The 72,089-nt window shown below is 34.9% G+C and overlaps 2 protein-coding genes, 1 long non-coding RNA gene and 1 pseudogene across 5 annotated transcripts; 2 read left to right on the top strand and 2 right to left on the bottom strand.

Moving 5' to 3' along the window:
- Positions 1–13,113: 13,113 nt before the first annotated feature.
- Positions 13,114–16,239, top strand: LOC108457627 (uncharacterized). The gene is made up of 2 exons (XM_017756676.2): positions 13,114–13,964; positions 14,694–16,239. Exons 1-2 carry the CDS (start codon positions 13,735–13,737, stop codon positions 14,755–14,757), a joined length of 294 nt encoding a protein of 97 aa, XP_017612165.1. The 5' UTR covers positions 13,114–13,734; the 3' UTR covers positions 14,758–16,239.
- Positions 15,023–17,412, bottom strand: LOC108457625 (uncharacterized). Of its 3 annotated transcripts, none has more exons than XM_053020775.1 (4): positions 17,055–17,412; positions 16,849–16,931; positions 16,033–16,766; positions 15,023–15,433 (listed from the first exon to the last, which is right to left on the bottom strand). In XM_053020775.1, exons 1-4 carry the CDS (start codon positions 17,142–17,144, stop codon positions 15,339–15,341), a joined length of 1,002 nt encoding a protein of 333 aa, XP_052876735.1. In that variant the 5' UTR covers positions 17,145–17,412; the 3' UTR covers positions 15,023–15,338. The 3 variants fall into 3 exon arrangements, with proteins under 3 accessions (XP_052876735.1, XP_052876736.1, XP_017612163.2); XM_053020776.1 differs by having other exon boundaries at positions 15,023–15,430; XM_017756674.2 differs by lacking the exon at positions 15,023–15,433 and having other exon boundaries at positions 15,637–16,766; positions 17,055–17,366.
- A 10,721-nt stretch (positions 17,413–28,133) lies between these two features.
- Positions 28,134–29,313, top strand: LOC128282652 (uncharacterized). The gene is made up of 2 exons (XR_008273002.1): positions 28,134–28,738; positions 29,079–29,313. It is a non-coding gene; the product is annotated as an uncharacterized LOC128282652 (long non-coding RNA).
- Positions 29,314–31,970: 2,657 nt separating this feature from the next.
- On the bottom strand, positions 31,971–68,095 carry LOC128282099 (thioredoxin-like protein YLS8; annotated as a pseudogene).
- Between the last annotated feature and the right edge of the window lie 3,994 nt (positions 68,096–72,089).

The following is a 72,089-nucleotide window of genomic DNA, read 5'->3' as shown; positions in this document are numbered from 1 at the left end:
TGTCCATAAATTGAACCATCCATTACAAACAAAATTTGAACCATCCATTAAAATACAAACATCAATAAAGCATCCATCGAAATACAACCATCAATTAAACCGTCCATCATCAAAATAGATCCAACAAAATAAAACCATCCTTCGTATGTCAACGAAATAGGACCATCAAATTAAACTTCGATTAACATCAAGTATCTCCATGGCTTACGATTGTGCTTAGGTGGGTTTTTGGACTTAACCTTTTTCGTGTTCCTACTTTCCTAAGCCCCACCAGCAATTTCCTTGTCCTTCCTTTTATTGGTGCACTTGGTTGGTGCATTCATCATGGTTTCCCCTCTCATACCAAGCTACAATACATAAAATACCTAATTAAAAAAATATGTCATCAAAATACAATAAACAGTTTAAAGGTTGACTACTTACATTCAAAATTTGCATCCCTACACCTAATGAAGTCTAGTCCCACATTAGATTCCTCCTTTAACTCTTTAAATGTTTCCCCAGCCCCACCATTAACTCTCTCATTACAATTTTTTCCCCAGCCCCAACGCCACTATTTATATCCTTTTCCCTACTGCCAGGCAACCACATGTTATCATCAACAACATCAAGTGTGTCTACCTCGTATTCAACATATACATGTATGGACCCTTTTTGTCTAATATGGTTAATCATTACTACGAATGATGAATTATCATTAAAAACACACAGTGCCTTACTAAAATCTATCCCACCCTCACAATATACAAATTTTCTTACAGCTCTATACCTAGCTTCCACTACCATCTCACACAACATGTAATAACACAAAAAATCAAGGTCAAAGTCCCATTGCAGCACTTCCTTTCCGACATAGGAGGCACATGGGTTTGTAACAGAAGTTCCACCCAATTGCATATGCACCAGACATTTATCCCAAGACATTATAGCAAACTACACATGCATAATATAATCTGTAATATACATACATTATATACATACAAATTATTAACAGTGTTAAACATAACAATAATATACCACATAATATACATACATAAACATTAATAAATAGTCATACACATAATAGTAATCTACCACATAATATACATACATTAAACATGACATCCATAATATACAAACATAACAGTAAACATAACATACATAACGTACATACATAATATGCATAATAACAGTTTAAAAACATAACATACATACATAAATAGTAAAGAAACATACATAATAGACATACCTTTCACCCTCAATCTCTTAAATGCTTGAAGAAAATTCCCGTCACTCGTGAATGCCAACAAAAACAAAAAAAAAGGGCAGATATAATACGAATTAAAAATTGGAAGTCAGATATATTTTGTACAAAAACAATCAATTTGTGAGAATGAGTCCAAACAAAAGGGTTTATTTTTAAAAAAAACATAAAAACAAAAACTCCATTGAAGATGAAAAAAGCTTTGTATGTTAAAAATATAACAATCTTAATTTGATGATGAAAAATAACCCACAAAAATAAAGTGAAATTACCTGTATTCAATGGTCAAAATATGGAAATCTTGAATTGAATACTACAACAAATAGTTGGGTAATCGAAACGGATGACTAGTCGATGATGAAGCAAGGCCTTTTTTCTAGACAAATGGGTGGGTAGTCGAAAGGGTATTTGAGATTGTGGAAGGTTTCAAATAAATTGAAGGTTTTCTTTCAAACAAATTAATCGAAATAGTTTCTCAGATGAAGAATCAATGTTAAATATGGATTGTTAATAATAATTATCTGGCGTTTGATCTTCAACAAAAAAAAAACTAACTGTTTTCTTTCAGATAAAGAATCGACAAAATTTTACCCAAACAATTCAAAGCCCAATGCTAAACTTTTAATTCTTTCTTATTTTTTCAAATTTTAATTAATCTTTTCTTTTAATTTTTCTTTTCAAATGGGTCGAGTAAGCAGATGAAAAAAAGAGTCAAATGGGGTTCCCAAATTGCGATACGTGGTAGCTCGTGATTGGCCAACGCTGCCACGTAAGCAAAATTTAAACGGTGTTAGGCTCGGGTACCAAACCAATGGACGAAAAAAAAAGTTTGGGTACCAATCTAGGACAAAAAAATCATAGGTACCAATTTGGGAGAAGTGGACAAGTTCAGGTACTAATCTTACCCATTTACTTAAAACTTATTTTTGTATTAAAAAATGTGTTTCATACACTGTGATTAAAGTTTAAAAACTTCACAAAATAACCACGGGTTAGATAAGATGGTAAGGATCTATCTTACCTTTATTAAACGGTCAAAGGTTCAATTCTCACCCTGGTATAAAGTAGCTTTAAAACTTATGACTAGCATTTACCCTTTTAATGGGCCTACAAAACGCAAAGAATTAATCACTAAGTTTTCTCAAAAAAACTCCACAAAATTAAACAGGTGACCCATGTATTCTTTAAAAGTATGATAAAATAATAAAAATTATTTTTTTAAAGTATATACTTACAAAGTTAATTTTTGTTCACTAATAGCTTATCAAAACTATCTTTACACAAATTAATAAATAATACTATCAAAGTACCTTTTCTATAATATATTAAATAATTTTTTTTTAAATATGATCTAGTATTCCTTTAAAATAAAAAGACAAGGATGGGATAGTGTATCGTCTTAAAAACCACCATAACCTTCCAAATTAAAAAACAAAACAAAAATTAAATAACCGAAAAGCGAAATCCCTATCCTTTCTTCACATATGCTCCGATAGAAACCCAAACAAAATTCTTTTCCATTCCAAGTTAAAAAACTCATGCAAGAACAAATCCTTACTATCAAAAGGGAGAAAAACACTTTGGAGACCATTTAGGCAATAGGTTAGAAAAATCCCAAAAATCCAAAGTCGAAAGGAGCAAATTCAATCCGATGAAACTACTGCTTTTGATCCCTTTCAGCCACCTGTTCCACATTTCTTGATGCCTCCTCAATCCAGTATTGCAGAGTCGAAAATCGACGGCTTTCGCCTGCTAAAGTGTGTACAACGATGTTGGCTAACCTTCCAACAAAACAAAAGATGACTTTGACAAAAAAATCCCAACTTTGCATTTATATATTTAACAATCAGCTTAAAACTGATTTGTCAGGATTGGATGAAGCCACCTTCTTGATAATAGTGAGTGAGTCACCCTCCATTTAAATCGAACGAAACCCTAGCTCAGCCACAAAACTGATAGCTTGTTCACATGCTCGGGCCCCCGCAATGAAGGCATCCGACATACCATGGTGGGGGTAAGTACAAGCAACCATGATATATTTTGCTGAGTTTCTCGCTAGTACACCTGAAATAGAATGCTTTGTATTTCGGCTCCAAGATGCATCAAAATTAAGCTTTACAACATTAGAGTCTGGTGGTACCCATTTTTCTTGTCTAGGCAAAAACACTGTCGGATTTAATTCATTCAACGCCTTTAATTCTGATAAATGTGTCTTAACAAACACTGACAGCTTATGTACTAATTGTCTAATACCCTTATGTACTAATTTATTTCGAGTATACCAAATTGCCCAGTATGAAACTGAAAATAACTTCGTAGTTCTTATGTCAAGTTGCAAAACATTTTTGCTAACCATGTTTTATAATCTCTATTTTGTGAGATAGGGGAGATTACCACATTCAGTAAGCATAAAACCTATTTAGTAACAACACACTGCCTCAATAAGTGGTCAAAATTTTCCTTCGCTTCGTTGCACAGCAGGCAGACGTTGCTAACTCGAAGGTTCCTTCATTGTAGATTCTCATAAGTAGGCAGGAGGAAGGTTCCTTATGCCTTGGCAGACATTGCTAACTCAGAGGTTCCTTCGTTGTAGATCTCTTTTTAGAGGACTGTCCTAAGATGGTAAGAGAAAGAGAAAACATGAGAAAGGTCCCTTATGCCTTGGTAGTAGGAAGTCTCATATATGTTATATTATGCAAATGCCTAGATATCTATTTTGCAGTGAGGTTGGTAAGTCGATATCAGGCAAATCCAAGACTAAGACATTGGCAAACATTTAAGCATATACTTAAGTATTTACGGAGAACGAGAGATTATATGCTTATGTATGCCAGATGAGATCTCACTCCTATCAGATATACTGATTTTGACTTCCAAACATGCCGGGATTCGAGAAATTGACATTGGGTTGTGTTTTTGTCCTAAACTGCGAGTCCATAATATGAATAAGTGTCAAGCAGGGATACACTACTAACTTTGCTATGGAGGGTCGAATATGAGGTATGGAAAAGCTATGTTACTATAATAGTATGGATATAGCTAAATCTGAATCAACCACATAAGGACAAAACACATAAAGGAGATAATAGTGTTAGACGGAATGGTAGACATAGTCAAAGATCGCATATAAGAACAAACCCCGAGGATTTATTTAGCCAAGACTCTTATAGCTAGAGATCTCTTTGGGAAACATATGGAGGGGCACAAGAATGAGAAACATGACTAATCTACTTCACTAAGGAAAATGGGAGACTGTTGGATCTGGTTAATAAAAAAATTCATTGATTACATTAATGTACTTTATATAAATTTTCTCACATGGTTTTTGCACACAAAGCGAAATAGAAGCAAATATTGCTTATTGGTTGTCTAATGTTTAACTAATACTAAGTGGTATTATGTGATCGGATCGTAGTACAGAAAGACAACTTGTATTAGTAAACGAACTAAACATGTCCTTAGTCTAATCAAAAATGAGAAAACTGATTAAAAGACTAATATGTCATCTATCAAGTCCAATTAGGGAGATGCCTTGTCCTGGGCATCGGAGCGGATGACTTCTAGAAGATAGAAATGTAGATGTGAATGACAGGACCCAAGTAGAATAGTATTGAATCCGTTTATGGATTTATTCACTTGTGAGATTCATAGTGTGACATACATAATCCTGAGTGGATGACAGACTGCGTATGTGTGACTTGTACCCTTTGATGTAAGTAAAAGCCTAAGTTTAAATAGATAAGGAACCGAAAGCTAGTACGTTGGGTGTACGACTTCTGTAATATATAGCGTCATTCACAATAGTGGAATTCATAGCCCAGACATGGATAAATGATGTAACACCCCAAACCCGAGACCATCGCCGGTGTCGGACCCGAGGGGTTAACAAGCCAAGTTCACATGTTTTTGCCCACCAATTTGACATTTCCAGTCAGGCTGGAAAACTGCGTCACTGTCGCCTTAAAATCATATCTCGAGTTTCAAAACTCGGAAACTGGTTTCGTAAATTTTCCTGAATTTAGACTCATATATCCATCCATGGATTTATTTCTAGGATTTTGGTCGGGCCAATTGGTACAGTTTATTAGTTAAAGTTACCCATGTTACAGGGATCGACTGCTCTGACCTTCGCGCGGTATAACTTGAATATCTCTCTGTATAGGGATTTAATGCTGGTGTCGTTTGTTTCTAATGAAACTAAACTCAAAATGGAATCCGTACATATAAGGTATGTCTCCTAATTCTTTTGGATAATTTATAGTGAATTTTTAAAGTTGCGACAGGGAACCCAGAAACCATTCTGGCCCTGTCTCACAATAGCTTTAATAACTCTTAACCTGTAACTCTTATGACCATTTCGTTTCTTCCATATGAAAATGGACTCATCAAGGTTCATTTACATAGCTTATTCACTATTTAATTCCATTCCTATGAATTTTGGTGATTTTTCACATTCACGCCACTGCAGCTGGCAGCATCTGTTTTAAGGTAGGACTTACCTATTTGGTAGTCTCCATGATTCAACTAGTCTTGCCATACATAGGTTCATATATGATCATTTTAACCATGCCAATGGCTGATCATATGACCAACATTCCCATTTCCAAACCATAGCCACATCATGACACCAAATATATACATACAACCCACAATTAGTCTAAGTTCATGCTCCCTTTTCGAGCCATTTTCGCATGGCCGTACATACTTACATTACAACGTATTTAACAAACAAGAGGTAGTCCTATACATGCCATCTCAAGTTCAATCAAAAAATTTATACCAAAATGGAGGCTTGATAGTGTGGATGACTTGACTTCAACGATCCCAAATCCGATTGCTTGAGCGAAATCTAGAAAACTAAGAGCCAAAGCAACGGGTAAGCATTTTTATGCTTAGTAAGTCTCAAGGAATATAATTAACTCTAATTACAGCAATACATTCACATAGCCAAATGCATCATTTCATTAATACACATTCTTACTTCATACTTCATCATTATATAAGTTCGCAAAGCATCAATCAATTCAATAACTGAAATTCATTAGTCGATTGAGCGAATGTTGCTCAAACACGTCGACTTTCCAATGCACATATAACGTACCTTATCCTTTGGGCTTACCGAGTGTACTAATTGAATTCATTTCAGCAACCAACACTCACCTCCAGCCCAAGATTCTTCGGAATATAACCGGATATAATCACGTGCACAAATGCCTTCGGGTCTTAGCCCGGATAGAATAACTCGCACGAATGCCTTCGGCCTTAGCCGGATATAGCCACTAGCACAATTGCCTTGGGTCTTAACCGGATATAATTTCAAGCATAATTGTCTTGGGCTTAGCCCGGATATCATTCAATTTCTCATGCACACATACATCAATAACCATTGGACATACATATTTCATTTTCGTTACTAAGGCTCAAACACAATTATAATCATTAGCATATTCGCCGGGACTTAGCCCGGTGGAATTCAAATACTCATACACACATAATCAATAATCATACACAACCATATTTCATCTCACATAATTCAAGTAAGGTCACTTCTTGAGGACTTACCTCGGATGTTGTCGAACGGCTTTTTCGGCTATTCGATCACCTTTTCCTTCCCTTGTCCAATTGTGGCCCTCTTAGCTCTTGAGCTAATTCAACAAATTCAATTTATTAAAACCTCATTGTGCTTGCTTATGGCGAATATGACAAGGATTTTAAATGGTCATATGGCCACTCTTTAACTTGAATACACAATGGTCATGCACATTTTATACTACATCAAGCAATTCAATACAATTTATTTGAGCATCAAGGAAATGCTAAGGCCTTCAATAGGCTACCCAAGGCGAATATTCATGTACATGTTGAGGTCAATTTTGCACTTAATACCTCACAAAAACAGCATGCAATTTACTAATTAATGCTTTAGCATTGTGGCCCAAAACTTATAATATAGCATCAAGCACCTACATGTGTGCTAGGCGAATTGTGCTTGAAATTTCACAAGCATTCTTCCACATCTTCTTCTTTAAACCAATATATTCATCACTTAGTTCATAACCAAAACATAATGCGCAATCATATATATGCATATATGAGCATGGCGAATTTTCAAGGTGTCCATAGCCATCCAAAACACAAATTTTAACTAACATACAAGAAGCATGAATCATGCTCAAGAATGCATCATGGCGAATATGACAATCATGCTCCTTTTCAACTTCAATCATGATAAAACAAAGAGAAAACTCAAAATCTTACTCATGAGTAGAAAATCCATCATTGCATGCATCATCATCAAGCTTCACACTTAGCATGCAATGGCTTTATCACCATAACAACTTTGCCCAAATACCATTTCCATGGCATAACAAAGATTTGAGCCATGGCTAACATGCACATCAAGTTAGCAACCAAGTCATGCATGAAACTCCTAACACAACCTCATACATACCTTAATCTTGATGTAAACTTAGCCAAATCTCCTTCTAGGTCTCTTCCAACCCAAGCATGAAGCAAAAATCCTCCCCCTTTTCCCTTAGTAATTTCGGCCAAGAAGATGAGAAAGGATGAACAAATTTTCTTTTCTTTCCTTAGTACATTCGCCAAGCCTATGGAGAAGGATGAACATTTTTTTTTTTTTTTTTTTCATACTCTTATTTTATTATTTCAAACATGCACCACTAGCAAAACATGTTTAAGACATGTTTTCTTTTGCCCATATTCATCACCATGGCCGCCACTATAGTCAAATTTGGGAATTTGACATGCAAGGACAACATTTCCTAGTGTGCATCAATAGGCCACTTCCACATTTGCCTATCTCAAATTCTAAATTTTCTCACACAAGTCCTTTCTAGTGAAATTCACCTTTATAACACTAAATCAATCATCAAAAAATGTCATACATGAATACTCACATATTATAGGCATCAAAATAAATTTTAAATTATTGTTATGCCTCGGTTTTGTGGTCCCGAAACCACATTCCGGCTAGGGTCTATTTTGGGCTGTCACAAATGATATCCTCTCATTAGCATTACACGGTTGATGAAAAGTAAATGTGGCCACAGGTTATCCGTCTTTTTGATGAATGACTTTATCACTATTTGATAGTGATTGACTTTTCATGGAGGAAGATGTAATGGTTATCGTGAGATAAAATATGATCATATTAGGAGAACAAATGTTATCCCAAAAAGATCAAGGATATCCTATAAGGGTAATACACTAATGACAAGGTCATTAGACGAGCACTGAGTAGTTGCTTTTGTAATGGTATGTCATTAAGGAAAGCTAAGTCACGATACTATAGTGGAATGACTCTGTGACTAAATGATTTTATAATTAATAGGCAAAAAGCTAGAACTTATTTATAAATCATTTGAGTCTCAACTACATATGTCCAATTGATTCCTCCATAGCTCATTGAAACCAGAGATGAATTGCGTGTTTGAAAAAAAATGAACGGAATTAATAGAAAAATAGAAATAGGAAACATTCAGGAATGATTATGGTTTTCTTCGAAATGGAGAAATGGAATCATTTGGAAATGAATGTAGGTTTCCAAAAATAGAAATAGAAATGAAAATGAAAATTTGCAATCCTATACGAAATTACTTAAAAAAATGATGGAATAATGAGTTTATGTTTTTGGACTGTTTTGAAGTTCGAAAATGAAAATAAATCATACGGTTATAGTGAACATGTTGAGTTGTGACATATTGGACAAATTTTATCGAAATTTTGCTAGGGGTAAAATCGTTAAAATTTTACTAGAGTAAAATTGGGATAAGAAAATTATTTAATTGTAAATATTAAAGTTTATTTTGGGAAATAGAAAAATGGAATCCAGTTGGATCACATTATAGAGTATTGAGTAAAAAAGGCATAGGAAGTACTCGTAATTGGGTCCGATGTGAGAGAGACTCAAAACCCCTTATATAACGTGAAATGGGTGGCAAACCTAGTAAAAATACAAGGGTGAGTCGTTCACCCCTCTCCTACTCTAAGTAGGATGTTGTTTTTCTATTTAAAATAAACCTCTACAGCTCTACAATGATTATACTTTCTCTTTCTATAAATCAATGACACCGGAAGAGCTATTAACACAAATTTTGATAGATTGTTATTTTACCGAAAAATAGAGAACATTTATTCTCAACTTTTAAATATATTTTTTCAGAATAACAATTTTATCGATTTCTATTAAAAAAAAAAGAGAATTTTTTTTCACCCCAAAAAGAAAATTTTTTCTAGTTTTTTCCTTTGATTCAATTAGTTCGAGCCCACACTCAATGCAATTCGTGATACGAGAATAGTAGAAAAGATCGTTTGGTTGAAAGTCGAAAAACATTAAGGATCTACTTATCAAAAAACACAGGTATATATTCGGTTAAAATTTATTGCTATAAACATCACAAACCGGGTCAGTTTTCAAAATGTTAATTTTCTGTTGTGCTAGTAAACATTTTTCAAACTGGGGTTTTTCCAACATACCAACCATTATCGGTAGCTCTAGGTATTTCTCCAAATTAGTCGACACCCAAACTCCCAACACACCACCAATCTTTTCCCCCTTCCTACTTCCAACATTAACACCAAAATAAATAAAATAATTTTCATAATTTACCGTTTGTCTTGAAGCACTTTCATACTCCATAATGGCTTGACGCATATTCTCTGCACCTGTACTTGAAGTTTCTCCGAACTGAATGCAATCATCTGCAAAGAATAGATGATTGTTTGTCAATCGTTCTCAACCAATTTGTGCCCCTTTTATGAGTCCTAATCTTACAGCCTCATTCAGAATTGTGGAAAAACTCTCACCACATAACAAAAACAAATAGAGGCTTAACGGATCACCTTGTTGGAGACCCCTAGATGGTAAAAAACTATTATTGGTTTCGCTATTAATACCCACCGTATAAGAGACTGAAAAAAAAAACATCTCATTATCAATGAAATCCATTGGTCATAAAAACCCGGCCTAGCCATCATACCACTTATGAAACCCCACTCCATCCTATCATATGTTTTACTCATATCGAGCTTAAGCGTAAACATGCCAAATGCTCCTAAGTGTTTCATCTTCAATGAATACAAGACTTTATATGCAATTAACACATTATCTGATATTTTCCTTCCAGGAATGAATATTCATTGAGCCTTATCAATGTGGCTGTCTAGAATGCCCCTCATTCTACAAACTAAGACTTTCACAATGATTTTATACACTACATTACATAAGCTAATAAGTAGAAATTGAGTCATATTCCTTGGCTTACTAGCTTTTGGGATTAAAATAATATGAGTCACTTTAATATCTTTCATTTCCACCTTACCATTTGAAACAGCTAAGCAATAATTAGTGACTTCTAACCCTATAGTAGGCCAAAACTTTTGATAAAAAGAGCGAGGAATCTTTCTATACCTTAAGCTTTGAGAGGCGCCATAGATTTGATGGTAGCTTATATTTCCTCAACACAAAAAAGAGATAGTAGTTCCTCCGGCCCCTCTTCATCCTTTCACACTTTTGACCAACTGTATCAACCATAACCGGATAGTAATCTGAAAAAGAATGGCTCCAATGATGGACATAATAGTTAAGAAAAGAAATCCACCACCTCGTGTTAACCACTCCCCTATCAAGTCATTCTTGAATATTTGTTTCTAGTAACCACCCCCTTTCCCAAGTGAACCACCTCCCCATAAACCCCAAATCACAGTTTTGTAAGGCTAACCTAAACTCTTCCATCTTTTGTTCAGATCAAAGTTGACCACCTCTCTTCTCAAATGGATACGTTATCTTATTAAAGTCCCCAACCACAGAAGTGTCTGATCCTGACTTAACTGGCAAAGCAAACTCCATGACTCACTACGCCTCTAATCTTTAGGATGACCATAGAAACCAGTAAACTGCCAATACAACCCATCTTCACCATCCATGAATACCATATCAATATGATATTGGGGATAAATTCTTAAACTGGAAACACAATCCTACCTCTAACATAAAGATAAACCCCCTCTAGTATCAATTGAACTAACATCAATTCCATTAACAAAACCACACTTACACCTCACTCCTTCCATCCTCCTTACACTAACTTTTGTCTCCATAAAAAAACAAAATTGTTGGACGAATGTCTCTCCATATATTCCTGACATGGTTTACTACTCGTGAGTGTCCCAAACCACGGGCATTCCAGCTTCCAATTTTCTTTATTCTCAACTGCCCTGCATCACAAAGCTAGTCAATCCCTTTTCAACACTCTTAGACACCTCGGAATCCATATTAATGAAACAGATGATATCTCACCAATTGTATGTTGCCTTTTTTTACTATCCACAATTAGAATGGGGCTATCATTAGCATCCGAACCCAACTCCATATGCTCTGTATCTTGTGGCCCAACAATTTTGTCCCAGTTTGACAATCCACTATATGATTAGCCCAGTGTTGGAATCTCCTATCAATTTGGGATTAGACTTTTGATAAACACTACCAAAACCATCTTCATAATTGCGTTTTATCTCTATCCTTTCTCTATCCAAATTTTAAGTTATAGTCCCATTCGACTCCCTCAACTAGCAGCTAACCATCGCCTTTATCTTTTTGTTGCAGCTTTTAACGAAAGATCCCAACCAAACACGACCTCAAACAGTTCTACTCTCACTCTCACCGGACAAAAACTTTCTCCATGCCCAAGTTTACCATTAATGAAGTAAAATAGACTAATTTTTTCGTACTAAAATTTAACATATGTAGATCATGTAGCCCCTAATGTAATCTTCTTTTTTTGTTTCAATGGAAGCCACACTTCCAACCTAACCTTAATCCTCATAAGTCTCTTCCTTCCCATAAAAGCCATCTTCACATCATAGTCCAAAAACAAGCTCAAAAAAAGATCTGAACTGTGTGCCATTGCCTCCGACATGAGCCCTAGAGGCAAATCATGTATCCGAACCCAGAAATCTGCATAAATCAAAGGAATCATGCTCGAATCCTCCCTAGGCATAATCTTATGCAGTATGAGTAAATGGTTATTGAAAAACCATGGCGTTCCCTTCAGCACTCGATTCTGATTTACCTCGTAAAAAAATTGGAATAGGTATTGCTTGTCGTCAAGATCTGTGATGGAGATACCACCAATGGGGTGCCATAAATTAGCCATAGTGTTCCTTAGTGAGGGAAAATACACAACACTCTTTGTCAAGAAAATGCCCACCAAAGATAACTTGTATTCATCGACCAACGACTCACTGTCCTCCTGGAAAGGCTTCTCCTCCTCGTCAGCTAGATTTAAATTCGCCATCTCTTCCTCTATATTCACTATTGAAGAAAAACAAATGCAAACGTGCCAAGCAGCAGATGAAACTCATGCTAAACTACAGACCTCTTTCTTTAGTTGAATATTATTTCTAAAAGTACATATGTATTCTAAATATGTGGTTTCTACACTTAAAATATAATTAATAGTATAATTATTAATGTGTGGATATTTTAATAAATTTTTAAAATTTCAATTTTATTTTCCTTTTGAAAATCTATTAAATAAATAATTTTTACATAATTTTATTTATTTATTCATATTTGACATAATTAAATAATGTGAATAATGATATATTTTATATAAAAATATTGTTTAGAAAAATAATTCAACAATGATTATAGGTAAATTTATATATAAATTTCATTAAAGACGAGCTTATAAAAACATATTTAAACTGCTTGAATTCATATATTCTAGTTGTTGATGATATTAATTGATCAATTTTTAATTATTTTATTTAAAAATTATATAAAAATACTAATAGTGGAGTGAAATTTTTTTCCATATGAGATAGTAATCCTCTCTTTAAAAAAATACTAATATAGATATCAATTTTTTTGGTTTTGTTTTGTTACATCTATATGGTCAATTTCGTTTTCTTTTTTAAACAGTGACAACTGATCTTTCACTGGAATCTTGCTCATTCGTCTCTTACCCTCAATGGATTCTCAAGTTTTATTGGTCTTCTACTGTTCTGCTGTCCTTCTTGAAAATTAAATTGCATTTTGTTGCTTTTTTTAGGGTGTCAACAAAACGAAGGCGTTGACTTTCTTCTAGGGATTTATCAGATTGGATTACTCCACTCTCTACCCATCCAATACCGGGAAAAAGAAAAAAACAAAACTCTTTTTTGAATTTTGACACTAGGTTCTGTTATCTCATCGGTTTTTCCTTCCTGGGTGTATGGGATTTTTGTCATACTTCAATGGCTTTCCTTGAACCTTGAGCGTTCAAGGTTTATGAAATCCTTTAGCGTTCAAGGTTTATGAAATCCTTTAGCGTTCAAGGTTTATGAAATCCTTTCTCTTTTCTTTTTTCCTGATCTACTTCTTTTTTATCCCAATTATCAAATTTTAGATGTTTGGTTTTGGGTTTATCGAGTTATAGATTTGAAGTTGTTTAGGAGAATCTTGCTTTGTCGGGTAGTGTTAACTGTCAATGGATGCCGTCCATAAAGATGTTAATGGACATAAAAATGAGACTTCAGCTGCCATAGATTCTCCAAAACTTGAAGACCATACTGATGGAGAAGATTACAATGAGTCAAATTCTCTGTTGCCACAAAACAAAGGTGGGATATCGACAAAATCTGAAAAGACTGAGCGAAAAGTCCAATGGAATGATAGAAATGGGAATGAACTCGCAGAGGTTATGGTGTTTGAACCAAGGTATTTGCTCTTCTGATCTTCTCCTTTTAATAATGTATGCGGTACTTTGTTTGATGTTTGAGACTTTATTTTATTTTATTTATTTTCCCTTGGTTCTTTAGATCTGTCTTTTAGCTGATTTTGTTAATAGTGAACTTCTATATCTGTAAATTGAACTGAAAATTTCATGTAGCATACAAGCTTCAGTTGAAAGGTAATGTACTGTACTGTACTGCACTGCACTGTACTGTCACCTCTTTTTCATTTGCATGTGAAGGACTTTAAGGGTTTGTTCTAGAGCATATTTTGCTGTATTTAGTATTATGTCTATTTTTCAATTGTTTTTTCCTTTTCCTACGATCTTTGGACTCATTTGTTGTTGGTCCTTGTAAATCACCCTTTGCAATCTAAGGAAAAAGTTTTCAAATTTATCTTATTTTGCCAAATGCCTTTCCTTACTACATGTCTTTGGGGTACTTTCTTCAAGTATTAGGATGGTTTTTTCTCATTTCTTCAAAAAGTTTTGTTGCGATAAACTATAGACAGTACCTGCAGAACCTTTTGATATATGATAGAATGTGCAAGAAACTGTGAAAAAGAGAGCCTTTTGTTCAACATACATTTTATAACATGAAAATCATGATTGACCTTTGCAACATGATTTACTTGACCTTGAATAGTTTGTTTATGTGATTTTCAATGATTCACCATTGTATCTCTAACACCCTAAAGTCCTATCCTTGCCTGCAGTGATGTGAGTGATTCTGATGATGAGGATTCGGACTCGGATTCCTGTATATGTACAATAATGTAGATAAAATACAGGACACATCCAGTGATTATCTGCTGGAAATATCAATTTGGGCTTCAGTTTCCTCCTTGATGTTGATGACGTTTGCTATAAGATAGCCTTCCTGGTTTCAACTTGCTTTTTGAAGGATAGATTAAAACTATGTTACTCGAACATGAGTTTGTTGGATACACCTGTATCCAACAAGGGTATGTTCAATGGATGGATCCTTAAGAGTCATACCCCAAACCAATGTTTGGCTATGTGTCCTACATATGTGTCTAATACGTGTATTTATAGAAAAATAAAAAGTCGGAGTAACATAGGATAAAAGGGACCAGAAGCCAAGCAAGACATTCTCTCATATATGCAGTTTATCAAACTGGAGCTCCGTACAACTTCTGAGGTGGTTTGACATGCGTTTCACAATGAACAGATACGAAAATTCCATGGCCTTTCTTGCATAATGTATATATAGATTAATTGTTATGGTCCTTTTTTTTTGGCCCCTTGTACGTTTATATTTCACTATTTGAACAACAATTAAGAGATTACATTCCTCGATAGTAAAATGAATAGCCGATACCTTATCTCATATTTGATTCCTATTTCCTCCCTGTATTGCTTCTTAATGTTGATTTCTCCATCTTAACACTTCTGGTTGCCAGTTGCTTTGCTGATGTAGAACAAAAACCATCTGCTGATAGAATTACTGAGCTAGATTCAGTATGAGAAGACAGTTCATTTTTTATCCGATGTGTGACTAATGCACTTTATCTAGCACTTAGTCTAACACTGCCAGGTTGCAAGTGCTACTCACTGCCTGACTGAACCCCAAATATAATAGGTGAATGCTTAACATTCTTTTACAGCAATGAGAAGCCTGAATTTAAATGGTTCGACTTCAACAAATTGCTCAATCCTTATACAAGACAGTAAAGCATGAACAAACTGGGAGCCAAGAGGCTACCAAAATTACCAAATCGTATCAAACAATCTCAAATGAATCAAAGAATCAGAAACTGCAATACAAAACAAACAAACACACAATACCCCAAACTTTCACACACCCTTGGATCATAAACTTGTTGCTGCCTTTGCATATGAACTTGAATTCAAATAGGCTTGATTTTGATACTATTATTGTAATCTTTGAAAACTAGAGGTTGGTGATATCTAAGATTACCCTATCTTCTCGACTTCTCCTTGAGAACAAGCCATCCGATATGTTTGTCTTTGATTGCAGGGTATCAAATGCAATGCTGCAACTATTGGTGCTACCTGTGAACTGGGACTTACGCGGTGAAACCAACCAATTTGAGAGGCTAGCATCGACTGCTATGTCTTGCAGTAGGGGCTTTGATTGATTATAATTTGTTGAGCAGTTGGATCTCAGGTCTGAACTGAAGGGTACTTGTGATTCTCCCTCTGCTGCAACATTCTCCTTCCTCATCTGCTTTGGTTTTGCGGCTGCTCTCGCTTTGATTTCTTTCCATTGTGTCGTGTTTTCAACCGGATTCAACACTGAACACAGATATTGGCTTCTGCTCTTTAGATTTCCATCTGCTGAACCATCAAGTGGCATTTGATTCTTGGACCTGTCATCATCCAATCGAACCAAAGAAGCTCCCTTTGTTGAATCCATGTTTAGAGAGTCAAATTGATCATCCACATGTTTGTCATCATCATCACCATAATCATCTTCATCAGAAAAAAACTCATCATCTTCTATATCGCTTTCTTCATTTACCATTTCATCCTCTTCTTCATAGCTATCTCTACAGTTTTGGTATCTATAATTGCAAGGATAAGAACTCGTCTGCAATGAACTTGAAATCCCCTCAGAGAGAGATGGCAAGCTACGTTTTGCAGCTTCTCCTCCATTAACCTTTTCTCTTTCTTCCTCTTCAACACTCTGTAAAAACTGGTAGGTAGTTGTTTCTTCATCTGGAATTGGCTCATAGGTTTGAACATTCAAGTTAAAGCTCACTTTTTTCCTGATTTTAACACTCGATCTTTCCTTTGGCTTATTACTGCAATCAACAAATGGAAATCAGATACCTTTAAAGGTATTGTTTAAAGAAACACTTGCATTAAAAAGAACCTGTAACTGACCTCAGCGGAGGTTTTGAGACAATGGAATCTTCTGGGATATCAACATTAACAGAAGAATCCAAGGGCTCATAACTAACTAGTTTCTGCAAAAAAAAAAAATAAATATAAAAATAAAAACTGAAACTTTCAATAAATGTTTGTGTTGCAAAAAGCGAATCATCCTAAGTATAATCATAACACCCAACAAAATAAAAAGAAGATCATACTGAATCAGCAGGTCCAGGGAGAATACGGTTGGCTGGTTTTCGACGCCTTCTTTTAGTGGAAATCCCAAAACACCCAAGAAAACACCCCATTAGAAAATAGCAAAGAAATGTTGTGGGGGAGATTCAGAAGAGAACCATGGCGATGAATAAAAATATAAAAGAAAAAAAACAAAGGAGTGTGGGAAACAAGAAATAGAAAGAAGCGGTGGAGCAACGGAAGGGAAAGGGGGTGGGTGGGTGAGTTTTAAATTTGGGAGTTTAGGCTCCAACGGTTTTCGAAAAATAAGAACGTTGGATCTTTAATGATGATGGAAGGGACCATAGTGGAGAGGTGGATGCACCAGATTTCTATATTAAAATATTAAAATAAATAAAAGACAAATATCACTTTGTTGTTGTTGTTGTTGTTATGTATTAGATCTGAAAGTTGGCGGCTGTTTCTATCTCCACTTGCTTCTTTCCTTTTCTGTTATGTTAATTTAATATTATTTCTAATTTTGATTTTTCTTTGTTCAATAACCTACTCATTTTCCACCGAAAATTATTTTATTTTTTTTAGTAATTACTTTACTATATTAGACATATGGGAAGCTATAAATGTAAGACTAATCTCTTACAATGAATACTGTTGATATAAGTGTACAGCAAAGGGGAGGGTTACGGTGCTAAGGAGGTTGATTCATTTAAATAAGTAGAGAGCTAGAAAGGTAAGTGTGGTAGAGGACATTACAAAGACAAGGAAGTTAGGGTTTTGAGGATATTATTCAGGATTGTTGATGGAGAAGAATATCCCTTCTTCATCGTTCTTTGGAGTACGTATAGGGGAAGGATCTTTTACCCAATCGTACCATGTCATCGAAAAATTTGAGGCATGGTGAATATGTGGTCAGTGAGGTGATTACGGCGTTATATTGCTTTGACATTCACTTTGCTGAGGTAGTATGAGGTTGATACACTTTAATTGTCCTACATAGAAATAGGTGCGGCCCTATTAAAAGCGAGTGATCAAGTGAAAGGTGAGAAGTCTGGATGATTAATCCCTTCAGTTACCAATCGAACGATGTGAAGTGGAGCGTAATCCATAGATACTTCTCAAATAATTTTATGTGGTGCCACTTATACAAGTCAAGTAAGAGTATAATATAAATAACTACTGAATTTAAAAAAAAATAGTTAAATGAAAAAAAAGTTGATTGAACCAATTTTATCATTTATGATGCACAAAATTTTACCTTAAACTAGAAAAGACACGCATAACTAAAGTATTAGAAATTTTAATATTGATATAGTGAAAATTTTGATATGTGATTTTTTTCGAGGATACCATACAACTTAAAGAAATGATTTTTTTATGAGGGATAGAAGTAAGTTATATTATTAGTCATTAAATTATAAGTCATTTTTCGTTTTGATCACTTAATTAAAAAAGATTGTCTTTTAATCATCGAACTATTTGAAACATTTCATTTAAGTCATTTTTTTTAAATTCCAGCAGTAAACTCCAAATAACGATTGATACACTAAATCAATACTCATCGACGATAGAAGAACATACCTTAAATTCAAATCAATCTAATTGTCAGTGTCAAAAATAAAAATAAAAAAACTTCTTAAATTTTGATTCACAAATTTATAACTTCCAAAATCATTTCATAAAAAAAAAAGAAAAAAAAACCTTTCAATTAATACAAACAATGAGAATAGAGAAAGTCTTATACCAACTATTTTAACAATTCAATAATTTAAATGTCTGAAAATTTTAATAATCAAATAATAACTTTTTAAAATAAAATGACACGAATAATTTACCCCGAAAATAATTTTAGCTTTTATGGGATATAGTTTCTGTTGAGCAGGAATAGTTCATTTGAGGTCATGGTCCGAGTGAGCTTAGTTTAAAGTTTAAACAAAACAATGACTTAACACCGAAATTGGACCAATTCTACTTTGAGATTGTAATTTCCTTTCTTCAGCTTTTCAAAAGATTTTATCTTCATTCCCTCCCATTTTGGATTCACTGATCAGGATCAGGAACATAACCAAAAACAATCAAACAAAACCATGCATTTCCACATACATTTTTTTTTTCTCAACACTAGTCCTAATATCAGCTTCCATCACCATTTTCTGAGGCACTTCTTTGAAGATTTTGCATCCTCTGCGTGCAACTTATCTGCCAAACAGATTAGTTTCTTCGCTTATCAAACAACCAGCTAAATGGATTATAATATCATTTCCACAGTTTACCTTTACAACCCAAATGTTGGTGAGACGAGCGCTTAGCAGATGGTGAACCAGAACAAGAATGTCTTGTTGCACCTTTCTCCTTGCATTGCTTGTATTCCTCCTCATATCCGAGAGCAGTGACATCTGCAGCATCAACGACAGGACCAAGAGTAACAATTATCACTTCACCCATATTGATTATATGCTTCCATCTCTCAATAGCAACACCATCTGGGCAGATGGGGTCGAACCCCTCGGGCAGTTCTTTGATTAACCCAAAGTTTATCATACTTAAGTCCAGGGGACAATGACTAGCTGCACCGCAGCTAAAGCATGCATCCCGAATTCTCGGCAACAACCTAAGCTTTGCTCCATGATATGTTGCACCTTGCCCTCAGCAACAGATAGATGTCCCTTGGTGGTCTCTAGCTTTCGTTCAGCACTGCCTTTTAGCTGCTCTGACTCAACAACCCTATTGCGGAGCTCCTCATTCTGCCTTTGTATAACCAAAGGTCCAAACATTTCATCAATTCTCAGCAATGCTTTCAAAAAACGACAAGGAACTATGTGGTCATTATTAAAGATAAAGGTATGAATTAAAAACAAACCTTCAGATCTACAACAAGTTTCATTGCATTTTCATTGGCCACCATAATGCGTTCCTCAGCAATGGAAAGACGTTCCTTGGTGGTCTATAGTTCCTGTTCCGCACTGCCTTTTAGCCGCTCCACCTCAACAACCATATTGCGGAGCTCCTCATTCTGCCTGTGTATAACCAATGGTCCAGCCATTTCATCAATTCTCAGTTCAAAAAATGACAAGGAACCATGTGGTCGTTTTTAAAGATAAAGGTATGAATTACAAAATAACCTTCAGATCTTGAGCAAGTTTCATTGCATTTTCATTGGCCTCCATAGTACGCTGCCTTTGGATTTCCAACTCATCCTCAGCAATGGACACACGTTCCTTGGTAGTCTCCAGCTCCTGTTCGGCAATGCCTTTTAGCCTCTCTACCTCAACAACCCTATTGTGGAGCTCCTCAGTCTGCATATCTGCAATTAATCCAATCGAAGACCGACAAGGAAATATATGGTATCTCTTAAAGGTAAAGGCAAGTTTCAATGCATTTTCATCAGCCTCCATAATCCTTTGCCTTTGGATTTCCACCTTGTCCTCAGCAATGGAAAGACCTCCCTTGGTCTCATCAATCTCTAACAGCCAACATTCAAAGATGCCTTTTAGCCGCTCCATCTCAACAATCCTATTGTCAAACTCCTCATTCTGCTTCTGTATGATAGATTTTCCAACCATTTCATGAATTCCCAGCAATGCATTCAAAAAAAGACCAAGAAACTATTTGGTATCTATTAAAGCTAAAGGTACGAAATACCAAAAGAAAACAAAGACCTTCATATCTTCAGCCAGCTCCATAAACTGTTCCTTGTTGGTCTCCCACTCCCATTTATCAATCAGAATTTGGCAACATTCAAAATCGCCTTTTAGCCAAGCCAGATAAACAATCCTAGTGTGCAGTTCCTCATTCAGCCTCTGTATAAATGATGCTCCAACCATTTCATCAACTTTCAGCAATGCATTCAAAAAAAAAAAAAGGAACCATGTCGCATCTATTAAAGATAATAGTCTGAATTACAAATAAACCTTCAGATCTTCAGCTAGTTTCATTGCATTTTCATCAGCCTTGTTTCGTGCCGAAGCATCCAATTCTAGTGCAATATTTTGTAAGGAGTTCTGAAAGAAGAACTATATATGTTAGTTTCTCAATAACTCTTACAAAACAAACCTTCAGCCGAGTCTGAACACAGGTACAAAGATATGACCCTTCAGGTACAGTTAGAAAAAACGAATATATTTATGTCAAACACAAACATAGCCATAGACACTTGCACCCAAGTCCAAGTAACATATATATCTGCCATATGTGACAAGCATTTATATGTCATGACTACCATTGAATAACTCATGCATAAAGTAGTATCCATGATTAGATCAATGGGTTAGTCACCTGTTCCTTAGTCAAGATGAGCGATTTTTGAACATTGCCTATGAAGTTGATCTGTAGCTCAAACATCAGCCAGTGAATCACATTGTTAGCTTGGCGATATAGCTCAGCTCCCCTAGCCTTATGCTCCTGAAACATAAGATTAAGCTGCTGCCACTATTAGCCAGGCATCAACAATCATATTGAAGACATCCATCGGGCGTATAAAATTAGATTTTTCCAAGTTTGTCTATATATTTGGACGAATCTTTTGAGTTCATATAATATATCCAAGTGCCGGAGACGGTACTTCAAGAAAATATCAAGTGTCCGAGTAACATATGACTTTTGCGAAGCCTATAAGAACTAGCAATGATCAGCGACATACCCTACTAGAAGACTGACCACCTTCGGTCGAACTTGGTATTGTGGAACACCGCTCCCCTTCAGCAACCGCTCCCTCGATAACTGCCTATGCCGGAACTGGAGCGTTGCAAGTGGCCGGCTCAGCTTTTGCATTTAGTAAGCCTAAGGTAGCCATTGATGAAACCTGAAGAAACGAAAAAAAAAAAGAGCACGAACGAATATTTCAAATTTTATATAATACAAATTATTAATATATGAAAAAAATGAAAAATATTTTAAACACTATTTATAAGAACAAAGCAAAAAAAAAAATCATTTTCAACCCAAGAAGTCCGATCATCCTTTCTTTTTTTATTTTATTTTATTTTATTTTGTTCTGTTTCAAGTTTAAAAAATTGGGCTTTCTTTTTCCTTTAGGTAGAAAAAACTGTTTCGTAGAAGGCAACACCATTAAAGGAAACAAACAGGTTTATACCTTTCTTAGAAAGCCTAAACAAATTGTAACTTCACAGTGTTAAGGAGGAAAAAGCATGAAAAATGTGAAATTTATTAAGAAAATAAGTGAGGGTAAACAAAGGTACCGAGATGGGTTTAACCTTTGATGAGAAGTGAGGAGTATGAGAATGGCAAATGCCAAAACTCAGATTCAAAATAAAAAGCCTTCTTTTCTTGTTTTGTTGCACTAGAGGACAAGAGAGTGAAAAGGGAGGAGGCTAACAGTAAGATTGTAACGGAGCAGGACTGTAATTGAATAGAACTGTAATAAAATAAAGTTATAATAAGTAATTTAATTATTTGGTTGAATGAAATGAAATAGAAATGTAATAGTATTCTTGCGTTTGGCTGAATGAAATAATGTTGTAATAGCATAAGGAAAAAAATTAAAATGACCAGAATACCCTTAACAGAATTTTTTTGTTAGGTAGATGACTATTGTTATTATTATCAAATTTTAATAAGATTATTATTAAAATAATTTAATAAAAATAATAAATAATTTAATCATATTTTAACATAATTATTATTAAATGTAATTTAATAAAATAATATACAATTTAATAATATTCTTAATATAATTATTATATAAATTAAAAAATTATAATATATAATATTATTAAAATAATATATAATATTATTAAAATAATATACAATCTACTTTATTATTTTTAAATTGCATTACAATTTAATGTGCTAAAAGCAGGGAGAAGTTAAAAATTATTTTAAGGGTTAACAATGAATAATTAATTTATAAGAGATCAAATTATAATTTTATCATTATATTAATTTATGATTTGATAAAATTTAAAAGATTTTTATAACAAATTTACCATTTTAGGATAGTCAAGTCTTCATGACTTTATTATTACGATATAAATTGAATTTAATCGAAGGAATACCTTTGCATAATATCTATATGAGAAATATATTAAATCCAATCAATTATAAAACTTACAAAATTATGTTTCAACAAAATTATCTAAAATTCATTAAAAATAGAAAAAGTAAAAGATTATTAAAAAAATCTTAGTATGGAATAATATTAAAAACTTTGGATCGATGCGTACATGTGAATACAAAAATAAAACAATAACTATACCAATATTTTCTTTCTCAAAATTATTACATGCCATAGAGATAGACTAGTGGTTCTTCTACGGAGCTACCAATTTTTTTTTTTTTTCATTTTGTCAAATTCATTTTTTTGAGCAAATAACATATAGTATTATTAACATTTAAACATTGATCTTTTAAGAATTTTGTATATAAAAATCTCAAAAATAATGAATAGACCTACACTAGATACATCATACATACCCTACTCAACACCTACAATCGAATGAATCCAAATAACATAAATTGTAGATGGTGCAGATTATGTTGAACCTAGATAACAGCTTATTCAAAGTATACTTTGCATCCATGTCATCAATCTCTTCCTTCATTTCAGCTTCATTGAGAGACTTTGATATTGATTCAAATAATTGCTTATTCAAAGTATACTTTTCACTGTTATCAATCTTCAGACATTCCTCATCGTAAATTTTCCTTTGGTGCATCTGAAGCACACTCTTACGCTTCTAAAGGAGCAACCACATGTCTAATTCTTTTATAATCCAAAGTACCGAAAATAATGCGATAAATAGAACTTGTTCTTGGAAGTCACACTTCAATTATAACATCACAAGATAGAGACCATTATTATGGCTCGCCATTGATTAAGGCATCCGAGCCACTCTCGACTCTTGGCACATAAGCAAAAATTTAATAAAAACTTACCTTATGCCACTTCAATTGCCCCCTTGTCCAACATCATCATTATCTTCATTCTCACCTCATTTTGCTCAAAATCATCCAATGATTCGGACATTGCTCCTTCCGATACATGGCAATAAATGGAACCTAGCATAGAGAGAAAACATGCATGTAAGTTTGCATTTTAATTTCAAACTTTGAACAAAAGTTTTAGTATACTTACATCAAACTTCTCCACGTGATGCAATTCCGGAACCTCATAATATCTTCCTTCTTAATTTTGTTCAAGAGAAGCAGATACCTCTCTGATCTTTCTTCGTTCTTTTCTTGCGTAACAATATATATGAATTCATTACAAGTTGATTATGTATTCAAATAGTCTCCTCTTCTATGCTCCTTTTATCAAGTGGAGGAGGCCCCGTTGTTTCTTCAATCATCTAAGGAAAAGAAATAGAGAAATTAATACAAGTCTGGTACCTTAAGGGATTGAATGCAACAAAATATGCCTGCATCCTCTCTGGGGTGTCAGTCTGCCTGATAAGATCATCCCTCTCAGTTGTATACTTATTGGCTAGAAAAAAGGGCTCAAACTCACTAAAATTGTCCAGGTTCACTTTTGAAGCTTGAACTTGCTTCAGATGATTCAAGGTCTGGTTGGCATCATCAGTAATAGGAACCTTGTCATCTAAGGCAGACAAACAAATGGTTACGACTTGCTCCATCTTCTTTTTGTTCATTTTCAACCACCTACAAAGATAGTTAGCATTAACAAACAGAAAATATAAGGTAAAATGTTAGCATTAACAAACAGATAATATAAGTTAAAATGTTTAACACTCAATTAATATTCAAGGTACTAAATATTTGTCAAAAGCTTCATAAAAAGTGACTTTATGATGAGTAATATGTACCTTAGAGATGATCCCTCTCCATAAGATTTTTCCTCACTCACAATAAAATCATTCATCTCATAGTTTTGACCATAGAATGAAGCTTTCTCTTCTCCGAATATATCATCAAATAGCAGGCCTACAATATCTAACTGCATTAATAACGCTTAATTCATTCTTTCTTTCTTGGTAGGCAATGCATTGGCAAGTTAAAACATTTGAGCAATTAGTGACAATCAGAGGTAAACAGCAAGTAAAATTGTTTCCAACATCATTCAGCAGAACAAGAGAAAGATTACTCAAATCAGAGTAGGAAATTACCCTCATCATCAGAAGAACCAGATTGCTCAACCACCTTAGTACGTTTTCCAGCCCTTTTAAGCCGCTTAAACATTTCAGTTTCCTGAGTAAATTTTCATCCAACAAAGCCATCAGGGAAAATCATGGATATTGTAACCTCGGCAGCTCATATCAAATGTCAAACATAGGAATTTTTCTTAAGAATGCTAGAACTATCTTACAATGATTAGTAATACAAATGATAGCAACGAATAAAATTGAGTGTATGGATCAAGTTCGATGTTTACTTTTGGAAATTGACAAATTCCTGAAATTCTATTTTCTTGAACCAATTCACCATCATCATCATACAGAACAGGATCCTTCACTGATCTCCTAGAGAATTAAAAGCCAGTAGCACTTCATAAATGGCAAAGATAGTCATAAGGTTAAAATCAATCAACATAACACATTGGGATATAAAGTTTACCTTTTCCTTTTTTTCTTTTTCATCTTCTTGCTTTTCAAAACTTGATTGTTTTCGTCTTCTTCCTCTTCTTCATCATCCACTATAAACCCATCACATTCAAATTCGTCCAAATTCTCTGCTCATCCCCATAAACACATATTCAGACAACATTATACATGAACGAAGAACTTCAAGAAAAATAAGATTCGGGACAATGAAAATGTAACCCAAATGCCACTTTGGAAGATTTTAAGAGAGGAACCTTAAAAACAATTCCATTTTTCTTCAAAATTCAAGAAAATTATGGAAAATAATTACTTAATGTGAACTAGATTTCTCAATATTCTTCTGGGTGATTCTTATAACAATGATAATTGAAAAAAAATTCGAAGGAAAAGAGGAAAAACAAAACCAATAATACAAACATAGTTGAAATTATAAAACAAGAAGAGGAAGAAAAAAGGGGAACTTACAGAGGCTCTCACAAGGGAAAAAGGGCAGCTCTGCGGAGGCAGGGAACTAGTCGGAGATGAATCGACGGTTCTCAATGACAAAATCGACAGAGGCACCACTTTTACAACAACGACGAAATTGACGAACGATGGTTGAACAAATACAGGGTAAAATTGTCTAGGGGAAAATTTTGCTATTACGTTCGTTGTTGAATAGGCTATTCTTAGCCCCCTTCACTGAATGATGATTCGGCAAATTAGATGAATAGAAGAGGAATAGTCATTCGTCGAATGAAGAAAACGATGAAGCAAACTATGGCTTAACTATTCATTTAAGAATAAAGAGGGAATGGCTTCCATTCCCTCCAACCAAACGTTAAGGGTTTTTTACATTATGTTTGGATGATAAGTTTTAGATTTGGAAAAACAAATTGGAGTTAAGAATTCTTCCCTTTTCATTATTTTTCTTATTTTTAAATATTCAATTTAAGAGAAAAAGGAAAGATAATAATTTTATTTTTTATGGTTCCTTAATTGTAAATGCTTCTATTATTTGTTAAATTATTTTCTTTTGAACTATCACTACTTTTAACACTATTACAACTCCTTTTATATTTTAGTTTTCAAACTATCAAAATCATTTTCTACATTTTTCAACTCCTAAGTTTGTACCAATTTAATTCTTTTCTAAAATTAATTTATACTTGTTTATTATCACTTTTTATGAAAACTTTATTTTTATAAATTAAATTAAATTTAATTATTATATATTTTTAAGTGTCATTATAATTGAAAATTTTATTTAAACAAATCATTTACTTTACTTTTCAAACCAAAAAAATGTTAACATTTATTTTCTTTATTAATTTTAACTATTCAAACAACAAATAAATATCTCCTTCCCCTTTCTTCACTTTTAATTATGCAAAATAGGGTTAGAGTAGACTTACGGATGGTCTAATCTGAAGGCCTATTCGAAAAATGAGAGAACTTGAATAATAATATAAGCTCGAAAAATAGATTTAGACAAAAAAATAATGCATGTTTAAAAAAGGGTCAGGCCTCAGGTAAAGTTTTTTTTATCTGAGCCCGGCCCGACCTGAATTCACAAAAAGACAAAATAAAAATCTACTATTTTTTTGTTGTTTTAATGTTATTTTTTTGTTGTTTTCTCCCTATTTTGCTGCCATTTCACTATGTTATTGTTTGGATATTGCATACCACTTGTTTTATTGATAATTTTGTCACTATTTTAGAGGTATTTGCTTGTTAAGTTGTAAAGTTACACCCATCTTAGTGTTATTTAAGCATACATATTTTTTTAAAATTTATTTTCAACTTATTGAGAAATATTTATTCTAATGTTTTTAGTTATTTTGATGTATTATGTATGTTTAAAATTATATAAAAAATTAATACAATTGGGTCGGGTCAAGCCAGGGTTTTATCATTTTTATTTGGGTCGAACTTGGATAAAATTTTAGGTCCATTTTTTGGGCCGAACCCTTGCCTAACAAACGGACCTATATTTTTTATTGCACTCGGCCCATGAACACCTCTAGGTTAGATTAAAAAATAAAGAAGATGAAGAGTTAAAATAAAAATATTAATCTACTTTTTTTATGAAAACCCTTTGTCTGAGTATTATTTCTTAAATAACAATATATAATGTAAGATTAACTTAGCAATAATATTATTTAAATCTAAGAATATCTAAGATATTATTATCTTATATCATCTCATTCATTTTATTTATGGTTAAAATGAAAACAAATGATTTAAAAAATTTAATTTAAAATTTAAATATTTAATATCGTTATAAAAATGTTTTTGAAAAATAAAATATAAAATAATCATGTTAGAAATGATATTATAATATAAAATATGCATTTAAATGATGTTGAAGTTTATTAAATATATATTTTAAAGATTGTGTTAATAATATTGATATATTATAAATTGAGAGAATATTTGATAAATAATAATATGAGTTAAATAAAATAAAATAAGGACAGATTCTACCATATATCACTTTAAAATAATGTAGTACCTATTTTAGCCACTTTAAATTTTTGTTAATTAAAATAATTATTCAAATTAATCATCATAAAAATAATCCAAAATATTTCTTTTATTTGCAACATAAAAACTACGACTGCCCACACCCACCAATCCTCTTTATCGCCCATCCCCTACACCTCTTCACTCTCCAGCCCACCACCATAAAAACCACCTTACTCCCAATTTATTTTATTTTTTAATTTTTAAATTTTCCATATTTTCCTAAAGTTTCTCGGCCACCAAATATCCAAGTTTTTTTTTTTTTTAAGTTGGACTTGAATTCAATAGCTTCCCTTTTCCAGATAACGAAACAAGCAAAAAACATGAAGCAACCATTTCGACGTACAAACAAATATATAAAGCTAAAGATGAGAAACCTTTTCAATTCACTTGACGGGAAAAGTATCTTTGTACAAGATATCATCGGAAGAAGAGGTGTCGAAGTTGTCAATAAGAGCTGTTTCAGTGAGTTGGCTCTGACAACACGAATTGCCCGACGAGGACTGAAGCTACATAGGGAAGAGCCCCCAGAGAGGGAAGGCTTTCGATTTCGAGAACAATCTAAGGAGCGAGACGGTTTCAGCTTTGACCTATAAGTAAAAATCCCTCATTATTTCCTTCTTAAGACAAAGACTTCATTCATTGACTCAACTTTATCGTCTTTCTTTGACCATTTGGCCATGGCATCGGTTAGTTCTTTTCTTTCTTTTTTTCTATCTTTTTTGGTTCATAATTTCTGCTATTTCCTTTGTTCTGATCTTTGGGTTTTTCTTCATTTCTTTGTTGATCCAACAATTAGTATATGACTTTATGCTTAATCTAAGGCTGAGGTTCAATGGATTCTTAGGAAGTACTTAAAGTAATGAGCTAATGCTGCTAAAAATTTTGTCCATTAGATATTTAATAAAAGAATGGGGACTTGAGTTTGTGGTTTGCCTACATTAAAAGCAAATTAGCAATCATAGCTTTTAATCCTTTTGGAATTTTGATAGTAAACCAGCTTGTTGAATGCATTTGTATCATTTATAGCTAAAAGAGTAACATGAGGAAGCATAAGAGTTCTGGCCAGGGTAGGGATCTGGAGAAGAGAATCTATGGTAACCACCGTCATGATTCGTCGCCGATGGAAGTGGAAAGACGTGGATTTTGATTTGTTTTTATACTACTTTTTTGCAGAATTCGTAAACGAGAAAGTTCAGGAGATGACAATTGTATTATTTTTCTCAAGTAGTAAACGTTTTTTTTTTTTTTTAGTTGGCAAAAACGAGTATTCTGAATTAATTGTAGGGGTATTTTGCTTTAGTTTTAAAAAAATATCACTAGTGAAGTACTCAATGACTAATGTGTGGATTAATAAAATTTTAATAATTCAAATAATTATTTTAATTAGAATGATTAAATTGATAAAAATAACTTAGAGTGATCAAAATAAAACGATTCTATTTTAGAGTGACTTGTGGTATAGTTTACCCGATAAAACATAGTGGAGGACTTATAATAAATACTAATAATTTCACTTAAATACAATTAAATAATAATTAATTATAAATAAATGTTAAATGTTAAAACCTTACACCCTAAACCCTTAAATTTAACATCCTAATGTTGAGAGCTATTAATATTTATTTATAATTATTACGTTTAATATTTAATTATTTTAAATAAAAAGGCTTAATTTATGATTTGACCCTCAAAGTATACTCGTTTTCTTATTTTGATACTTAAACTTTTTATTATCTCAATTTAATACTTAAAGTATCATTTTATTATATATTTTGATCCAATATTTTAACGAGCAGTAAAAACATGCCACGTGACATTTTAATTAAAATATATTTTTATCATATATTTATATATCAATTTTAAAAATTATAAAAATAAATATAAATATATAAAAATTCAAAAATATATAATAAAGTATAAAATAAAATTCATTAATTCCATAAAATAATTAAATATTTTTGACCCGAAAAATCTAACAAAATTTGTTGATGCTCTTCATCATGTTCTTCATGTGAAAAAAGAAAAAAATTCTCTTATATTTTTATTCACAGTAATCTAAACAAAAACAATCCCAAAATTATAATTACTTTATTGAATTTAAAATTCATATAATCTTTCTTTCAAGTTTAAAGAAAAACCCAAATAAAACCTATAAAATCTCTAGATTCTGACATCAACAGTCACCATCGACCACCATGCTCCACTGCCTATCGTTGCTCATCATAGTTGTTTGAGTCCAAATTTTATCATTCTCTTATTTTCGACCCGCTTTTCATTTCTAACATTTATATTTTTTTAAAAGGACACTAGATTTTTATAGATCTGCAAATAAGTCTCAAAACTTCAATACCAAATCTAGGTGTTTTTCACCATCAAATTGTCTTCAAAATTTAGTATAGTCTTGCTCTCTTTATAAGCTTCTCTTTCATCATTTATATCGACCAAACAATACCTAAAAAATCTATTTTTAGGCCGAAATTTGGGTTGATGATTTTTTATGGTTTTTTTTTATAATGATGATAATTATGATATAAATATGCATAAGTAGTAATGAGAGAGATTTTAACCATGGTTGTTTCTATTGGAAATAAAGATAGAGTGGAAAGACAAGTAGGGAAGAAGATGAACGAGGAGACATAGGAATGAGAAACAAATGAAGTAAAAATATTTTTTAATTAATTTTAATTTTAATAAATATATTTTTAAGTAAAAATAATTTAAGTAATATTTTTATGAAAATGTAAAGGTCATTATGTGACATTCTCTAATTGGTTGAATTTTTTTATATTAGTTAATTTTTGAACTAAAACCATAACAAAATGATACTTTAGGTACTAAATTGGGAAAAAAAGTTTAGGTACCAAAGTAAAAAATGAGTATACTACGGGGCCAAATTATGAATTAAGCCAAGATAAAATTATTAGTATTTATTTGCAAGTCCTCCATATTTTATATTTAATTTAATGATGATGTGTCATATTATTATTTATTTACAGTGCATGAGACTTATACACGAGGTGCATCAAATATTGTTCATTATAAATTAAACTCTTCAATATTTAATTAAAATATAGTGTTAATAAAAATTCTCATTCATTATAAAATCATTTCTACAAACAATAAAAAATTGATATCTTCAATATTTTGTTTCTTTTCCTAACTGCGAATAAATTGATTATAATAGTTCATAAATTATATATAATTAATATAATTATAATATATTAGATTAGATAATATTATAAAATTTTATATGCGAATATAAAGTTATAAATAGCACGTTTGATTGGGGGAATTGAATAGAGCTGTAATGTAGAGTTGCAATCAGTATTCAATTATTTGGTTGAATGGAATGGAATAAAATTGTGTCAGTATTCTTGTGTTTAGTTGGATGAAATAGATATTGTAATAGCATAAGGAAAAAGACTTAAATGACTAAAGCACCCTTAGTAGAATTTTTTATGTAGATGATTATTATTATTAAATTTTAATAAGATTATTATTAAATATAATTTAATAAAATAATATATAATTTAATAACATTTTAATATTATCATAAAATATAAATTAATAAAAATTATAATATATAATATTATAAAAATAATATATAACCTACTTTATTATTTTTAAACACATATTTAATGTGCTAAATATTTCATTATCCCTTTATTCTTTCCTTGCACTCTTTTTCTTCCTTTAATAAATTTATTTTATCTTTTATATAATAAAAATCAAGTTTACATAATCTTCAATTGGTTTAATTGAAACATCCATCTACAACCATGGTTGAATCAACAGATTATCATCTTTATAAACATATCATTTTATTTTTATATAGTTAAATTAAAACACTTGTTCCTTGTTCATTTCAAATTGGATTATCCTCCATGTTCATACAAGCATTGTAAATGACACACACATCTATATACACAGTTCGTAATGAAAATAGTCTATATTAAACTCGCGAAATATGACCAGTAAATTTTTCTGATCAACTACAGGTTGCAAGAATATTTGGCAGCGGTACTTTGTCCAGTAACCTTTCGGAGCAATTACTAGACCACGACCTTTCCTTGCTGTATCTACGTAAAAATTTGCTTTGGTCGCTAATTGAGGCGATTATTGAAAATTTGAAAACCAACTTTCGATTTTATTAAAAAAGGGAGTCGCCACCGATCTTTTTTTTCTAGGTGTGATCAGACACCTAATAAATCTTCTTTTTAGAAAAAAAATATTTTTGAGTAAAAAAAGAAGGCCGAGTTTAGGTCTACATCAAAATCCAGAGAAAAATAGAGTTCGGAAATCGGTTACGCACGAGGAAGGTATTGGCACCTTCGCAAAGACCAAAATTGGTATCCCGTTAAACATGCGTTGTCTTTAATTTTAAAAAAAACGAATTCAATTTAATATTTAATCATGATCTGATTGAAACACGAGAATTTTGAAAACACAAAAATTTTGAAACTCGAAATTTTTTTTGAAACCCGAGAGATTTTGAAAACACAAAAATTTTTGAAAACCTGAGAATCTTTGAAACCCGAGAAATTAAAAAAAAACGAAAATTTTTGAAACCCGAATTTTTTTATAAAGAAAAAACACGAAAAATTTTAGAAACACGAAAAGTTTACAACACTAGAATTTTGACAAATTACATATCCTCATCTACATTTTAAAAATAAAATTTGATCACTTACCCATAATCACAAAAATAAATATCCTATTTCAAAACACGAGAATTTTTAAATTTTTCGATTTTTTTTAAAAGGACGTCCCATTTTTAACGCGAGCCAATGATGTTCACCCAATATAGCGATGAAATTAACGACTTAATGTTAAATCGATACGTTGCCTTATTTATTGAAATTAATTAAAAGAAAATAAAAATATTTCTAAAATAATAAAAAGAAAACTAATAACAACGTTGTAATAATATGTGATCTAAAATATATATTAAATTCGGAATGGATAAATAATAATAATAAGGGTAAGAATATACCGAAGCCCAATGTTATGGGGTTACTGAAATTAATCTCCTTTCTCCTCGGGCTGCTGAAATGGGCCTTTGTTGGTAATCGTCACTGGATCAGATTGCCGCAACTAGAGTCGGGTTGACTCGACTATTTTAAAATTTATTTTCTTCTTTTTTAGACCAAATTTTTGCATGGCCCACATAAAATTCACATAAAGATAAAAGATTCAAATCATTTCAGCCTATTACAAAATAATCCCCGCCCAACTAACTTAATATTTCAAACCAAACTAAACCCAACTCACTAATTAAAAAAGAAAAATACAAACCAACCCAACTCACTAACTTAAGAAACCCAACACAACCAACCCAACCCACTAACTTAACATATCACCCAACCCACTAATTAACCCAAACCAAATTTAACCTATCAAATCTAACATAAACCAACCCATTAACTAAAATATTACTTTTTTTTTCAATACTAAACCCCCCAAACAAACAAGTTTCCAGTAGCAAACAAAGAAAGAAAGAAGAGTTCCAAGCTTCAAGCTGCCGAACCCCCCTTCTCCTTCCACCATGCGCGCCACCAACAGCCATTGTGTGCGCCGCGTGAAATCAAGCTACGGGTAGTTGGGGTTTGGATTTCGTTGTGGCTGATAATCGATCGGCTCGACTATTTGGAGTGGGTTTTGGTTTGGGAACTTGGTTGTTGTGTTAATGGTGGTTGGTCCTTGGTTGCTTGGTTGCTTGCCAGATATTGGAGTTTTTTTTACTTAGATTGCGGAATGTTCCTTTTTTGTTTTTTTTGCTGGAGAATTTCTTTTGTTTTTTTTGCTCTTCACCGAATATCAAATGGGGGAATCCTCCTCCTCCTTCGTTTTGCTGAAAAAAAACCCTCTCTTTTATGGTGTAATTTTTTCTCTTTTATTTCTACCATTTTGCTTGTTTCCCATGCTATTTGCAGGTAATGGGTAAAGAAGGAGCAGCCACCCATGCTGGTGGCTTGAAAATCTGGGGAGTGGGTGCCCCAAATCACGTAATCTGTCAAAAGGACCAAATCATAACTGCAGTAAAATTTCTGAGGCTAAAGTGTAATTTTTAGAAAATTTAGGGTTAAAATGCAATTTAATAAAAGTTTAGGGGTCAAAATATAATTTAAGAAAAGTTTATGGGTCAAAATATAATTTTTTATTTTTCAAAAATTTTTTATTTTTATTTTTATTTTTGAAATTTTGAAAATTAAACACAAACTCTAGTCGGACAAAAATTTAGTGCAGTTGCCCATCTTTGCTCATCGTTGTGAAACAGGGATAGTGCAAAGACTTAAAAGCACTAAATTTTGTTCGATTGTCCAATCTTTATTCTTTATTGAAAAACACAAAATTGAAAATAGCTCGGGATGCGACCCGAAGTTCAACTCACCTCTTGGATTATGAGTTGATATTTGAAAAAGCAGAAAATTGAAAATACCTCAGCATGTGACCTGAGGCTTAACTCACCTCTCGCAATATGAGTTGATTTTTTTTTTGAAAAAAAGAAATTGAAAATACCTCAGCGTGTGACCCGAGCCTCAACTCACCTCTCGCAATATGAGTTGATTTTTTTGAAAGACAGAAATTGAAAAATACCTCGACGTGTGACCCAAGGCTCAACTCACCTCTCGCAACATGAGTTGATTTTTTTGAAAAACAGAAATTGAAAATACCTCAGTGTGTGACCCGAGGCTCAACTCACCTCTCGCAATATGAGTTAATCTTTTTTCACATAAATTGAAAATAGAAAATGAAAATATCTCAGCGTGTGACCTGATGCTCAACTCACCTCTTGCAATATGAGTTGATTTTTTTGAAAAGTAGAAATTAAAAAACAAAAATTGAAAATACCTCGGCATGTGGCCCGAAGCTCAACTCACCTCTCGCAATATGAGTTAATTTTTGAAAAACAGAAAGTAAAAATATTAGGATACCAAAACATATCATTTGGTGGAACTTCATGTGTCTTTTTCCTTGATCCAGTATAAATATCATCAAAACCTCTCGCTCTGCTGGAGTACCTGCATATGTCATGCATGATGTTATCATGATATGCACATGCTTGTCCTAAATGCCTGTATGCCTACATGATTATGCTATGCGCCTTGGACTTGTTTGTCATATATCTCTTTTCGTCACGATTCTTGTGATGATCTGCATTCATTGCTTCGATTCTTGACTTTCTCTTCAGGCTTTGTACTTGTCCTCCAGCTTTACGAGTAATCTGTGTTTCTCAGATATCACTCTTTTGCCCCCTGTTGAACTTTGTCCTTGCTTTGAGGCCTCGTACTTATCGAATTCTCATCTGGGTAATGCTCAACCTTTCTTTTCTTTAGAGTATGTCATTCTACTATTTATTATTTAAACCACACAATGAGATGCATGAAAATGGTCAAGTAGGTACGAAAGGGATACCTCACATTTATTTATTTCAAAAGTAACATACAAAGAAAGTTGACTAAGAAAAGTTAAAAGCGTTATAAAGAGAAAGGGGATCGTATTTAGTGGCTACAAATGCTCTAGATATTCAACGCATGAACTCTTCCACGTTTCTTAATCAAGAATCTTTTTGAGCATAGCTTCTTGTGTAGAAGATTTCGAGCTTCTGAAAATGCTTCAAATACCTCACCGTTGGACTCACTGTTCAAACCTAAATCTCCTTCATTGGGACGCCCCTTTCGAGTTTTCATCCTAACCCTTTTGTTTATTAAAACGCCCTTTCGGGTTTCATCTTGATTTCTCTTTTTTTTAGGCATAATATTTCTTCACAGCATCTGAGTTCACTGGATTAGGTAACTCCTTCCCATCCATCTCAGTGAGAATCAAAGCTCCACCCGAGAAGGCCTTTTTTACAACCTATGGTCCCTTCTAATTTGGTGCCCATTTTCCTTGAAAGTCTTTTTGTATTTGGAGAATTTTTCTCAGTACAAGTTCTCCCTTGCGGAATTCTCTTGGTCGTACCTTCTTGTCATGGGCCGCGATCATTCTCTTTTGATACATCTGTCCATGACAGATTGCCTTCAAGCGTTTTTCCCCGATAAGATTTAGCTGGTCGTATCGAGTTCGAGCCCATTCTGATTCCTCTAGTTCCGGCTCCATTAACACTCATAGAGAGGAGATATCAACTTCGATGGGCAGCACAGCTTCCATTCCGTAGACCAGAGAGAAAGGAGTTGCCCTCGTAGATGTCCGCACAGATGTACGATATGCATACAAAGCAAATGGTAGCTTTTTGTGCCCGTCTTTATATGCCTCGGTCATTTTCCAATAATCCTCTTAATATTTTTGTTGGCCGCTTCCACAGCTCCGTTCATTTTCGAAGGATAGGGTGAGGAGTTATGATGCTTTATTTGAAATTGCTCACACACTTCCTTCATCATCTTGTTGTTCAGGTTCAAGGCGTTATCCGAAATGATTTTCTCAGGCAAACCATATCGACATATGATTTCCTTTTTCAAGAACCTACAAACTGCAACCTTCGTCACATTAGCAAATGAAGCGGCTTCTATCCATTTCGTGAAGTAATCTATAACCACAAAAATGAACCAGTGTCCATTAGAAGCTTTTGGGGAAATCGGCCCTATGACATCCATGCCCCACATAGAAAAAGGCCACGGAAAAGTCATGACATGAAGGGGTGAAGGGGCTGTATGAATTTTATCGCCATAAATCTAACATTTGTGGCACTTTCGTGCATAACTAATGCAGTCGCTTTCCATCGTCAGCCAGTAATAACTGAGTCTCATAATCTGTCTAGCCATAGTGAAACCATTAGCATGCATGCCACAAATTCCTTCATGGACATCTTCAAGTATTTTTTTGGCTTCAATAGCATCCATGCATTTTAGGAGCACTTGATCTTTTCCTCTTTTGTACAGGATGTCCCCATCAAGAACAAATTCTGCCGACATTCTTCTGATTGTTCTTTTATCGTTCTCATTTGCTTGTTCGGGATACCTTTGATTCTTGACATATTCTAAGATATCAAGGAACCAAGGTCGTCCATCTGTCTCTTTTTCAATGGTACAACAATGTCCAGGGACCTCATATATGCTCATTTGGAGAGGTATTATTTTCGTTTCTTTGTTTGCTTTGAACATTGAAGCCAAAGTGGCCAAGGCATCAGCCAATTGGTTTTCTTCTCGTGGGAAGTAATTAAATGTCACTTCTTTGAATTCTTTAACCAATTCTGCCACTAGATCACTATATTTAACTAATTTTGGATCTCTCACTTCTCAATCTCCGCGGATTTGGTAAATCACCAACGCTGAATCCCCGTACACCTTTAGGATTTTGACATTTTGTTCAATGGCTGCACGAAGTCTCATGATACAAGCCTCATAATCCGTTATGTTATTGGTACAGAAAAAATTTAGCCTGGCAGTAAGCGTATAATGGTTCCCTTTTGGTGATACCAAGACTGCTCCAATCCCATGCCCCAATGCATTTGACGTACCATCAAAGCTCATCTTCCATGACTTCTCTTTTGATGACTCACATTCTTTTTCTGTAATGCACATCAAGTCTTCATCTGGGAAGTCAAATCTCAATGGCTCGTATTCCTCCGTTGTTCGAGTTACTAAGAAGTCAGCTATTGCGCTCCCTTTTATCGACTTTTGGCTCACATAGACGATGTTGTACTCTGACAGTAGGATTTGCCATCGTGCCATTCTTCTTGAGAGTACAGGTGATTCCATCATGTAGTTTATTGGGTCCAACTTTAAAATTAACCATGTCGTATGATACAACATATATTATCTGAGCCTCCGAACTACCCAAACCAAAGCGCAACAGAATTTTTCAATTGACGAATAATTTGCCTCATACTTGTGAACTTTTTGCTGAGATAGTGAATCACCTTTTCTCTTTTCCCCGACTCATCATGTTGCCCTAGTACGTAACCCATTGAATTTTCGAACACAGTTAGATACAATATAAACAGTCTTCCTGGAGATAGCGGTACTAACACCGGGGGACTAGATAAGTATTGTTTTATCTTGTCAAAAGCCATTTGGCACTCCTCGTTCCATTCTCCTGGATTATGCTTTCGAAGGAGTCAAAAAATTGGGTCACACTAGTTGGTAAGTTGAGCAATGAATCGAGCGATGTAGTTCAACCTTCCTAAAAATCCTCTGACTTCTTTTTGCATGCGCAGAGGTGGTAGTTCTTGTATGGCTTTTATCTTATCTGGATCAACTTCAATGCCTCTCTCGCTGACGATGAAGCCTAGCAATTTTCTCGAGGTAGCCCCAAATGTACACTTGGCTGGATTAAGCTTCAGCTGGAACTTTCTCAGTCTTTCAAACAACTTCTTGAGGTTCCCAACATGCTGTCTTTCCCCCTTGGATTTGGCGATCATATCTTCGACGTAGACTTCTATTTCTTTGTGCATCATGTCATGAAACAACATCACCATGGCCCTCTGATATGTTGCCCCAGCGTTTTTTAATCCGAACGGCATCACCTTATAACATAATGTTCTCCACATTGTTACGAAAGTAGTTTTCTCCATATCTTTAGGAGCTATCTTTATCTGATTATAACCCAAGAATCCATCCATGAACGAAAACAATGAATGTTTGGCCGTGTTATCCACCAATGTATCGATGTGTGACAAGGGAAAACTATCTTTAGAACTTGCTCGATTCAGATCGCAATAATCCACACACATTCGTACCTTGCTGTCTTTTTTCGGTACTGGTACTATGTTAGCTACCCATTTTGGGTACTTGGAGACTTGTAGAAAGCCAGCATCAAACTGTTTCTTGACTTCTTCTTTTATCTTTAACAGCATTTCAGGTCTCATTCTTCTTAGCTTCTATTGAATGGGTTTGCATTCCGGTTTCAGTGGAGTTTATGGACCACTACATCCTCGTTCAAACCTGGCATGTCCTGATACGACCATGCAAATACATCTTTGTACTTATGGAGCAAAGTGATCAAATCATGTCTGGTGTCATCTGAAATGGTGGTCCCAATCTTCACTTCTTGCCTCTTTTCTTCATTTCCCAAGTTTACCGTCTCGACAACTTCTTGATGAGGTAGAATTTGTTTATGTTCTTGTTCTACCATTCTTAGTAAGTCAGGAGACGAGACACAGTCTTCAGCGTTTTCCTCAACTTCAAATTCTCCTAAACAAATAGCTTTCTCGAAGTCGATTTCAAGACTTGTAACAGATTTGTTCATGTCATTAATATCTGAGCACCTAGAAGTTGAATGGAAAAGAAAACTATAGAGGAGCATCAAAGTATTGGGACCAACAAGCATAATGTTATGGCATGATATGAGGTACATGTAAATACAGGCCGTGAGAAGAGGAAGAATTATGAAGTTAATGAGAATGAAAAGACCATGACAAAATGCATCTCCATTAATGTTCATTTAAATGATAAAGAGTAAATCATAAGCTCTTACAAAAGATTCCCTACTATTACTTAGGGACACACAAAAAGAAGAGTGTTAACATTCAGCATTACTCTGGAGAAGACTTAGAAACTATAAGGAGATCCACAGCAGTCCAATTGTTCAAAACGAATCCAGGAGGACAAGGGTGTATCATTGAAACATCTTTAATTGCATCATTTCCTTTGTCAATGACATTTATACTGACATTCTAAAGACCTCTTTCAATTAATAACAGCGTACTTCATGGATTATCTTGTCTGAGGTATATCATTCCTGCAAATGTAAATGTTTTTGACAAAGGAGGGTACGTTATGGGCTCCCATTCTAATTCTCGGCCTAAGGCTCTTGCAATCTGCCTTTCTCGATTTTTCTGTAACTATTTTCTTTTTTGTCGCATATCTGGTTTGAACCCTAGACCGTATCGAGCCTTGTGGGGTACTGGTTTTAGCGCTCTAACTATCCCTTACTGATATCTTCCCAAACCTTTCTTCGCTCGGGCTCCTTTTCCCACAGTCAGCTTAATTCCCATCTTGATATTCCTTAATAGCTTGGGCACGGGAATTTTATTTCTTTCAGCAACGAACATAGCATTGATGAATTCGAGGGAACGGAAGGAACATTCTACTGCATCCTTTCTTATTTTGAGGTATGGTGTATCAGCAAAGATAGATGCGACAATGTCTTCCTCACCCGCGATAGCGACCAAAAGATCATCCATGATAAACTTTACTTTTTGATGAAGAGATGAAGGAATGCCCCAGCAGAGTGGATCCAAGGCCTTCTTAAAAGGCAATTATACGAAGGCGTGATGTCCATGACCTGAAACTCGATGTCATATATATAGGGGCCCACTTCTAGAGGAATTTTGATTTTTCCCATGACTTCTCGTCTTGTCCCATCGAATGCCCTTACTATAGAGTGACAAAGCCTCAGATAAGATATATCAATTGGAATTCTAGAAAGCGTGGCCAAAGGCATGACATTGAGTGCCGACCTGTTATCAATGAGCACATTCGGTATTATATAACCCTTGCAATGGGTTGTGATATGCAATGCTTTTACGGAGCCCCTACCATTTGGCGGTATTTTGTCATCACTGAAAGAAATAAAATTATCCGCGTTCAGGTTATTCACCCACCTATCAAGCTTTTCGACAAATATATTGTGCTTGATTTAACACTTTCAGAAAAACATTCTGATGTGGTTCTGAATTCAACAGTAGGGATAATACCGAGATTCGTGCTGGTTGTTTGCTTAACTGTTCCACGATGTTATATTCACTAAGCTTGATGAGCTTCAAGAATTCATGTGCTTCCTCTTCATTCACAGGCCTTTTAACTTCTTGTTTGGACGGAGTCTCAAGTTTGACCTCGGCCTTATGCATCGGTGCCTTACCTTTCTGCTTTGAGTCATTAGTCTTCTTCATTGGTTCGACCACTTTAGAATAACACCTCCCGCTGCGGGTGAAGTGTCTTACTTCGCCAACATTTCCAGTTGTGACTTTGGATTTTTCACCTTCAGGTATGATAATGTTGACATCATATTTCCATGGTATTGCCTTGTTGTCTTTGTAAGGGAAAGGAAATGGTACTTCAATTATCATCTTTGGTTTCACTTGCTCCTTTTTTTCATTGTAATAAATCACCAATGGTCGATCGGCACTAATAGGGAAACCTGATGATTGATTATCAGAAGTGCATACTTCTCTTTCATCGACCTCTTCCATTTTGTTAAAGATCTCGACTTCCTTGTTGTCCATCATGTCTTGAAGTAGTTTTCTGAATCCTTCACAAGACTGGATGTCATGCCCCTCGATCCCATGAAAATCACAAAAAATTGACTTTTTGTATTTTCTTCTTTGAAAATTCTGTTGGGATGACATAACAGCCCCTTTTCAACCATTACCTCTCAAATTTTTCGCAGCGGTGTCTTTATTTTAGAAACACAAATTTTGGCATGCCACCTATCTTCTTTTGTCACCACGCTCACGTTCCCTTCAGTGTGGTTAGGGAGTGGATTTTCAGCCGTATTGCCAGCACCATCGAATCGTAGAATGCCTGCATCAATAAGACCTTGAACCTTCCTTTTAAAGGCCAAACAATTTTCTATAAAATGCCCCTGGTTTCCAGCGTGGTACATGCAACTAGCATTAGGATCGTACCATTTTAGGTATAGAGGCTTCAGGGGTGCCATATAATGTGGGGATATTAATTGTTTTTCGGTACAGCTCTCCGTATGACAAGGGAATTGGGGTGAACTGGGGTTTTTCAGGATTGGATCTTGCCGGTCTTTGTTCATTTTTGGGTTGGCTTTCAGTAGGCATGGTATTTGGTGGGAACATGGCAAATGGTCTTTGGTTATTTGTGGCGTAGACGGGGTAAGGAGGAGGTGCTTGATAGTAAGGGCTTTGGGGAGGATAATAAAAGTTTGGAGGTGGGCGATATCGAGGTCGTGGCTGGGCTGGGTAAGGATTAGAAATGTAGTGGCTCTCAGTTCCCACCATATGGGCTTCTGCCTCTTTTTTCTTTACAGGTGCTGCCCTTTTCGAGCTCTCGGAACCTTCCATCCTTCTACTCTTGATGGCATTTTCTATAAGTTCCCCGGATATTACAATATCTTCGAAGTCTTTCGTGGAACTTCCTACCAACTTATCTTAAAACGGCACTTTCAAAGTGTTGATGAAGAGGACCATTATTTCAGTTTTAGTCAATAGGGGTTCTACTTGAGCAGAGATATCCCTCTACCTTTACGCGTATTGCCTAAAAGTCTCCGTCGGCTTCTTTTCTATCATCTGCAGAATTAGTGTGACAGCCCCAAATTGACCCTAGTCGGAAAGTGGTTTCGGGACCACTAAACCGAGTCATAAAAATAATTAACTGTTATAGTTGATGCTCATTATATGTACATATGCATGTGTGAAAATTTCATGTTTGAATTTTGTTAATTGTAAGTGAATTTTATCAAATAGAACTTATGTGAGAAAATTTAGAAATGTGCTAGGCAAATGTAAAGTGGCCTAATAATGCATGTTGTGAAAATGATGGGTTTGCATGTCAAATTACCCAAAATTAAAGCATAGTGGCCGGCCATGCTATGGGTGGAAACATGTTGTAAACATGTTGTGTAGTGTGTTATGTTAGAAAGAATAAAAAAAAGGGGTTAGAATTAAAGTAATGCAAAGGGAGGAGTGATGAAAAAAAATTGTCTCACCCATGCCCCCCCATTGCCGTGAATTGAAGAAAGAAAACAAAAAAAAGTGTTCATCCTTGAACATCTTTGGCGAAAATTTTAAGGAGAAAGGAAGAAGAAAGGATTTTCTTGCTTCTTGTTCGGTTGGTTGGTGTTTAGGAGGAGGTATGTTTGGTGTTGTTCCATGAGATTCATGCATGTTTTTTTTATTTTTTTATTTTATTTTATTTATTTGTTAGCTCGAGTTCTATCTAGCCCATGGTTTAGATCTTTGCTATGTGATGGAGATAATATTCGGCCATGGGTGTTGTCTTCTTGGTTGATGTTTGATGTTGTGGTGATGAGGCATGAAGATGGGTTAAGTTTCGGCTAAGGAGGATTTGTGATTGATGCCATTTGCATACTAAATGTGAAGCTTTGTAATGATACATGTGGTGGTGGATTTTCTTTTTAGCATTCTTGAGTTAGGCCTTAAGTTCTTTGTTTAACCCATGACCAAAATTTAAGTGGTATGGTGTCTTGATGCATTCGGCCATGTTAGGAAGTAGAAGAGAAGCATGGTTGTTGATCATGTTATTTGGATGAAAATGGTAGTAAGGTGAAGTGCAAATGTTAGTATTTGATCTCTAGAGTATATATGTGTATTAGCCGAGTTTTGAACTTAAAATGAATTGGTATTTCGTCAATACAAGTAACCATAATTGTAGAATGTATTAAGTGTTGCAATCGGCCTCAACATAGACATGCATATTCGGCCATAGAAAGAAGATTGGTGTTGCATGTATTCGGTTAGAGGCAAGCATATTGATGCTTTTATTTTGGCTTAGACAATCGGCTAAAAGGGAGTGTGGGTTAATATGTTGAGTTGATTCATGATTTCATATGTATGTGACTTTAATGTCTAATGTATATATATGGGCTAAGTACTTTGAGTTCCTCTTTCGATGCTCAAATGATTAAATCAATTTATTTGTTAAATTAAGCTCAAGAGCAAAGGGAACTAAATCCGATAAAGGGAAGGAAAAAGTGGTCGAATAGCCATCGAATCGTTCGACAACATCCGAGGTAAGTTTTCGAGTAACAAAACGATCATATGAACAGAGATATTATGAGATATTTAAGTTTTACAAAACAGGCGAACGGTTTCGGATTCCTGTTCGATTGTGGAAATTCATTATAAATTAACCAGAGATAATTAGAAGTCATGCCATATATTTATAGATTCCTTTTCGAGACTAGTTTCTATAGAAACAAACGACATCGATATTGAAGCCTGCATGAGGAGATATCGAAGTCGTAATGCGCAAAGGTCGATGTAGTCGAACTCAAAAGCAGGGAGACTTTAACTAATAAACTGTACTAATTGGTTCGACCAAAAATTTTAGAAAAAATTTGTAGATGGACATATGAGTCTAGTTTCAGGAAAAATTCTGAACTGGTTTTCGAGTTTTGGAACTTGAGATATGATTTTTAAGGTGACAAGAATACGCTTAGCCACTCGTCTGGAAATTTAAAATGGATTGTGCAAATAAGTGATTTAAGTCTGCAAACCCCTCGTGTCCGACTCCCAAGCGGTCTCTGCACGGGTGTTACAATTAAATTGGTATCGAGCTACGGTTTAGTCGATTCTAGGACTACCGTAATACGTTTGGGTCTAGCTATACATGTCATTATGTGATTATTTGATAGTGTGGTGATTTCGACATTTGCAAATGTGTTTACTTATAGTAATGGATCCGATCCCGACCGAAGCGGTGGTGATGATCTTGAGAGTGTAGCGCTGTTCCGCACAAGGGACAGCCAGCCGTGACTCTCAACCTATTGTTAGTAATCCGAATGATGAAGCTAGACAAGCTTTTTATAGCGTGATGAATGATTGGTTCAACCAATACATTCGGACTAATACGGCTGTTCCACAACCTCCATTCCCGACAAACACAACCCCCGCACCTACGATACCTCGGGTAGCTGACCAAATAAGGTCAAATAAGCCCCCAGTTGACAAAATCCGAAAGCATGGGGCTACTGAATTTAAAGCTACGGACAGCGATGGAGCAAGCTGAATTTTGGTTGGACAACACTATTCGGGTACTCGACGAGCTATCTTGCACACCCGATGAGTGCCTAAAGTGTACTATCTCCTTGCTACGTGATTCTGCCTACTATTGGTGGAATACGTTGACTTCTGTTGTGCCCAGAGAGCAAGTAACTTGGGAGTTTTTCCAAACCGAGTTTGAAAGAAGTATATCGATCGAGATTCATTGACCAAAAACGGAAGGAATTTCTTGAACTCAAACAAGGTTTCATGTCGGTTACCGACTATGAATGAAAATTTGTGAGGCTTAGTTGGTACGCGCGAGAATGCATTTCTTCAGAAGCTGTAATGTGTAAACGTTTCGAAGATGGACTGAATGATGATATAAAGCTGTATGTTGGCATTTTAGAAATCCGAGAATTTGTGGTACTTGTCGAGGAGCTCAGTAAGGAGAAAAGGAAAGCCGATGTGGGAGCAAAGGAGTTTCGTAAGAGATCTTTAGGAAAGCCCTTTCAACAGTCATCAAAGAAATTTAGAGATGGCTTAGGCCGGTCTAGGGACACTTCGGGTTTTTCTAGACGAGATCGCGATCGACCCCTTGTGAGCACACGCGTCACTTCGATCGCCAGTGTTGGAAATGATCGTCGAGACAGAACGGAGTACCAGTATTATGGTAAATGGTATTCGGGAAGTTGTAGATTTCATGACCGCTCCTGTTACAAGTGCAGATCAGTTGACCACTTCATTAAAGATTGCCCAAGGTTGTCTGAACAGAATGTAAATCAGAGTGGGAAACCGGGTGCTACCACTGCTCGAGGTAGACCATCTAGAAATACGGACAATACTAGTGGTGGTCAGAGAAGATCTAGAGATGCTACGACCAGATCTGAGGCTCGTGCTCCTGCTAGGGCTGATGCTATCTGGCACGCGAGGATGCTTCCTCGCCGGATGTTATTACCGTACTTTTACTCTCTTTGATACTAATGTGATTGCTTTGATTGACCTGGTTCTACTCATTTTATATATGTGAAACCTTAGCATCCAAGAAGACTTTACCTATTGAGTCTCTTGAGTTCGTAATTCGGTGTCAAATCCTTGGGTCATTACGTGCTTGTCGACAAAGTATGTAAGAAATGTCCCTAGTAATTGAAGTTCCTATTTTCCGCGAACTTGATGCTTTTGCCGTTTGATGAATTTGATGTTATCCTCGGTTTAGATTGGTTGACCGTGCATGATGCAGATTGTGAATTGCAAAAGCAAGACTATTGATTTGAGGTGCGCAAATAACGAGATAATCCGAGTTGAGTCTACGGACTTAAAGGGTTGCCACCGTAATATCATCAATGTTGGCCCGAAATATGTAAGAAAGGGTGCGAAGCATACCTTGCGTATGTATGATGACAAAGAGTTAGAAAAGAAACCCGAATCTGTCTTGGTGGTTTGTGAATACCGGATGTTTTCAGGAATTACGGGTTTGCCACTGTTCGGGAGGTTAGAGTTTGGTATTGAGCTTGTACACAGGACTACGCCGATTTCGATAGCTCAGATCGTATGGCACCAACCGAGTTAAAAGAGTTGAAAGCTCGGTTGCAAGAATTGACGGATAGAGGTTTCGCTCGACCAAGTTTCTCACCTTAGGGTGCACCAGTATTGTTTGTGAAAAGAAGGACGGAACCATGAGGTTGTGCATCGACTATCGTCAGCTGAATAAGGTGACAATAAAGAATAAATATCCGATGCCACGTATTGACGATTTGTTTGATCAACTAAAAGGAGCCTCAGTGTTTTCAAAGATAGATTTGAGATCGGGTTATTACCAGTTGCGAATTCGAGATTCGGATATACCCAAAACTGCTTTCAGAATGAGATACGGTCACTATGAGTTCTTAGTGATGCCGTTTGGGCTCACTAATTCCCCTGCGGTATTTATGGATTTGATGAATCAGATCTTTAGACCGTATTTGGATCGTTTGTAGTCGTGTTTATCGATGATATTTTGGTTTATTCGAGAAATAAAACCGATCATGTTGAACACCTGGGATTAGTGTTGCAAATTTTACGGGATAAGCGGTTATATGCTAAGTTCGATGAAGTGTGAGTTACGGTTAAGAGAGGTTAGCTTCTTGGGTCATGTGGTATCGAGATCGGGTATTCGAGTTGACTCGAGCAAAATTTCAGCCATACTTAGCTGGAAGCCTCAGAAATATTCTCGAGGTTCGGAGCTTTTGGGACTTACCTGTTACTACCAACGGTTTGTAAAGGTTTCTCGATGATAGCCACACCAATGACGAAACTACTTGGAAGGATGTTAAGTTTGAATGGACGAAAAGTGTCGAAAAGTTTGAACAATTGAAAACTCACTTGACGGAAGCTCGAAGACTAGTGCGGCCGAATCGGGCAAGGAGTTCGTCATTTATAGTGATGCATCCCTACTTGGGTTGGGTTGCGTATTGATGCAAGAAGGTCGAGTTGTGGCCTATGTGTCGAGACAATTAAAGCCACATGAGAAAAATTATCCGACCTATGATCTCGAACTAGCTGCCATCGTATTCGCTTTGAAAATATGGCGACACTACTTATTTGGTGAGAAGTGCCATGTATATTCGGATCACAAAAGTCTCAAATATTTGATGACTCAAAGAGACTTGAATCTGCGACAAAGACGTTGGCTCGAGTTGTTAAAAGATTATGAGCTTGTCATTGACTATCACCCGGGAAAGACTGTTTGCTTTACGAGCGATGAACGTACACTTGTCTGTTCTATCCGACAATGTGTTAGTGGCAGAATTAAAGGCCAAACCAATATTGATTCATCAAATTCGTGAAGCCGAGAAAGTCGATGATGAATTGGCTGCAAAACGGGCTGAATGTGTTCCGAATATGGAATCAGAGTTTCAAATTGATGATGACTATTATTTGAGGTTCAGAAGTCGATTGTGTGTTCCAAGAAATTCAGGACTCATTTCGATGATTCTGAACGAAGCTCATTGTAGCCGAATGTCAATTCACCCGGGGAGTACGAAAATGTACAACGATCCGAGACGTCGGTTTGGTGGCATGGTATGAAACGAGATATTTCGATTTTGTTTGAAGTGTTTAATATGTCGACAAGTGAAGGCGGAACATCAAGTGCCTCTGGGTTTACTTGATAGATCATGATACCGAATAGAAATGGGATCGAGTCATGATGGATTTTGTATCTGGGTTGCCATTGTCGGCAAGTAAGAAAGATGCGATTTGGGTTGTCGTGGATAGACTGACTAAGTCGACTCACTTTATCCCCGTACGCACGGACTTTTCATTGGAAAAACTAGCTGAGTTGTATGTTTCTCAGATTGTGAGATTACACGGGGTACCGATTTCTATTATGTCGGATAGAGATCCGAGATTCACCTCGCGATTTTGGAAGAAATTGCAAGAAGCTTTGGGTACCAAGTTGCATTTTAGCACCGCTTTTCATCCACAAACCGATGGTCAATCCGAGCGGATAATTCAGATACTTGAGGATATGTTGAGATGTTGCATCCTCGAGTTTAGTGGTTCATGGGAGCGGTATTTACCTTTGATTGAATTTGCTTACAACAATAGTTTTCAATTAAGTATTAAGATGGCACCTTACGAGGCTTTGTACGGGCGTAAATGCGTACACCATTGTTTTGGACTGAGCTTGATGAAAGTAAAATTTTTGGAATTGATTTGATTAAAGATGCGAGCAGAAAGTAAAAGTAATCCGTGAAAGTCTCAAGGCGACCACGATCGTCGAAATCGTATGCGGATTTGAAACGAAAGGATATTGAATATCGGTGGGAGATAAAGTGTTTCTTAAAGTTTCACCTTGGAAAAAGATACTCGATTTGGGCGTAAGGGCAAATTGAGTCCGAGGTTCATCGGGCCATATGAAATATCCGAACGAGTCGGTCCAGATTCGCGTGTCGATTGATTTTGCCCCGAACTTGAAAAGATTCACGACGTCTTTCATGTTTCGATGCTTGACGTTATAGATCGATCCATCGCACATAATTAGTCCATCGAGGTTGAAATTCAAGCCAATATGAGTTATGAAGAAGAACCGATTCGTATCCTAGCTCGTGAAGTGAAAGAGTTCTGAAACAAAAGGTTCCTTTAGTAAAAGTGTTATGGCTCAAACACGGGATGGAAGGAGCTACTTGGGAACCTGAGAACTCTATGAAAGAGCGATACCCAAACCTATTTACCGGCAAGATTTTAGGGGACGAAAATTTCTTAAGTGGGGAGAGTTGTGACCCCAAATTGACCCTAGTCGGAAAGTGGTTTGGGACCATGAAACCGAAGTCATAAAAATAATTAACCATCATAGTTGATGCTCATTATATGTACATATGCATGTGTGAAAATTTCATGTTTGAATTTTGTTAATTGTAAGTGAATTTTATCAAATAGGACTTATGTGAGAAAATTTAGAAATGTGCTAGGCAAATGTAAAGTGGCCTAATAATGCATGTTGTGAAAATGATGGGTTTGCATGTCAAATTACCCAAAATTAAAGCATAGTGGCCGGCCATGCTATGGGTGGAAACATGTTGTAAGCATGTTGTGTAGTGTGTTATGTTAGAAAGAATAAAAAAAGGGGTTAGGATTAAAGTAATGCAAAGGGAGGAGTGATGAAAAAAAAATTGTCTCACCCATGCCCCCCCATTGTCGTGAATTGAAGAAAGAAAACAAAAAAAAAGTGTTCATCCTTGAACATCTTTGGCCGAAAATTTTAAGGAGAAAGGAAGAAGAAAGGATTTTCTTGTTTCTTGTTCGGTTGGTTGGTGTTTAGGAGGAGGTATGTTTGGTGTTGTTCCATGAGATTCATGCATGTTTTTTTTTATTTTTTTATTTTATTTTATTTATTTGTTAGCTCGAGTTCTATCTAGCCCATGTTTTAGATCTTTGCTATGTGATGGAGATGATATTCGGCCATGGGTGTTGTCTTCTTGGTTGATGTTTGATGTTGTGGTGATGAGGCATGAAGATGGGTTAAGTTTGACTAAGGAGGATTTGTGATTGATGCCATTTGCATGCTAAATGTGAAGCTTTGTAATGATACATGTGGTGGTGGATTTTCTTTTTAGCATTCTTGAGTTAGGCCTTAAGTTCTTTGTTTAACCCATGACCAAAATTTAAGTGGTATGGTGTCTTGATGCATTCGGCCATGTTAGGAAGTAGAAGAGAAGCATGGTTGTTGATCATGTTATTTGGATGAAAATGGTAGTAAGGTGAAGTGCAAATGTTAGTATTTGATCTCTAGAGTATATATGTGTATTAGCCGAGTTTTGAACTTAAAACAATTGGTATTTCGTCAATACAAGTAACCATAATTGTAGAATGTATTAAGTGTTGCAATCGGCCTCAACATAGACATGCATATTCGGCCATAGAAAGAAGATTGGTGTTGCATGTATTCGGTTAGAGGCAAGCATATTGATGCTTTTATTTTGGCTTAGACAATCGGCTAAAAGGGAGTGTGGGTTAATATGTTGAGTTGATTCATGATTTCATATGTATGTGACTTTAATGTCTAATGTATATATATGGGCTAAGTACTTTGAGTTCCTCTTTTCGATGCTCAAATGATTAAATCAATTTATTTGTTAAATTAAGCTCAAGAGCAAAGGGGAACTAAATCCGATAAAGGGAAGGAAAAAGTGGTCGAATAGCCATCGGAATCGTTCGACAACATCCGAGGTAAGTTTTCGAGTAACGAAACGATCATATGAACAGTATATTATGAGATATTTAAGTTTTAAACAGGGCCAGAACGGTTTCTAGATTCCCTGTTCCGACTTTGGAAATTCATTATAAATTAACCAGAGATAATTAGAAGTCATGCCATATATGTATAGATTCCTTTTCGAGACTAGTTTCTATAGAAACAAACGGCATCAGTATTGAAGCCCTGTACAGGGAGATATCGAAGTCGTAATGCGCAAAGGTCAGTGTAGTCAAACTCTGAAACAGGGGAGACTTTAACTAATAAACTGTACTAATTGGTTTGTCCAAAAATTCTAGAAAAAAATTTGTAGATGGACATATGAGTCTAGTTTCAGGAAAAATTTACGGAACTGGTTTTCGAGTTTTGGAACTCGAGATATGATTTTAAGGTGACAAGTGACACGCTTAGCCAGCTCGTCTGGAAATTTAAAATGGATGTGCAAATAAGTGATTTAAGTCTGCAAACCCTCGTGTCCGACTCGCAGCGGTCTCTGCACGGGTGTTACAATTAAATTGGTATCAGAGCTACGGTTTAGTCGATTCTAGGACTACCGTAATACGTTTGGGTCTAGCTATACATGTCATTATGTGATTATTTGATAGTGTGGTGATTTCTGATATTTGCAAATGTGTTTACTTATAGTAATGGATCCGATCCCGACCGAAGCGGTGGTGATGATCTTGAGAGTGTAGCGCTGTTCAAGACAAGGGACAATGGCGTGGACTCTCAACCTATTGCTAGTAATCTGAATGATGAAGCTAGACAAGCTTTTTATAGCGTGATGAATGATTGGTTCAACCAATACATTCGGACTAATACGGCTGTTCCACAACCTCCATTCCCGACAAACACAACCCCCGCACCTACGATACCTCGGGTAGCTGACCAAATAAGGTTAAATAAGCCCCCAGTTGACAAAATCCGAAAGCATGGGGCTACTGAATTTAAAGCTACGGACAGCGATGATGCCGAGAAAGCTGAATTTTGGTTGGACAACACTATTCGGGTACTCGACGAGCTATCTTGCACACCCGATGAGTGCCTAAAGTGTACTATCTCCTTGCTACGTGATTACGCCTACTATTGGTGGAATCGTTGACTTCATTGTGCCCAGAGAGCAAGTAACTTGGGATTTTTCCAAACCGAGTTTGAAAGAAGTATATCGATCGAGATTCATTGACCAAAAATGAAGGAATTTCTTGAACTCAAACAAGGTTCCATGTCGGTTCATCGACTATGAGCGAAAATTTGTGAGGCTTAGCCAGATGCAGCGAGAATGCATTTCTTCAGAAGCTGTAATGTGTAAATGTTTCGAAGATGGACTGAATGATGATATAAAGCTGTATGTTGGCATTTTAGAAATCCGAGAATTTGTGGTACTTGTCGAGGAGCTCAGTAAGGAGAAAAGGAAAGCCAATGTGGGAGCAAAGGAGTTTCGTAAGAGATCTTCAGGGCTGTTCATGATTAGTTCTTGGCTGCGGCTCCATAGTGTCAGGGCTCTGCATAGGTCCCTTTCTTTTAATCAGAGACGTCATCATTTCCATAATTTTGGCCATTTGATCCCTTTGCTCGAGTGATTCCTCTCGAGATCTTACCATCAGATCCTTTGTTTCTTGTTGCGACTTAGCCAACTGCTCTTGCAATTCTCTTTAGGTCATTTCCATCCTTTCAATTCTCTCATTGAACTCGGCTTCCATAATTCTAGCTTTTTGACGCGTTTTGTAAGAATGGCGTGATTCCAGACTTGTAGGGTTCCTACTGCGGATTATACGGTTTTTAGCCTCAGTGAATGATTATGGTGATATGTACATGCAATGAATAGATGAATGAATGAATGTCAAATGAATGTTAGTCATGAATAAATATGCAATAATTTGGTGTTGATTTCAGGATAGCCCCATACTAGGCATTTCATTAATCAAAAGAGTCAATTACAAAATATTTTGCCATCTAATTTAGCAGTTACATAAGTTTCCTAGCAACATCTCCTTGTTTCTTCACTTGTTCTAGGAACTCCGATATGTTTGACATTTGGCTCGACGGGAATTGGCAACTGAGAGCTTCGGTTTCATCTGATATTTGTACAATTTGCATAGCTGCCTTGCAAATTTTATTGATCAAACAGCCTAGATGCATTTCCTTTTCTTGGAGAGCTCTTTCGTAAGTGCAAGTGTCTCTGTCGTACTGATCATTCTTTTCTTCTAGAGCTTTTAGGAGAGTATCTAACTGTTGCTGATGAGATTGCAGCATATTTTCTAGATCTCGTATTTTCCTTCTTAGCTCTTGACGTTTGGACTAACTAGTCACAAATTCTACAGACACAGTTTTATACTCAGCATTCTTCTTCTTTAACTCTATCATAGCACGCATAGCTTTTTCCTTTTCTTTCTTTGCTTTCCCTTTCCAGAATTCCATTCCACATTTGATGTTGCTTAATTCGTCCTTCCATTCTGTCGATGATTTGCCCAACCCACTATTTTTTATAGTGCTTCTTAATTTCTTATTTTCTAAATGAAGATCCCTTAAATCGTTTCTTACGATCTCAGCCTCTCTTTGAACTTTCTCGGTTTTAGATTTTTTAATTTGAACATCGATATTCAGCTGGTAGTTTTCTTCTTGAAGAGAACTAATATCTCGTAACAGCTTAGCCTTTTCACGTTCAAATTCATGTCTTGCTATTTCTAGCTTGGACGGCATTTCTTCTGAGAAAGGATTCTGGAAAGTATAATCTGTCGGTGAGATTTGTTGACTATTCACTCGTCGTTGTCTCCATATGTCATAATCATGTGTGATGGTATCAGCGTAGAGAGCTAACTCCATTAGGTGAATTTCCTTTTAAGACTTTGCAGTATCTCAGACTCTTTTCATGTAACCTTCACCTGTAAAGGCAAACTCAGACTGTGTCAATCCTCCAGTAGTAGGTATGAACTGTCGTGTAGCAAACTGTCTTTAAACCATTAATGGGGCATATCCAACTCCTCCCTATAATCCTAGTAAAGGCACCCAATCTTGGCTTCCACATTTGTATAACAGAACTGAAGGACGGATCCATGGTGCTCTCCAGGTTATCTCTTCGGCGCGAAGATTTTGAAAAACTGAAACCCAGTGCTGTTCGGTGACATCCTTTGGCCAATCTTTCTCAAGATAAGCTTTCAATGGGGCAAATATTTTTGAAAACATGTGGAAGGGTGTGCGCTCTACTTTGCAGAAATGGCTCAGAATCCAAACATTAAGTAACTGTGCACATCTGATAAAACGTCCTTCCTCTTTTCTCCTACAACTACTTAGAGATCTAAAAGTCTCAGCCAAGATAGTCGGGACGGGGTTGATCCCTTGCCTCAACCTTTCGAAGAAATCCACTAACAAAACTTCTACATGCCCGAGAAATTTTGGGAAGACAATTAATCCACAAATGACCAAAGCAAATAGATCCACTCTCTTCACAATATCTAGATGGTTTTGAACTAAATCTTACAGAGAAAACCACGGAACACAACTAACTTTGTTTTTTTTCTTTATTTATTTTTTAGCCTACATATCAGTTATTCCCTTCAACCTTACTAACTTTTTCTTGAAGGTCATTGGTTTGGGCTCTTTCACATATATCTTGCTAAATTGTACATTGTCAATGCGAAGCAATGCAGCATACTCTTCTATGGTCGGAGTCATATCTTCCTGATTGTAAGTGAAACATTGGTAAGCTGGATCCCAGAATCAAACCATGGCTTGAATTTGTGACACCTCTAAAGTGACCCTAGTCGGAAAGCGGTTTTGGGACCACTAAACCGAGTCATAAAAATAATTAACCGTCATAGTTGATGCTTATTATATGTATATATGCATGTGTGAAAATTTCATGTTTGAATTTTGTTAATTGTAAGTGAATTTTATTAAATAGGACTTATGTGAGAAAATTTAGAAATGTGCTAGGCAAATGTAAAGTGGCCTATTAATGCATGTTATGAAAATGATGGGTTTCCATGTCAAATTACCCAAAACTAGAGCTAGTGGCCGGCCATGCTATGGGGTGAAACATGTTGTAAACATGTTGTGTTAGTGTGTTATGTTAGAAAGAATAAAATAAAAGGTTAGTAATAAAGTAATGAAAAGAGAGGGGTGATGAAAACAAAGTTGCCTCATCCATGCCCCCCCTCCATTGCCGTGAATGGAAGAAAGATAACAGAAGAAAAAAAATTACATGCTCATCTTTCTTCTTGGTTGCCGAATTTGGGAAAAGGAATATTGAAGAGGAAAAACCAAGGTATTCGGCCATGGCTATCCTAGTTTAAGGTATGCATTGTGATTTTCTTTTTAATTGACTATGAGATTAGATTGATAAGTGCATAACTTATTTAACCCATGGTTTAATTTCATGCATCAATAGACAAAGGTCCATTCGGCAAGTGCTAAATTGGTGTCATTTTGATAAGTTTTTTTTTGAAAGATGTTAATTATTTGTTAAGTAGCTTAAATGATGTTTGAATGAGTAGAATTCATGGTTGAAAAGTATAAATTGAAAGTTGCCGTATGAGTGTATATACATTTTAGATAGAAAAATGTTGTTGTTTAGTTGAATTTTCATTTGATAAATGTTCATTCGGTCAAATGGGAGAAGAATAAGATGAATTTAAATGTTGTGGTTTATTATTTTAGTTGTTAAATGATTGGGTATGAGGTATTTGATTACCTAATTGAAAGTAAGTTAAGTTGTTATTTGATATTAAATGCAAATTCTATATATGATAATAATGTAAATGTAGGTGGATTCATGAAGTATTTTCGATTATATGCTATGTATAAGTATGAGTTCTTAAAGTTGGATTTATGAGTATATGTATATTAGTCTAGGAACATTCGGTTATATGGTGTTAATATGCCTTTGAAATCGAATGATATTTTGAGTATATATATATATGTACATTCGATTAAGATAAGGTTTATTATAAAAGCTAAGTTGTGTGGTTAGGGCGAATGGGATATATAAGATATTAAAACATGTTATAATTATATATTGGTGTACATGGTTGTAATTAATCCTCTACTTGAATTCGATTAGATATGGTCATGGTATGAGTTTAGTAGGGTTAATACCTTAAAATTGAATGGAGTTTTAGTTAATCTTTTGTGTCATGTTCGTTAAAATAGTTGATGATTTGGGTGTTATTATACGCATTTAGGCTAAAGATTTTTCAGCTATGTTTTATATTTATGAAATAATTATAATGGATAATATGTAGGAGTAATTTCGGCTTGTTAAAAATGTGGTATGTGTATGGCAAATGGTATATACATAATGCATTGAAGTTACCCTATAAGGTTGAAATGAGTAATTAAATTATTGGTGTGTATGCGTTTTTTTTATTTTAACTTGGCATGTGAAATGGGTGTATAATAGTTAATATGTGTGCTTAAGGTGATGTGATAAATAATTAGCTATATAGTTTGGTTCATTATTGAGTATAAGGGTTAAGTGCTTTAAAAGAGCTTTTAATGTTCGAAATGATTAAACAAATTCATTCGTTTAAATTAAGCCCAAGAGCAAAGAGGATCAAAGTCGGATAGGGGAAAAGAGAAAGTAAACGAATAGCCGTGGATATCTAGTCGTCGACCGCTTCCGAGGTAAGTTTTAAGTGATTAAGCGTTGAGTAAATTCAATCATAATAGGACATAATGAGTTGATTTAATAAGATATGATGTGGCCATGATATGTCTTAAACTCAAATGGTAAGTTCATAAGTGTTTGGACTTGGAAATTTAAGAGCTAATTGTAATAATTTGCTTTGGACAGCAGCAGTGACGTGATTTTAGAAAATCATTATAATTTGTACAAGAATGGTTATAATATAAAATTTTTATGCTTAGACTCCTTAATGAGTCTAGTTTCAAATGAAATCAAATAGAACACATTTGGAATTCTGTATAATGAGAAATTTGATTCGTAGTGAAGAGTGGTCAGATTAGTCAAATAGTGAAACAGGGAAAACTTTAAGAAAAATCTGGTATTGATTGGCCAAACCTAAAATTCTGAAAATTTTATGGATGGAAGATATACGAGTCTATATTCAGGGAAAATTAACGGCAAGGGATTTGGAGTTTTGTAGCTCCAGTTATAAATAATTTAGTGACTATTGCTCAGGAAAACAGCTTGTAGTGAATATGTGATTTTGTTGTAAACATGGATAAAACTTGTTTTAGTTGCTCATAAGCTATTGATTAAACCCATACGTGAATTCTAAATCGTGATATTGTAAAATGATATATGAGTGTTAGATGGATCTTTGATATTAAAATTTGTGAACTTGTAAGTTTATGAGTATTCGAATATGAAATGATAGTATGGCATGAAATTGAATTATTCATTGGAAAATGATAGATGTAGATTCGGCCAAGACAAAGTCTATACATGATAGTATATGTGGTATGTGAAGTATATTTGGATAATTGTGATGTGAATACATGAAAATCTATATTTTGATTTAGGATTTAAGGTGATGAATGTGAACCTGCATATATGTGATAAGGCCGAATGGCCAATGTGATGAATATGAACATGCATATATGAGATAAGGCCGAATGGCCAATGTGATGAATGTGAGCATGCATATGTGTGATGAGGCCGAATGGCCAATGTGATGAATGTGAATGTGCATATATGAGATAAGGCAGAATGGCCAATGTGATGAACGTGAAAGTGTATATATGTGGCGAAGCCGAATGGCTAATGCGAAACGTGTATGAGATGGATATATGGTAAAGCCAAATGGCTAATGTGAGATATGTATGAGATGTGTATATATATATATACGTTGTGGCCAAATGACAGACGGCGGAAGGTGAGTTTTATTAGATATTTGATGAGGTAAATAAATTACAAATATGATAGTCGATGTGAATGTTGTAACATGTGAATAAAAATGCATGAAACTCGTGATGTAAACCCGGATTAAAGACCGATGACCATATGTGGTGACTATGTCCAGGTTAAGACCCGTGACTTCGTGTGGAGATTTCATCTGAGCTAAAGGTCTCACGATAATCCGAGTAGAGGTTAAAGCTATAAGACTTCGCAATAAGAATTTCTTGTAGATATATTCAATGCGAAAGGTTAAGCAGTATGTACTTCAAGTTTATATGTGAGCTTGATTTGAACTAAATCATAAGGTAGTTATGTGATGCATACATGAGCAATCTATGAGACTATTCCTATGATTATGTGACATCGGATCGGTGTGAGGGTTATGTGAAATTATACAATATATCTATGTCACATGAGCTCACTTTTATGTGAAAGTTTATCGCCTATTATATATGATGAGATGTGCATATTCAAAAAGGGATGGTATGCTAGAAGGAAGAGTGAAATAAAAATACGAACAACTATGTTATAATTTGGTTGTTATCTGTTGACCTTGCTTAAAACTTACTAAGCATTGTAATGCTTACTCCGCTTTACTTTGTTTCCTCTGCTTTATAGATCTCATCCGGAAGCTACAGGCTCGGGGATCGTCAGCAACTAGTCACACTATCACTATCCACTGCTTGGTACTGCTATGGTTTGGATTATCTTATGGTATGTATAGAATAGACTAGTGGCGGAAGAATATTTTTGGTTAATGTATATAAGCCATGCGAAAATGGCATCTTTTGAATGTTTACTTAGAAGTTTAAATTTTATCCCTGGCTGTGCTTAGTACTTATTTAAATGAATGATCTTTATTTCAAGAAGAAGTTCAAAATTTTACTGTTTTGACATGAGTTACAAGTCCGGTAATGCCCCTTACCTATTCCGGCGACGGTCACGGGATAGGGGTGTTACATTTATTGGTATCGAGCTACGGTTTAGTCGATTCTAGGACTAACGTGTAGCACGCGTGAGTCTATTTATACTTGCCATAAAGTGATAAAATGATAGTGTGATGATTTTGACTATTAAAATGTGTTTGTTGTATTGTAATGAATCTTGATCCCGATCGAGTGGAGCAAGCTTCGACTATGAGAATTTGCGATATAACTTCACTTAGATATGCCTAAATTATTAAGTTGATCAGTGCATTATCATGTACTCGTATTTGAATTTCGATTTGGATTGAATTATAAGGGTATAAGTGATGCAATTTTGAAAGAGTGTTATGACTATAAATGTGATTTTTGTATGTGGCTATGGAACTGGAAGTTGAATGGTTGATAAGCATGTTGTGTTTGTATTCAAGAAATGTAAATGATATACTAATGTGTATTGCTATATGTGTATGTGTACATGAGAATTGAGAGTGATATACCCGGGCTAAGTCCCGAAGAGCATTCGTGCTAGTGATATACCTGGGCTAAGTCCCGAAGAGCATTCGTGCTAGTGATATAACCGGGCTAAGTCCCGAAGGCATTTGTGCTAGTGACTAATTCCGGGCTAAGCCCGAAGGCATTTGTGCGAGTTACTATAACCGGGTTAAGTCCTGAAGGCATTTGTGCGAGTTATTATAACCGGGCTAAGTCCCGAAGGCATTTGAGTGAGTAGCTATATCCGGCTAAATCCCGAAGGGTATTCGTGCCGATGTTATATCCGGGCTAAGTCCCGAAAGGCATTCGTGCCGGTGATGTGTATTCGGGCCTTTGTGCCTAGTACGCTTAACGCTGGTGATTCGAGCAAAGTTTAAGTGTTCATTACTATATGAATTCAAAGTTAAATGAAAGTATACGTTTAAAGTGTACATACGAGATGTTTTATAGACTTGATTAAGTCATTTCAATGTGTAATAACGAATGAATGAGAGCACTATGTGTGTGAATGATTAGAGGTACTGTGTGTGCGAATTCCTTTAACCGAGCACTATGAGTGCGAGATCGGTCAGTGGGCACTAAGTGTGTAAAGTGAAATTCATGTAAGACCTCATCTGGGACGAAGGCATTGATTTGAGATAGTGTGTAAGACCATGTCTGGGACATGGCATCGGCTCGATATGTGAGAATATGTAAGACCATATCTAGGATATGGCATTGTAAGAGCTATATGTGTTTAATGAGTATCCGTAATGATTTCGAATGATTCAACGGGTATATTTAAGATGATAAATAAAGTAAGATCAGAATAAGTGATACAGGTATGTACGGAAGGTATGTGAAAATCAAATGAAAGTAAAAATTTGTGAGTTCATATTATATTATGTTATATATACTAAATAAGTGAATACGTAAAAAGATGGTGAATATGTTGTTAAGAAATGAATTCATGTTATAAATGTGTTACGGATTTAGTCTATGGGATGCTTGGTATATGAAGTCATATGTGCTATTGCTAAATGACCCCTATTTTTTTGTTAATCATGTTCAAGAAATTATTTCGATTAAGTTCGACATTTGGAAGTCTGTAGGAATTTTTGATGAATGCTGATAATTTTGGATATATGGGTTATGTGCTAAAATAAATCCCATGCCGATGTACTATACGAGGCTTTATGCCTAATCGACTGTATACGGGTAGCGTTAACGGTGATTGAATGTGCTGAATGAATTAAATGTTCAGGTATGTGGAAGTTGATTTTCTGTTGGAAATAAGTTAAGTTGAATATTGAGATACGATGGAGTTATAAAGGATATTTATTGGGATGTTTGAGTATGTGTGTAATTTCGGTCAGGTTACAGCTTATACATGAATGAATATGTGGGTTGATGATGTGAATTATACATGTTAATATGTGCTTAATATGTGTTTGAAATGCATTTGTGAATTAAATTAAGTGATTATTGCTTATGAAATCAAGAAAATGAGATATATGTGCATACTTGTAGAAATGTTTATGTATTTGTTTTAAGATAAGAAAATGATTTTATAGTTCGATGCGAAATCAGTAATGAATTACAATTGCTATCAATGAGCTAATGTTTATATGGATATAATTCAATAAGAGGACGTTATCCTAAACTATGCATCGGTAGAAATTTTCGAGGACGAAAATCCCTAAAGGGGGGGAGAGTTGTGACACCCCTAAAGTGACCCTAGTCGGAAAGCGGTTTCGGGACCACTAAACCGAGTCATAAAAATAATTAACCGTCATAGTTGATGCTTATTATATGTATATATGCATGTGTGAAAATTTCATGTTTGAATTTTGTTAATTGTAAGTGAATTTTATTAAATAGGACTTATGTGAGAAAATTTAGAAATATGCTAGGCAAATGTAAAGTGGCCTATTAATGCATGTTATGAAAATGATGGGTTTGCATGTCAAATTACCCAAAACTAGAGCTAGTGGCCGGCCATACTATGGGGTGAAGCATGTTGTAAACATGTTGTGTTAGTGTGTTATGTTAGAAAGAATAAAATAAAAGGTTAGTAATAAAGTAATGAAAAGAGAGGGGTGATGAAAACAAAGTTGCCTCATCCATGCCCCCCCTCTATTGCCGTGAATGGAAGAAAGATAACAAAAGAAAAAAAATTACATGCTCATCTTTCTTCTTGGTTGCCGAATTTGGGAAAAGGAATATTGAAGAGGAAAAACCAAGGTATTCGGCCATGGCTATCCTAGTTTAAGGTATGCATTGTGATTTTCTTTTTAATTGACTATGAGATTAGATTGATAAGTGCATAACTTATTTAACCCATGGTTTAATTTCATGCATCAATAGACAAAGGTCCATTCGGCAAGTGCTAAATTGGTGTCATTTTGATAAGTTTTTTTTTGAAAGATGTTAATTATTTGTTAAGTAGCTTAAATGATGTTTGAATGAGTAGAATTCATGGTTGAAAAATATAAATTGAAAGTTGCCGATGAGTGTATATACATTTTAGATAGAAAAATGTTGTTGTTTAGTTGAATTTTCATTTGATAAATGTTCATTCGGTCAAATGGGAGAAGAATAAGATGAATTTAAATGTTGTGGTTTATTATTTTAGTTGTTAAATGATTGGGTATGAGGTATTTGATTACCTAATTGAAAGTAAGTTAAGTTGTTATTTGATATTAAATGCAAATTCTATATATGATAATAATGTAAATGTAGGTGGATTCATGAAGTATTTTCGATTATATGCTATGTATAAGTATGAGTTTTAAAGTTGGATTTATGAGTATATGTATATTAGTCTAGGAACATTCGGTTATATGGTGTTAATATGCCTTTGAAATCGAATGATATTTTGAGTATATAAAAATATGTACATTCGGTTAAGATAAGGTTTATTATAAAAGCTAAGTTGTGTGGTTAGGGTTTAATGGGATATATAAGATATTAAAACATGTTATAATTATATATTGGTGTACATGGTTGTAATTAATCCTCTACTTGAATTGATTAGATATGGTCATGGTATGAGTTTAGTAGGGTTAATACCTTAAAATTGAATGGAGTTTTAGTTAATCTTTTGTGTCATGTTCATTAAAATAGTTGATGATTTGGGTGTTATTATACGCATTTAGGCTAAAGATTTTTCAGCTATGTTTTATATCTATGAAATAATTATAATGGATAATATGTAGGAGTAATTTCGGCTTGTTAAAAATGTGGTTTGTGTATGGCAAATGGTATATACATAATGCATTGAAGTTACCCTATAAGGTTGAAATGAGTAATTAAATTATTGGTGTGTATGCGTTTTTTTTATTTTAACTTGGCATGTGAAATGGGTGTATAATAGTTAATATGTGTGCTTAAGGTGATGTGATAAAATAATTAGCTATATGGTTTGGTTCATTATTGAGTATAAGGGTTAAGTGCTTTAAAAGAGCTTTTAATGTTCGAAATGATTAAACAAATTCATTCGTTTAAATTAAGCCCAAGAACAAAGAGGATCAAAGTCGGATAGGGGAAAAGAGAAAGTAAACGAATAGCCGTGGATATCTAGTCGTCGACCGCTTCCGAGGTAAGTTTTAAGTGATTAAGCGTTGAGTAAATTCAATCATAATAGGACATAATGAGTTGATTTAATAAGATATGATGTGGCCATGATATGTCTTAAACTCAAATGGTAAGTTCATAAGTGTTTGGACTTGGAAATTTAAGAGCTAATTGTAATAATTTGCTTTGGACAGCAGCAGTGACGTGATTTTAGAAAATCATTATAATTTGTACAAGAATGGTTATAAGATAAAATTTATATGCTTAGACTCCTTAATGAGTCTAGTTTCAAATGAAATCAAATAGAACACATTTGGAATTCTGTATAATGAGAAATTTGATTCATAGTGAAGAGTGGTCAGATTAGTCAAACAGTGAAACAGGGAAAACTTTAAGAAAAATATGGTATTGATTGGCCAAACCTAAAATTCTGAAAATTTTATGGATGGAAGATATACGAGTCTATATTCAGGGAAAATTAACGGCAAGTGATTTGGAGTTTTGTAGATCCAGTTATAAATAATTTAGTGACTATTGCTCAGGAAAACAGCTTGTAGTGAATATGTGATTTTGTTGTAAACATGAATAAAACTTGTTTTAGTTGCTCATAAGCTATTGATTAAACCCATACGTGAATTCTAAATCGTGATATTGTAAAATGATATATGAGTGTTAGATGGATCTTTGATATTAAAATTTGTGAACTTGTAAGTTTATGAGTATTCGAATATGAAATGATAGTATGGCATGAAATTGAATTATTCATTGGAAAATGATAGATGTAGATTCGGCCAAGACAAAGTCTATACATGATAGTATATGTGGTATGTGAAGTATATTTGGATAATTGTGATGTGAATACATGAAAATTTATATTTTGATTTAGGATTTAAGGTGATGAATGTGAACCTGCATATATGTGATAAGGCCGAATGGCCAATGTGATGAATATGAACATGCATATTGAGATAAGGCCGAATGGCCAATGTGATGAATGTGAGCATGCATATGTGTGATAAGGCCGAATGGCCAATGTGATGAATGTGAATATGCATATATGAGATAAGGCAGAATGGCCAATGTGATGAACGTGAAAGTGTATATATGTGGCGAAGCCGAATGGCTAATGCGAAACGTGTATGAGACGAATATGTGGTAAAGCCAAATGGCTAATGTGAGATATGTATGAGATGTGTATATATATATATATATATACGTTGTGGCCAAATGACAGACGACGGAAGGTGAGTTCTATTAGATATTTGATGAGGTAAATAAATTACAAATATGATAGTCGATGTGAATGTTGTAACATGTGAATAAAAATGCATGAAACTCTATGATGTAAACCCGGGATTAAAGACCAGATGACCATATGTGGTGACTATGTCTGGGTTAAGACCCGCTGACTTCGTGTGGAGATTTCATCTGAGCTAAAGGTCTCGCCGATAATCCGAGTAGAGGTTAAAGCTATAAGACTTCGCAATAAGAATTTCTTGTAGATATATTCAATGCGAAAGGTTAAACAGGTATGTACTTCAAGTTTATATGTGAGCTTGATTTGAACTAAATCATAAGGTAGTTATGTGATGCATATGTGAGCAATCTATGAGACTATTCCTATGATTATGTGACATCGGATCGAGTGTGAGGGTTATGTGAAATTATACAATATATCTATGTCACATGAGCTCACTTTTATGTGAAAGTTTATCCGCCTATTATATATGATGAGATGTGCATATTCGAAAAGGGATGGTATGCCCGAAGGAAGAGTGAAATAAAAATACGAACAACTATGTTATAATTTGGTTGTTATCTGTTGACACTTTGCTTAAAACTTACTAAGCATTGTAATGCTTACTCCGCTTACTTTGTTTCCTCTGCTTTATAGATCTCATCCGGAAGCTACAGTGCTCGGGGATCGTCAAGAACTAGTCACACTATCACTATCCACCGCTTGGTACTGCTATGGTTTGGATTATCTTATGGCATGTATAGAATAGACTAGTGGAGGAAGAATATTTTTGGTTAATGTATATAAGCCATGCGAAAATGGTATCTTTTGAATGTTTACTTAGAGAAGTTTAAATTTTATCCCTGGCTGTGCTTAGTACTTATTTAAATGAATGATCTTTATTTCAAGAAGAAGTTCAAAATTTTACTGTTCTGACATGAGTTACAAGTCCGGTAATGCCCCTTACCTATTCCGGCGACGGTCACGGGATAGGGGTGTTACAGAATTAGTTGTTCGTCTACATTGACGGCAATCAAGTGAGCTATATCCCCGTACTTTTCGGTGAAGATGCCCCTAGTGTCTGAATCCCACTGTTTCCAAATCCGAGTCAAATTTTTGAGGTTATTTTGACGAGCATTTGAAGTTACTTGCTCTGGAAGATTGGAGATACATCATTCCGTTAAACTGTCCCCTTTCGCTTTCTGAGTTTTCAAAGACCATTCTCGAATCACGGCATTTTTCTCAGTCACTTATGTAATTGACTCCTCCATCAGAAACCCATTTTTGGCAACCAATCTCTAATCAACACCTTCCTAATCAAGATGCCTATGATGCATGATGAAAAATAAAAATAAAGACAAACAACCTTGGTTAGTAATCACAACAAATATGAACTGAGAAAAACTATGGAAAATATAACAAATTAAGCTACCCGGTTCAATTCCTTTGCATAAACAGTGTAATTGTAAAAGAAATGAAAGGCAAGAGGCGTTTCTCCCGTGTACTTATTTTGGTGACTATTAACGGACAGAGGTTCGGGATCGCTCTAATTAGGTGGATCATACGGTTCACTACATGCGGTTTCGGTTCTAGACAGATACTCAAATTGTTCGTACTGTCATCTGCTAAGATTAGTACAGAACCTCGGTCATTTCCCATCACAGGCTTATGAGTTCAATTCGAGGGATTACATTTACTTATGCCTATTCGGAGGGACAAGTTAACTCACGAAAGCATAAGTCATATGTAACCCGGAAGTATTCACTAGCTGCAAGTGAGGGACGAGTTAACTCACGAAGGCATAGCATTTACTTCCACTTAAGCGGACGGAGCCCGGGTAGAGAGCTCATGTTATGCAAAAATGCAAGTGCACAGAGTGTGGGGAGAAACTCACAAACCTTTACGTTTTATTTAAAAACTAAACTAAAAAAAAAGCTAAAACCATAAAAACTTAGCGCTGAAAAACAACAAGATAAAACAAGTTAGAAGAATATTTACAACATGATGCAAATACATGACTTTTCAAAAACAAAATTTAAGGATCAGGACTAAATATTAATTTGAACAAGGAATTTTAAAAATTTTGACAACACGTGTTTAATTCTAGACTCGACTCTCACAAAAATGTCCACAGCGGAGTCGCCAGCTGTAGCTATGTAAAAATTTGCCTTGGTCGCTAATTGAGGCGATTATTGAAAATTTGAAAACCAGATTTCGATTTTATTAAAAAAGGGAGTCGCCACCGATCTTTTTTTCTAGGTGTGATCGGACACCTAATAAATCTTCTTTTTAGAAAAAAATTATTTTTGAGTAAAAAAAGAAGGCCGAGTTTAGGTCTATGTCAAAATCCAGAAAAAAATAGGGTTCGGAAGTTGGTTACGCACGAGGAAGGTATTGGCACCCTCGCGACGTCCAAAATTGGTATCCCGTTAAACACGCGTTGTCTTTAATTTAAAAAAAAACGAATTCAATTTAATATTTAATCATGATTCGATTGAAACACGAAAATTTTGAAAACACGAAAATTTTGAAACTTGATTTTTTTTTTGAAACCCGAGAGATTTTGAAAACACAAAAATTTTTGAAAACCTGAGAATCTTTGAAACCTGAGAAATTAAAAAAAACGAAAATTTTTGAAAACACGAAAATTTTTGAAACCCGAATTTTTGTTATAAAAAAAACACGAAAAATTTTGGAAACACGAAAAGTTTACAACACTAGAATTTTAACAAATTACATATCCTTATCTACATTTTAAAAATAAAATTTGATCACTTACCCATAATCACAAAAATAAATATCCTATTTCAAAACACGAGAATTTTTAAATTTTTCGATTGTTTTTAAAAGGACGTCCCATTTTTAACACGAGCCAATGATATTCACCCAACATAGTGATGAAATCAACGATTTAATGTTAAATCGATACGTTGCCTTATTTATTGAAATTAATTAAAAGAAAATAAAAATATTTCTAAAATAATAAAAGAAAATTAATAATAACGTTATAATAATATGTGATCTAAAATATATATTAAATTCGGAATGGGTAAATAATAATAAAAAGGGTAAGAATATACCGAAGCTCAATGTTATGGGTTACTGAAATTAATCTCTTTTCTCCTCTGGCTGCTGAAATGGGCCTTTGTTGGTGATCGTCACTGGATCAGATTGCCACAAATAGAGTCGGGTTGACCCAACTATTTTAAAATTTATTTTCTTCTTTTTTAGACCAAATTTTTGCATGGCCCACATAAAATTCACATAAAGACAAAAGATTCAAATCATTTCAGCCTATTACAAAATAATCTCAGCCCAACTAACTTAATATTTCAAACCAAACTAAACCTAACTCACTAATTAAAAAAAAATACAAACCAACCTAACTCACTAACTTAAGAAACCCAACACAACCAACCCAACCCACTAACTTAACATATCACCCAACCCACTAATTAACCCAAACCAAATTTAACCCATCAAATCTAACATAAACCAACCCATTAACTAAAATATTTCTTTTTTTTTTCAATACTAAACCCCCAAAACAAACAAGTTTCCAGCAGCAAATAAAGAAAGAAAGAAGAGATCCAAGCTTCAAGCTGCCGAACCCCCCTTCTCCTTCCACGTGCGCGCCACCAACAGCCATCATGTACGCCGCGTGAAATCAAGCTACGAGTAGTTGAGGTTTGGATTTCGGGGTGGCTGATAATCGATTAGCTCGGCTATTTGGAGTGGGTTTCGATTTGGGAGCTTGGTTGTTGTGTTAATGGTGGTTGGTCCTTGGTTGCTTGGTTGCTTGCCGGATATTGGTGTTTTTTTTACTTAGATTGCGGAATGTTCCTTTTTTGTTTTTTTGCTGGAGAATTTCTTTTTTTTTTTTACTCTTCACCGAATATCAATTGGGGGAATCCTCCTCCTCCTTCCTTTTGCCAAAAAAAACCTCTCTTTTATGGTGTTATTTTTTCTCTTTTATTTCTACTATTTTGCTTGTTTCCCATACTATTTGCAAGTAGTGGGTGAAGAAGGAGCAACCACCCATGCTGGTGGCCTGAAAATCCGGGGAGTGGGTGCCCTAAATCACGTAATCTGTTAGAAGGACCAAATCAGAAATGCAACAAAACTTCTGGGGCTAAAGTGTAATTTTTAGAAAATTTAGGGTCAAAATGCAATTTAAAGAAATTTTTAGGGTTGAAATGAAATTTAAAGAAAGTTTAGGGGTGAAATTTAGGAAAAGTTTAGGGTTAAAATGTAATTTAGGAAAAGTTTAGGGGTCAAAATGTAATTTTTTATTTTTATTTTATTTTTTTTGAAATTTTGAAAATTAAACACAAACTCTAGTCGGACAAAAATTTGGTGCTTACATTTGCTCCACGGTATACAGTCTCAGTGATGTCTATGAGCTCCTATTTGTCCTTGAGAGCCCAGTTAATCTTGTTGTTATTATCAGTGCTAAGAGCAATCATAATGTGTTTGTTTCTGAAAAAATCGTTGTCGATGGATCGTAAAGCTCATACATCCTTAATATCAAGCACTTTCGTTATGTCTACAAGATAAATCACAACAAAGTTCTTTATTGTTTCAGCGATAAAAGCAAACACTTCATCCATCTGAAAATGAAATTAATATAACTAATTAATCAACTGCAAAATAATAATAAGATAAAGAATGCGCTCCTTGAATTTTTGAACTTTAGCTTGCTGAAAGAAAGGGACATCAGGAATGGTCCTAGGTGTAACACCCTTAACCCGTATCCGTCGCTGGAATAGGGTTACGAGGCATCACCGGACAATATATCTCATTCTCATACATTTATGCATTCATTATTATAAACTATTCCCAAACGTTCACATTGTCCCTTATAAGGTTCTATGAGACCTTAAAACATACTTAAGAGTGGTTCGGGACTAAACCAATCATATAGAAATTTCTGAACACTTAGAAAAATTTCATGAAATCATATGTCACACGCTCGTGTGAACAGGCCATGTGTCGCACACGGCTACCAAACACGCTCGTGTCACTGGCCGTGTGAAAATAGGGCATACATATTGACTTGCACTACACGGCCAAAGACACGCCCGTGTGCTTTAGCCGTGGGAAATCTAGAGGGGTTACTGACTTGGGTCACATGGCCGACCACACGCCCGTGTGTCTAGCCTGTGTACCCTTTGAAATGGCCACACACGCCAGTGTGCTAGGCCATCTGCTATTTAGGGGGGTATACTGACTTATGTCACACAGTCAGTCACACGTCCGTGTGTGAGTTCGTGTGACACACACGGCCAGTAGACACGCCCGTGTGTCTAGGCCGTGTCAAACCTGTAGGGTATACTGTCTTAATTCGAAAGGGTACCCCAGGAGACCCACGGCTGTGTAACATGACCGTGTGTCACACACGGTTGAGGCACACACCCGTGTCCCTGCCCGTGTGGACAAAAATAGGCCATTTGCAAAGCCAATTTGCCACCCTTCTCTCATACACACACATTAACCAAAATACACCATTTCAATACATCTTTTGGCAACTAAAAACATGCCAACTCAAACACATAACAAGCTAACTATCATCAACCAATTTAACTACTAAATTTCATATACAAATATACCAAATCCATATACCTAAAATCATCACAACTTGCATAAATCTCAAATGCAATAAATCATCATCTTATTATCTATTTTATGCCACAAAACACCATTTAGCTATATTAACAATTAGAGCAAACATATCCAAAACAAGCCAATATTTAAGGCATAATATATATCTCATATATCACTTTTCAAGCACATCACTTAAGTGAACTTAAATGACCAAAAGCATACCAACATGTCAACCAAAAGTAAGCCAACTCACATGGCTAAATTCATAACTCAAAACATACCAAAATGACACTAGCCTATACATGTCATAGACCATATATACAAAGCTCCAAAAGTACCAACAAATAGTCGATTGTGTAATGATGGTTCCCAATGATCCCCGATGTCCGAGCTAGCTTCAAAAATCTATAAAACATAGAAATAACACACTAAGTAAGCCATATACAAATAAAGCTATCATATGAATCACAACATTTCTATCAATAGGCCAAGTACAAGTAAACACATATAGATACACAAACATTTCTCAATAAGTACATATGCATTTTCTCATGTAAACTCATCAATTACTTCACTTTCCAATACTCGTATGAATCTCGTACGTACCTGAGTCATTTAACTTATTAATACATTCTTTCTCGACTTATCTTTGCCCGTTGAACCATTAGGAATCATTAAGGATACTCGAAAATCATATAAGCTCGTACAATGCCATATCCCAGATATGGTCTTACATTTATCATATGTCGATGCCATTGTCCCAGACAAGGTCTTACATGAAATCAATTAATGATGCCAATGTCCCAGACATGGTCTTACACGTAATCACAATATGATGCCAATGTCTCAGACATAGTCTTACATGTAATCACAACTCGATAACCTAATGTCATAACATTCATATCCTATACTATTCCTAAGGTTCGTACGGAACTTTCGGATATCGTAACTTTGTCGATTCTTGCTCGTATTTGCTTGTTCAACATTCATAGCATTTCAATGACAAGTAATTACATATATTTCAATATAAAGACATTTATTTGCATTGAACTTACCTCGTAGTCGGAAGTAACGGATGGGATCGACTATTCGATAACTTTCGTTTTCCCCCGATCTAAATCCAATTTCTTTCTTTCTTGATCTATACACATTCAAAATTAACCCTTTTATTCATCAACACATTCAATTTCATCCACAAACACATATTTGGGCATTTTTTCACTTTAGCCCCTAAAGTTACACATTTATTCAATTTAGTCCTTATTTCATAAATACATAAAATTTAACAAAACCCATGCTTGGCAAAATTCTCTATAGCTCCCTAGCAGCCCATATTTTTATTTATTTCACAATTTAACCCCTCAATTTACACTTTTCTCAATTTAATCCCTAATTGACGTTTTTGTCAAAAATCACTTTACAAAACATGTATATCAAACACCAAACTTGCATAATTCATCATCAAACATCATAAAACTCATGGATTCATTAATATAATTTCACAAAATCATAAAAAATTTTAGAAATTAAGTTACGGGCTAGCTAGTACACAAAGCAACGATCACAAAAACATAAAAGTCATCAAAAACCGAGCTCAAAACATAACTCAATCAAGCTTAACCATGGCCGAACCCTAAATGAGCTTCCATATTTTATTTTATTTTTATTTTTGATGAGAAAGGTGAATATTAACACTAATTTTTCTATTTTGTTTTATTAAATATTCTTTAATACAAAGTTACCATTTTACCCTTGGTCATTAAACTATTTAATCATTAAATATAAGGCCATTCATGTCAATTTCTACTATAATGGTCTAATTAAAACATAAGGACCTTCCATTTAATAATCCATGGCAATTAAGCACTTTTAACAAGTGGAATGCAACTTTTGCATTTTACGCGATTTAGTTCTTTTCTCAAATTAACCACTTAAACGATAAAATTATTATACGAAACTTTTACACACATATAATCACATATTGTAAACACAAAAAATAATATTAAAATAATTTTACGACCTTGAATTTATGGTGTCGAAACCAATGTTCCGATTTAGCTAAAATCGGGCTGTTACACTAGGACATTTAACGACAATCTAACAAACAGAAAAAATGCTGCTGTTAAATCAGGCATAAAAGGTTGTCAATCAAGTTTGAGACTAAATAAGGGATAAAGGAACCTGGCAAAGCATATTAATCTCATCAGCAGACCGCTCAGTGACAAGCGTCGTTTTGCCTATCAAAATAAAATAAACCTCTTCAAAAATAAAATAAATAAATAAAAAGGTAGAATAGTGGAAGAAGGTCGATCCATAGGGAGTTGAATGGAATTCTTGATTAAATTTCTTGTTCTCGACCTAGGAGCTGAAATAGAAAATAAAAAAAGGTGATTTGAGAAGTAACAAGAAAATAAAATAAACAAGTAAAATTGCAAAGAAAGATGTATTAAAATAGAAGCAATAAAATAAAGAAGATGAAAGATTAAGTTGAATAAACACGAGTATAAGAATCGCCTTGAGCTAGTTTCGTTAATTCCCACGATCATCGAAAATAGATTTTTGCTCCGGGATTCATGTCGGTTACAGTCTACGAGGCCCAACCCATCGTAACTTGCTTTTCTCTTATGTAACCGATCTTCCAAGTCTATCTTCGAAAGTCGATTCTTAAGTAAATCAACCACGTCTATCACCGTTAAAATACTTAGTTTTAAAACAGGAAAAGCCCAACTCGAAAGTTGCCTTATCGAGAATCATTTCTGATCTCGTCTTTCCTTAGCGGACCGCCGCTAAGAGTGTTCATAGGAAATCGAAATGCCACAGGCCGATCCTTCCTCCCAACTGTAAAATTAAACGATTCCAGACCAATGGATCCTTTTTGATTTGAAAAACGCTTAAAAATTTTAGTAAGGCCGATTGCCAAACTATCTAAGTAGAAAGACGAAAATGTATCTCGAAGGGATTTAAGGAATATTCAATTCTCACGTGAGGAATTGATTCGTA

Source organism: Gossypium arboreum, chromosome 10 (genome assembly GCF_025698485.1).
Source record: "Gossypium arboreum isolate Shixiya-1 chromosome 10, ASM2569848v2, whole genome shotgun sequence".
NCBI classification, from domain to species: domain Eukaryota; kingdom Viridiplantae; phylum Streptophyta; class Magnoliopsida; order Malvales; family Malvaceae; genus Gossypium; species Gossypium arboreum.
Note: the sequence above shows the minus strand (reverse complement) of the source record. Positions and strands in the feature narration are given on the sequence as shown.

Excerpts from the sequence above, each read along its gene's own strand:
- LOC108457625 (XM_017756674.2), bottom strand. The coding sequence starts at position 17,144 with ATGGGGTGTTTTCTTGGGTGTTTTGGGATTTCCACTAAAAGAAGGCGT. Across the intron at positions 16,932-17,054 it reads TCCCTGGACCTGCTGATTCA|AAACTAGTTAGTTATGAGCC; the intron begins GTATGATCTTCT and ends TTTTTTTTGCAG. Across the intron at positions 16,767-16,848 it reads GTCTCAAAACCTCCGCTGAG|TAATAAGCCAAAGGAAAGAT; the intron begins GTCAGTTACAGG and ends TGTTGATTGCAG.
- LOC108457627 (XM_017756676.2), top strand. The coding sequence starts at position 13,735 with ATGGATGCCGTCCATAAAGATGTTAATGGACATAAAAATGAGACTTCA. Across the intron at positions 13,965-14,693 it reads GTTATGGTGTTTGAACCAAG|TGATGTGAGTGATTCTGATG; the intron begins GTATTTGCTCTT and ends CCTTGCCTGCAG.